Here is a 60,948-nt window from a genome sequence, read left to right as displayed (position 1 = left end):
AAATATTATTTCCAGTTTGTCATTCACCAAGCACTTTTATTTATCTATTTTTTCGATGAAGCAATTAGGGTTAAGTGACTTGCCCAGCATCACACAGCTTAGTAAGTGTCAAGTGTCTGAGGCCGGATTTGAACTCAGGTCCTCCTGACTCCAGGGCCAGTGCTCTATCCACTGCAGTGCCACCTAGCTGCCCCTCACCAAGCACTTTTTTTTTTTTTTTAAGGCAACGGGGGTTAAGTGACTTGCCCACGGTCACACAGCTAGTAAATGTCAAGTGTCTGAGGCCGGACTTGAACTCAGGTACTCCTGAGTCCAGGGCCGGTGCTTTAACCACTGCGCCATCTAGCTGCCCCTACCAAGCACTTTTTAAAGCACCTACTATGTGTCGGGTATGTACAAAGCATTAGGCAAAAAATGGTCTCTGCTTCCAAGGAACTGGTGACAAAAGGGGAGACAATATGCAGCCCATTACATACAAACATGGTTTATACAGGATAAATCAGAGATAATCTTAAAGGGAAGGCATTAACATTGAGTAAGATCAGGAAAGTCTTCTCATGTAGAAGTGAGATTTTAGCTGAGGATCCAAGAAAGCCAAGAGGCCAACATGAGGGAGGAGAGAATCCCCAGTCAGAGATGTCGTATTTTTGTTCAAGGAGGAGACAGGGGGCTGGCAAATCGCCAGGTCCTCGGAGGGGCGGGGGTGCGGGAGGTATAGGAAAACTGTAATGGTAGGAGAGACCAGGTTATGAAGGCCTTTGAGTACCGAACCAAGGATTTTGTGTTTGATCTCCGAAGCAACAGGAGCCACCGGAAATTTCTGAATAGGACAGTGACATGGTCAAACAGGCACTTTAGGAAGATCACGTGGACAGCAGAGTGAGTGGAATGGCGCATGAAGGGACACCAACAAGGACCAGGAAATAATCCAGTTGTGAGGTGATGAAGGTCTGTACCAGGGTGGGGGCAGTGTCAGAGGAGAGAAGAAGGAGGGGGTTGATAGGAGATGTTACTAGATAAGAGCGATCAGATAAGGCAACTTAATTGGATATAGGCAGGGGATGGCAATAAGAGAAAGTAAGGATTGGAGGATAACCCCTAGGTGTCAAACCTGGGTGACTGGGAGGATGGTGGTACTCTAGGCAGTAACAAGGAAGTTAGGAAGAGAGCACAGTTTTTTTGGAAAAATAATGAGTTCAGTTTGGGATATGTTGAACTGAAGAGGGTTAGGAGATATTCAGTATGAAGTGTCTAACTAGCTGTTGGAGATGCAAGACTGAAAACCAGGGGAGAGGTTAGGGCTGGGAAAAAAATCTGAGAATTGTCGAATCTATGGGAGCTCAGATGAGATCACCAAGTGAAACAGTATGAGAGGTTTGAGGAGAGATGAGAAAGTTGTGGTGTGAGGTAGAATGAGTCAGTTAAGGCGGTGTATAGAATTGCTTAGCTGCAGTGATAGCCCTGTTAAGGTTATGTAACATAAACTCCCATAATAAGGAAACTCCTTATTAAAAAGAGGTCAACACCTCTTTTGCAACTTGTAGTCTGACAGCAGCTAGGTGGTTCAGTGGATAGAGTGGAGTCAGGAAGACTCATCTTCCTGAGTTCAAATCTTTGTGACCTAGCTGTGTGACCCTGGGCAAGTCACTTCACCCTGTTTGCCTCAGTTTCCTCATCTGTCAAATGAACTGGAAAAGGAAATGGCAAAACCACTCCAGCATCTATGCCAAGAAAACCCCAAATGGGGGCAAGAAGTGGGACACAAATAAACAACAGTAATGACAACATGGGAACAATAATAATAGCACCTATAGCCCACTGTTGTTGTAAAGATAAAACGAAATGTTATTTCCAGCAGGAACTATAGCATTATATTTGTTTTGTTTTGTTTTTGTGGGGCAATGAGGGTTAAGTGACTTGCCCAGGGTCACACAGCTAGTAAGTGTCAAGTGTCTGAACTGGATTTGAACTCAGGTCCTCCTGAATCCAGGGCCGGTGCTTTATCCACTTTGCCACCTAGCTGCCCTCTGGAACTATAGCATCATAAAAGCACAAATTTAGAAGCAGAAGTCACTTCCAGCCATCAAGGGAGGCAGGACAGTGTAGTGGTTCGGGTGTAGGATCAAGAGGAGACTTGGGTTGGGATCCTGCCTCTGACTTCTAAAGGCTGCTTGATCTTGGGGAAGTCAAAGTGAACCTCTCCGGACCTCAGTTTGCTCATCTGCAAAATGGGGTGCTGAGAGGGTACTAGCTCTCCCTCACAGAGAGATACCACATGGAGAGGGCTGTGCAAACTTTGCGGGACTACCCACAGGCCATGTGCCACTTTTGTGGCCCCTAAGGAATCAGAAAAATACAATGCAAGAAGGCTGGATTTAAGCGCCTGGGTTCGAATGCACCGCCCAGCAGATTTCTCTCCCCATTCCTCCATTATGGTATCTCCCACTCTCTGAACCTCTCTGGCATCTTGGGTGATACCACGGGGAGAGATGGGGGAGAATCAGTTACCACCGGTTGGACTCGCCCTTGTCTGTTTTTTGTAAGGGCTTCTCTCAGTGGTGGAAGAAAAGGTGGGGCGGGTGTGAAGAGGGGAACGAAGCCGGATCCGTAGCACGTGGGGACCATGTCCATCACGCACTCCACCAGCCAATGGGGAGAGAAGCCCCTCCCCAGAACCAATCCCACCTGTCAATGCCGACGGATGCCCCCATTCCTTAAAGTAGCCAGTAGAAACCCACCCTTCTGCACGGCCTTGGCCAATGGGGGGTGGCGGGGGTGGGATGGCGGTAAAGGCTGGCTGACCAATGGGGCGGACTCTTCTGCCCCGCAACTCATCCCCACTACCATCATGGGGAAGGGTGGGAACAGGGAAGACTGGCCCCGCCCCCTGTTTACTGGCTGGAGTGAGGGGCCGTTAGGGAGGGGGAGGGTAGGAGGAGCATTAGGCCGGGCTTGGCTGGGGGGAGGGAGAGGCGATGCTAGAGAAGGGGGTGGGCCTTTGGGGGTGGGCCCTGACGTGAGAGAGGGAATGAGGCGGGACTTGTGCTATGGGGGAAAGGAAGGGCCGGGTTGAGTTATGGGGAGGGTGGAGGCAGGACTTGTTTTGGGCGGAAGGTGGAGGCGGGGCTTGTGGGGAAGGGGAGGCGGGGCTTATGGTTGAGGGAGGGAGTTGTTGGAGAGGGAGGTGGGACTTTGGGGGCAGGGTCTTGGTATGAGCACATACATGCTTATTGATTGGGGAGGGAAGGAAGCAGGGTTTGGGCGTGGGGGAGGGGGGGTTGGGGGCTTCTCCAACTGTCTGAGAGCCCCCTCAGAGCCTCCTCTCTCTGGGACCCAAAGACCAGTTGAGTGGAGGGATGGAGTCTTAGAAATCCGAGCCTTTAGAGTGACATCAGGGAGCCTGTTGGGGTGAGGGGAGATCTGATGATGGGTGGGTCCTGACATCGGGGAAGACACTAGGATACTGGGGGGAGGAGAGGGGATGCTTGGGTCCCCGTAGTGGGGGTTTCGAGGAGGAGCAGGGGTTGTGCCCTTCATTTCCCTGCTCTCTTGGTACCCACCAGAGTCCTGGGTCCCAGGGGCCAGGGAGTGACAAAGACAGGACAACCGCAGGGCCTAGGAAGGTCCAGATCACGCCATGGGTTGTCCAAGCTTCCCGTTGCTGCTCGGCCTCGTGGGAGCTTCGCTAGTCCGGACTGGTGTGTGTGTGTGTGTGTGTGTGCGTGCGCGCGTGTGTGTGTGAGGCGGGAGCCCGGGTCCCTTCGGGGAGGGTCCGCTGCTGACCACGCCCGCCCTCCTTCCCAGAGGACCATCCCGTAAACCCCATCTTCCCGCTGTTCCCGCCCATCACCTGTTACCACACCGAGATGCTGTACTTCGGACGGAAATTGAATTCAGAGCCCGAGCTTTGGAGCTCCAGCCTTCAGCACTCCAAGCGCTGTGAGAACTGGGAGGTGTGTCAGGAAACCCTGCTGATGCTCGAGACAGGTAAACTGAGGACAGCTGATCGAAGAAGGGGGTGCGGTGGGACAGTGACTGAGTCAGGCTGCTTTAGAGGATTCTCAAGGTCTTTGCATATTTATCTAGAAAATTAAGGGGAGTTATTAGAGGACTGCTAAAAGTCCTCCCAATGCTTACAGTCTATGATTCTATGATTCACTTGCTCTCCCTGGACCCCAGTCTTTTCTTTTCTTTTTTTTTTTTTTTTTAGTGAGGCAATTGGGGTTAAGTGACTTGCCCAGGGTCACACAGCTAGTAAGTGTTAAGTGTCTGAGGCCGGATTTGAACTCAGGTCCTCCTGACTCCAGGGCCGGTGCTCTATCCACTGCGCTACCTAGCTGCCCCAGACCCCAGTCTTTTTATCTGTGTGTCCCCCTCACCTGTGGGGCTCCCAGCAAAGCTCAAGGCACTCTGTGGGTCAGTATTCCCTAAAAAGTATAGGTCCATCACTTGCGTAAGCCCCCCAGAGGAGCCATTAGTTCAAAACCAAAGATTCAGTCTCGAATACCATAGAAAATACTGTGATAATTCAAGGCATCCTGAGGTACACATAGGATGCCTGCTCCCATAGGTTACCACACACTACAGAAGAAAAAAAAAGCCTAAATGGGGAAAAACAGGTATGGAGAATATGGGTGATGTGAGAACAGATCTATGGGGCACACAAGTGGCCAGCACATACACCTGGCCCAGGCCCCTAACATCCCTGGCCCTTTAAGTTTGCACCTTCTCCCGCGGCCCTGCCCTGCTCATCCCAGGGTCTCTGGTGCACCCGCCACTGTGGTCACTGAGCTGCTCTCTGCTGCCATCTACTGGGGACTCCTCCATCCTAATGGGTGCTGGTTAAAAAGCATCGTCCAGGCTGAGTTCTTTAAAGGCAGAGCTTGGGCTGTGACCCCCACCCCCACCTCCCCCAGCCAGGGAGGAAGCTAAAGCCAGCAGAATGCCTTCAGTCACGGGGTCTGCCGCTATCCAGAGCCGACTGAGAGTCCATCATCCCAGACAACTATCTGACTTTGGGAAAAGAAAATCCATTTAATTCCAGGATCATCCTTGGTCTGAGTCTTGTGTCCCCCAAACTATGTCAAGGACTCGGTCCAGAAAAGACCCCCAGGAGAAGTTTGAAGCTCTGGGATGAGATAGCCCAATCCTTTTTGGCACACCAAAAAACTGGGTAACCTTCAAAGCCAGGCTGAAGAGGGCGAGGGCATCGCCCTCCCTCCTGCTGGTCCGAATTCTTGCCTTTCTTATGGGTATCTGCCTGGCGTGTGCCCGCCTTCTTTCCAGTGCAAAAAGAGGGGTGTTTCTTTTTTTTTTTAGAATAGAATTTTATTTTCCAAAATATATGTAAAAACAAATTTTAACATCAATTTAAAAAAAAATTGTTCCAACTTCTCTTCCTCCTCTATTCCCACCCCCACCCACTAGAACTCAAGCATTTCAAAATAAATTATACATGAGTAGTCATGGAAAACATTCCCACATTAGCTAGGTTGTGAGAAAAAAAACAGTCAAAAAACTCCCAAAACATCAGACTGAGGAATTGTCAAAGAGAAAAAACATTTTTTTAAAAAATGTGTTTCCAGGGGCAGCTAGGTGGTGCAGCGGACAGAGCACTGGCCCTGGAACCAGGAGCACCCGAGCCCAAATCCGGCCCCACACACCCAACACCCACCAGCCACATGACCCCGGGCAAGCCACCCAACCCCAATTGCCTCACCAAAAAAGAAAAAGAAAAGAAAAGAAAAAAAATGTGTTTCCAACTATTTCAGATACTATCACTTCTTTCTCTGTAGATGGGTTGCCATTTTCATAGTCCTTCAGGGTTATATTGGACCATTGCCTTGCTGAAAATAACCACATGCTTCCCAGCAGATCATTTTACACTATTGCTGTTATTTTGTATACAGTGCATTTCACTCTGCTTCAGTTCATGTAGGTCTTTCCAGGTTTTTCTAATAGTATCCTGTTCATCATACCCTATATAATGTACCTTAAACTTGACAAAGAATTTTCTTCGTATTAGCCCAGCAAAGTCATCATAACTATTTCCCTCCATCCTATTCCCTTCCCATGATATTTACTCTATTTTCCATCTTCTTTTAAACTATTCCTCCTCAAAAGTATTTTACTTCTGACTGTCCCCTCCCCTAATCTGCACTCCCATTTTTTTCACCCTTCCTTCCTTATCCTCTTCCCCTCATACTTTCCTGTAAGGTTAAATAGATTACTCCTCCCAACTGGGTGTGAATGTTATTCCCTCCATGAGCCAACTCTGATGAGTTTAAGGTCTTTGAGCTAATTCTATGTTCCAAATTTTCTTCCTCCCTCTCTCCTCAACCCTCCCTATGAAATCAAGCAATTCAATATTTCACACTTGTGCCGTTATGCAGAACATTTTCACCTTCCTTGAAAGTATTTTGCTTTTTACTACTCTCTCCCAGAATCTGCCCTTCCCTCCTTCCCCTCTCCCCCCCCCTTATCTCCCTCCCCTCCCTCAGGGCAAAATATATTACTATACCCACTTGAGTATGTATGTTAGTCCTTCTTTGAGTCAATTCTGATGATATTAAGGTTCAATCACTCCCCAATTCCTTCCCCCTCTTCCCCTCCAAGAGGGGTGTTTCTATCGACGTGTAAAAAGGGGGCTGGGCTGTCACGAGGCAAGTGGAGGAGGGGGTTGTAGAGACTGAAGTCCGGAGCTGTTTATGCCGGCTCTTCACTGACCCCAGGCTTGGGCCCAGCACCCTCTTCCCCCAGTGTCCCAGCCCCTGATAACCTGATGCTCCTCTCCTAGGGCCCCATTCACTGATTGTGGGCAGTAAGGGCTGCACTCCAGCGGGAAACCGGATCTCCGGGGTCACTGAGCACTTGGGTCCACCAGGAATTATCATGACCTCCTATGTCCGCTTCTGCAACGTCAACTACTGCAACAACGCGAGCAGCACGGCCCCTGTGCTGAGGCCCAGGGCTCACAAAGGTAGCCTAGGCCTCCAGGGGCCCATTGTTTCTGCTTTTCAGACCCCCACCCTCTCACTGGCAGGATCTCCTAGCACTTCTGCCCCTTTGCCTAGAGTTCCTGACCTCCCGATAATTACTATGCCTCTGCCCCTAAAACCTGTGCTATCGACCATAGCTCCCTTGTATATCCTAAAAGTCTCCCTCATTCTCCCCATATGTCCCCATAGACCCTCCCTGTGGTATTTTCCAGGCTCTCAGTTACCTCATCTGTTGATCTCATAGACCGCCATAGACCACTGGCTTATCCCACTACATGGCTCCCTAGTTCCTTTATTTCCTATCCTGCCCCCATCTGTTCAGAGCCCACCCATCTAGTGTAAACAGTAGAGGGACCTCCGAGGTCATCTCACTCAACATCCTCATTTTAGGCTGTTGTCTTTACTTGTAGTTGAAAAACTTACTTTTGGGGCAGTTAGGTGGTGCATTGGATAGAGCACCGGCCCTGGATTCAGGAGGACCTGAGTTCAAATCCAGCCTCAGACACTTGACACTTTCTAGCTGTGTGACCCTGGGCAAGTCACTTAACCCTCATTGCCCCACAAAAAAATAATAAAATGAAAAACTTACTTTTATTACTGGGAAGCTCGATAGCTAGCCTGACTTCCTATACCTGTCTTAGCATGTATTGTCCAAAGACCAACCAGATGCTTCCATTTTATTGGGGATTGCTTTCTAGCTGATGGTAACCCTCTCATTGTATAGATGGGGGACTAAGACTCCAAGAGGGGACTTCCCCTAGGTCACAGACAAGTCAGGGGCAGAGCCAGGAGCCACCCCCAGTCCCCCTGAGTCTTTTTTTTTTTTTAATTTTTGGTGAGGCAATTGGGGTTAAGTGACTTGCCCAGGGTCACACAGCTAGTAAGTGTCAAGTGTCTGAGGCTGGATTTGAACTCAGGTCCTCCTGAATCCAGGGCCGGTGCTCTATCCACTGTGCCACCTAGCTGCCCCCCACCCCCCCCCCAGTCTTTTTTTTTTTTTTTAGTGAGGCAGTTGGGGTTAAGTGACTTGCCCAGGGTCACACAGCTAGTTAAGTATTAAGTGTCTGAGTTCGGATTTGAACTCAGGTACTCCTGACTCCAGGGCCAGTGCTCTATCCACTGCGCCATCTAGCTGCCCTCCCCCCTCAGTCTTAATTCAAGTGCCACCACACGGCATTGCCTCCCGGACCAGCATGTCTCCCAGACTCTGCTAAAGAGCCCTGGGCTTGGGGTTCAGATTCAGACCCTCACCCTAAATAGCCAAATACCTAGTTAGTCACCCTGTGTGATTCTGTGTTTTCCCAAAGAACTTTTCACTGGGTGGCCAACCTAATAGTGGTGAGGATCCTGGCATTCCTCAGCAAGGCTGGTTCTTGATGAACAGGCTCAGTTAGCTGGGTTTGTGTTCTAGGCCTCCCAGAAAGAGTAGAATCTGCCTTAGCAGATTCAAGGAGGCAGCAAGTACCAAGATGGCCCGTGGAATACACAAATGCCAAAAGGAGATGGGCAGGCCCATGGCCAGTACTTGGGATAATGGAAGGGCTGCCCCTGGGCTCTGCCCTTGCAATGCCGGAATGTTGGGGGCTCCCTGAGGGAGCTGAATGGTCAGAGTCCTTGGACAGAATGCCCGTATCCATGAGATGACAAGGCTGTGAGAATATTCGGGTACTGGAGTGAAAGATGGATTGGAGTGGGGAGACCATTGGTCGGGGGCTTCCTGGGACCCCAGGCTCCCTTTACCTTGGACATTCCTCCTTCAGTGCCCACCCCAGTGATGCCCATTCCCTTCCTCAGTCATTAGAGACTCAGACCACACCTTGCGCTGTCCGACCTGCTTGGCCTTGTACTCCTGCCCCACAAAGGTCCGCCTCCGTCGGTGCAGTGAGAAAGCCCTGAGATGTTACAATGGAACCATCCACATCAAGGGAGGTGAGCACCAGCCGGGTATCGTGGGGGTGGTCCTGAGTGTCAGAGGGAAGGAGGTAATTCAGAGTGTGCCCCGTTGGAGTGGAGCGCCCCCCCCAGGGCCTCTCCTAAAGCCGCATGGCTAGGAGTGCGTCCTGGGGGGAGGAACCCCAATGCTGCCTCCTACCATCTGCACAGCCTCTGGGGAGCTTCTCTGGGGCCTCCAAGAGCCTCGCTGGCCGGCTCTGCATTTTGTGGTCCTGAGAGGGAGGCTGGCAAAGCAGGCAGAGCGAGTGCTGGGCTCAGGACCTGCCTTAGGAGCCGTGGGATTCTGGGAAGGTTTCTGAGCTCAGGTTCATCAGCTGTCAAACCAGGGGTAAGAAGAGGGTGATTGTGAGCAGGAAATGGAAGCCACCCAGGGGAGATGCTGGGATCATAAGCAGGGTTCAAACGCAGGGCCTTGGAGCCCAGCCACCAGAGGCCTTCCAATGCGCTGCTACTGTTTAGAGATTTCTAGCCTGTCAGAGCTCAGAGGGACCCCAGAGGGACCTCAGGAGCCACCTGTCCCACCTTCCTCAGTTTACAAGGACAGAGATCGGGGAAGGATGATGTAGGCTCCTCAATCTGGGGCTGGAAAGGGCCCTGGGGGCTATCTAGTCATTTTACAGAGAAGGAAACTGAGGCCCTAAGAGGAGAAGCAGCTTGCTCAAGGCCAAACATTGGGTTTGTGGCAGGATTAGGGTGCTGAAAAGAGGCCTCCAAGCAAGGTCTCACGACTCTTGGCACTGTGCTGCTGCCCACCTGCTCTCTCTCTCTGGTCTTCCCCCTACCCCTCATAGAAGGCACCTCCTATGACCTGGGCTTGCTCGGCTGCTCCACTGTGCCCACCTGTGACCTGTTCCTTGGCATCGAGGCAATTGGCCCGTTCACCCTGAGCGAGAAGTGCTTGGACCACCATAACGTCTTGTGGCCAAGGAGCCAGGGGGCCCCTTGGCCCGCCTGGGTCTGGACCCTTGGGCTGGGACTGCTTCTCACTCTGTAGGCCGAGGCATCCTCAGAGCAGACACCACTTTGAGTCTCCCAGGAGGAGGGGCAGAGGGGAGCCCCCCGGGCCCAGAGGGGAGGACCTGAGATCCCAGGGGCAGGAGGTCTGCCCAGAGTCCCAGTAACCCCAGCACAGGGCTGCCTGCTGCACAGGTATTCAATAAAGATAGAAATGGATGATTCTGTTACTCTTGTCTGCTGCCTGCACTTATTGCTATGGTTAATCATGAATGATAATGATAACAACTCCCTTCTTCCTTGGGCTCTCCCTTCACCTAGGATCCCCCCATACACACACACACATACACACTGTTATTATTCATAAGGGGCCCAAGGTTGGCAGAGTCCTCTGTGCTTTCTGGCCCTCCACCCCTGGACTTGGGAGCTGGGAGACCCAGGTTCAAATCTGGGCTCTAGCTATTCCCTCTCTGGACCTCAGTTTCCATCTTATAAAGTGACAAAGATGGATCAGATGGGATCCGAAGCCCCACCTAGCTCCCGTTCTCCATGACTCTGAGTCTGCGTAGGTGGAGCTGCAGCGGTGCCCCCGGCTCTTCTCTGCTGACAGAGGAAGAAGTGGAGGCTCTGAGAAATGATGAGGAGACACTTTGGTAGGCACTGCAAGCTTCCAAAGTCTCTTTCTCACCTCCTATTAGCCAGAGAGGCACCAGAGGGGAAGAGGGGAAGAGATTTGCCTCTGGCCACACAGCAAGGCAGCGGAAGGCCAGCCCACTGTCCTTGGTGGCCACCCTTGGCTCTCAGTGGGCTTCCCACAGCCAAAACGTGCTTCTGGCATCCGCATCATTGAGCAGCTTTTCACAGTCCCTGCCTGCTAGCCTGGAGCCACTTGGTTAGCGCTCTCTGGTGATCCTAGTCAAATGCCAGGACACCTCTTTGGGGAAACTGGCACAAAAGGGTTGTATGCGAAAAAGAACCCCAGTCTGGGACTGGGGAGATGATTCATTTACCACCAGGCACAGTAGGGAGAAGGAAGGGAACTTATTCCAACAATTAGAGCTGCCTCTGATGAAAGTGACAAACGGACTACTTCTGGGAGGGTGGGGTGCCGGCTGATCTCCTGTGTGCCAGCCTTGGCACTCCTCATGGGAGGGCTGGACAGGATCATTGGTGGACATGGTAAGTGGATTGAGAGAACTCAATATCAATGTAAATATCAATAGACATTGATAGCCTCTGAGGGCCTGTGGTGACACCCACAAGATTCTCCTGGCAAATGATAACCCACCAGCCCTGGAGTATTAAGAGATGGAGGACTATCTCCTCAAATCGGCAGCTCAGCTGAACATACTTTTTGGAGATGAATGAAAGAGAGTCCTTTAAGAGTTGACATGGGCTCCAAGAATTTGTGGAGGACACGGTCAACTGCAAGAAGAGCTTGTATCATTGAAGTAGGAGGTCAGTGGGAATCTTTTAACTGCCACTACTGTGTGTGTGTGTGTGTGTGTGTGTGTGTGTGAGAGAGAGAGAGAGACAGACAGACAGACAGAGACAGAGAGACACAGAGACAGAGACCTGATTTCAAATCTAGACCCAGAAACTTACTGTGTGACCCTGGGAAAGTCATTTAATTTCTATCTGCCTCAATTTCTGCAATTGTTAAATAGGGATAATAATAGCACCTCCCTCCCAGGGCTGTTGTGAGGATGAAATGAGATATTTGTAAAATGGTAGCACAGTGCCTGGAACATAGGAAACTAGACTACATAAATATCAGCTCTTATGAGAGAGAGAGAGAGGGACAGGGGCAGAGGGTGCAGGGATGGAGACAAGGGGCTTGGTGGGGGGAGAGAGGAACTATTCCTTTTTGACAAGATGAATAATTTAACAAATGATAAAATTGAACAATGAGTCAAAGTGAACAATAACAACCTTAAGTTGTAAATGGATCGAAAGGAAACAAAGGTTCGCCAAACACAACCCAATCCCGTGTCGCCTACTGGAAAGACACCTAACGTGGTGATGAGGGAACATTCAAGATGAAAGGAGAGGTTAAAATGTACTACACTTCAACTGATTCTAGAAAATCTGGAATTGCAGGGATGAGAATGGCCAAAACTGGATTCCAATTTGAAAGCATTAAATGAGTCAAAGAGATAGCGCGCTTAAAGATACCACTGACAACTCAATCTTCTCCATATCACTTGTCCCCATAACTAACAGCATAAGGTTGAGTCGGGCTAGGAGACAGGATTCCACATTAATTTACAAGTGTTAGCCACGGTGGGAGGAGACATCAGCTTAGGTCCCCACCTGCCCTTTGGGTCATCCATTGACCTAGAAGTGTAGGGGTGGTCATGAGAAGAGGACAACATACATGACTGTTGACTGACAATCATTTCCTCCAAAGGTCTATCATCTAGGAGGTGTGGGATTGGAAAAGGAGGTGGGCAGGTCCCGTGGCACCACTTCAGTATTGGGGTATTGGTGTACAGGACACTTCAGTCCAAGGCCTGAGCCACAGTATCCAAGCTGAAATATGCTTAGAGGCCTGAACACATTAGAAAATTGCAGTTCTGAGGGAAGGAGGCTGGACCCTGGCTAGTGTCTGGCACAATCTTCCTCCAAACAGCCAGCTGGGAGCTGCCAGCCCTCACCACGCTGCTTCTGATGACCTGCCCCTTGCTCTGGAAGAGGGGAAGGTCTTGGGAAAAGGCCAGGGATGCAGGTGGAGAAGCTAAGCTTCTGTTACCATCTGGGACCTACAATGGAGAATTCTCAGGCCTCCTCTCCTCTCCGTCTCCCCTAGGTTAGAGCTGTCCAACAATGGCTGCCTCTATAAGTAGTGAGCTCCTTGTCACTGAAGGTATGGGAGGTAACATGGTACAGTGGAAACAGTACTGGCTTCAGTCCCCCTCTGATGCCTAACTTTCCGTGTGGTCTATTAAGTGACCCATCACTGGACCTCTGGGCTTGTTTCCTGGTCCGTAAAATGAGGGGGTTGGATTAGATGGTATCTGAATTCCCTTCCCGTCCTGGATCGGTGACCTTAGTGATGGCTGGACAACCGCTGCTCTGGGTGCTGGGGGTGGGTTCCTGTGCTGGGTAGAGTTTGGACTTCAGGCACTCCAGGGAACGGCTTTGCTTAGAGTTGTGAGGATTCTAAGTCTGGTCCTGAGACTCCCTCGGGCATGAACAGGGAGCCTGGGCAGGAGGCAGGAGCCGACTTTATTGGGCGCATTCGGCACAAGCCAGCTGTGGAAATTTATTTTGATTTGGGGACCCTACCTTTAGGCTGAGATTAGAAAGCCTTATGCCCTCAGGATCTCTCCCCCTCCTCCTCAGCTTCAGCTGAGCAAAAAAGCCCCGTGGGCTATACAAGACCCCAGGTCAGACAGCTGGGGAGAAAAAAAGCCCCCAGCTCCCTCCGACCTGAGTGGAGCTATCTGAAGGATCCCGGATGGCCTGTGCTGAGGCATGAGGCTCGAGAGCACCCCCCCCCCAGCTGGCAGATTAGCTTGGTCTGTGGGGGCGAAGGAAGCCCCGAGATTTGAGTGGAGAGAAGAAAAGGTATATATAGACCTGGGAGTGAGACAGGAGAAGGGAGACGGGCTAGAGGAGGACAAGAAGAGGTCAAGAGGCGGCTGAGGAGATGGCAAAGATTGGAGACTAGAGACGGGGCTATAAGGACGCAGGAGAAGACGGGAAGGACTAGGAGCAGGCAAAAGAGAGGCCGAAGGGCAAACTGACAGAGCAGACAGACAGAAGGTTACAGGCCTTAATACAAACCAGGGAAAGTGTAAGGTGCCCTGAGGCCAGAGGCGGCAAAGGCCCTTATTGTATTCAAGAAGTTCCAAGCACAGCAGGTGGGAAAGAGACCGCAGGAAAACAGTCAGGTTGTACATTTTATTTCCCTGTATTCTTAATTTTCAACAGTATCTCATAAATAAACTCTGCTTGGATTATTTGGTTAAGAGGCTTCTTAATCTTTAGATTCTCAATAGCGGAGCAGTGTGGTGGAACTTTATAAACGGCCCACATTAAATTAACAAAGTCAGATAGCCAGTCAGTCAAAAGTCCCCAGATTAGTCCTCTAGTCATCCATAGATCAGTCCTCCCCAAATTAGGCCCAGTCAATTCAAAAATATTTCACACAGCTCCATCACGGCCTCCCATCCCCTTCAGGCTACAGGATCAGCAGGGAGCCCAGGCCCAGAGCCCATACAGGGGCAGGGAGGATGCAGCTGCCACGGTCCATCCTAAAGTTGTCAAACAAGCTGCTCCTGTCACACAGCTCTCTCAGCTCCAGGGGCCCGATCGTGTGGGTCCTGTTCAGCAGTCGGCAGTTGATCTCACCCATGCAGCCCTCCACATCCACAGGGGTCCAGATGCCTCCTGGGGGTGGGAGGGAGAGAGGGTGCTTAGCGGGGGATGGCCGATCTCCAGGCAACCGTCAGTGGGGACTCTGATGTCCAGGGACTCAGCTTCCCCCAGATATCTTATCCTTCAACCCTTGGGAACCCTCCCCACCCCCATCCCTAGTCCCTCAGTGACCCAAGCAGCTGTCTTAGCCACCCCACTCCTGGCACCTCAGGTGTTTGTCTCTCAGCCCTCCAGACATCCCCACCCCTTCAGGATCCTGTCACCCCCTTCCCAGCTCAGCCAGGGGCCCGCGCAGCCCCAGCCCCAGGGACCCAGGCCTCTCTGCTCTCACCTCCCTTGATCATGATGGTCCCGCTATAACAGGAGAGGGTGTGCTTGGGGCAGTGCATGACAGGTGAGCCAGGGATGCAGGGCCCCAGAGAGATACAGGTAGGACACATGAGGCCCTCTTGGTGGGGGCTGACTAGAAGGGGAAGAGAAGGGCTGTCAGTGCCAACCCTGGACCCCAGTGTCTCTCACTGCCCTGTTCAAGGCTGGGCCCTCATCATGCCCACAAACAAAGCATTTTTCTTATCTGCATCTACTGTGGGGTGTAGTTGCAGAGCTGCAGATACGGTTCTAGAATCATTTCCATTGACCCAAAGCTGGAAATGCCCAGAAAACACAGAATGTCAGAGGCAGAAGGGCCCCAGTGCTTAGAATCCAGTGGAGGGGACAGTTTGGTGGCACAGTGCATAGAGTTCTGGGCCTGGAGTGAGGAAGAGCTGAGTTCAAATTTGGCCTCAGACACTTACTAGCTGTGTGGCCCTAGGCAAGTCATTTCACCTTGTTTGCCTGTTTCCCCATCTGTAGAATGAGCTGAAGAAGGAAATGGCAAACCCTCCTGTATCCATGCCAAGAAAACCCTACATGGGATGTCTGAAACAAGGTCGTCATAGGACTTTGAGCCCATCTAGTCTAACTTGCTCCATTTATAGAGGAAGAAACTGAGGCCCTAACGTTGGGGCCACCTGGAGGAGGTTTTAAAGAAATTCCAACTCTTTGGGCAGTTTGAGGGGATTCTGTGATCATGTCTGCCTCCAGGGGGTGAGAAAGGCTGGAGGCAGAGAGAGGCAGAAAAGGGGAGGCAGAAGGAGCATTCCTCAGTTATCCTCATATGTGTGATGGGTCTTTGGCTGATCACTTTCCTGGCCTTCCTTGGTGAGCCCCAGGGGCCTGGCTGGGGCTGGGCTGGTGGGGGGGGGCGGCGCCCAGAGGCTTTGCCTCCAAACACTAATCCCGAGCTCATGGGGCTGTTGTGAGAAGCTGGGGAGGTAGCACAGGGGTTTGGTAATTGTACAGGGCTGCATAGGCATATATTCTTCCTTCATCACAGAACAGGAGAATCAGGAGACGCCAGGCTGCAGTCACAGAAGCCAAAGGGATGTTAGGGGCCTCCTCTCTTCATTGCAGGCCCGTGCGAGGCACTAGAGAACACGGGACATCAGAGCTGGATGGGCCTGGCCCAACCTCCTCACTGGGGGTGCAGCCAAGGGAAGGCTCCTAAGAAGTAGGCCTGCTTAAAGTCAGCAGTGAGCACAATGTCATCTCACCTGGACCTCCTGAGAACTCTGGGACAAAAGGGCTGTGATTTCCCCACTCTACAGAGAAGCAAGCTGAGGTCCAGAGAGTGGAAGGACCAGTCAGAGGTCCTCCTCAGAGTCGGGCCCTCCCACTGCCCTCCCTCAAGGCCACGGAGAGAGGGGAAGATTCTCATTCTCACCTGCCCCTTTCGGGGGCTCTGTCAGCGGTCTTGGGTCTGTGTAATTGTTACAGAAATCAGTGGAGCAGAAGTGTGTGTACGAAGTGGCTGCCACACCCGGGGGCTGCGTGTACTTGACAACCGTGGGCTCCTGCACACTGTCACGGAAGCAGCCTTTGGTGGCTATGATAATCCCCTGCAGTTCTACAAAGACAAGGTTCCACAGAGAGGGACTTATGTTCCAGGCCTGCACTTGGTAAGGAGGAGCCCCAAGAGTTTGGGGACTCTGGGAACAGGGGCAGGGCAGGGTGGTGGTGGCTTCAAATCTTGCTCTGGCCTTAATGTATTCAGTGACGTGTCCCCTGGGCACCCTCCCTCCTCCTGGCCCCTGCTCTCCTTCATTCTAGGCTTCTTCCTCCCACAGGCCCCCCCTGGGGGAGGGGACAGATGTCTCAGCCCTCCAGGGCCTCCCCAGGGAGAGGAGCCCTCATCCCCCGGGCAACTTCCACTGGCCCAGGAAGCCTCCATGATGTGCCCATTCGGAGCCTCAGTGCGCTCACCACCGCCATCTCCAGGGCATTACTTCCTGGAGGCATCTGGGGCTCTGCTTCCAGTCTTCTCCAGCCCAGCCTGGCCAAGTCATTCATGCCAATGACAATCGAGCCCCAGGCTATTGGTTTCCTCTCCATCTCCTCAAACTGGAGCCACGCACAGGGCCAGCCCCAAGGCTGCAGAAGGCTCCAAGAGCTTCCTGTACTCGACCCTGTGATTTGGGGCAATTTACTAAACCTCTCTGGGCCTGTTTCCCTGACAGCTGAGAGAAGCAGTTGGTCTGGATCAGTGCTTCTTAAACTTTCCACTTGTGACCCCTTTTGGTCTAAAAAATGTTTACGAGACCCCACCTTTTACTGTGGCCAGATTGTTTGCGGCCCCCACCTTCGGTTATGTGACCTCACAGGGCCGAGACCCACGGTTAAAGACGCTTGGGTCAAGATCCGCTCCAGGTCTTCCAGTTCTAATCCATAATTGTACAATTTCTCCTGTCCTTTTACCTCTCTGAACCTCCCTCCTCTTACACTTGCTCTTCATCCTCCCTCTGTCTCTGGTTCCTTGATCCTTACTGTTCCTCTAATTCATTATCCCGAGAGAGGCCCTTGTGGGGCACAGTGGACAGAGCACCTGGTCTGGAGACAGGAAGACGAGTTCAAATCCTTCCTTGGACACTTACTCCGGGTGCCCGGGAGCAAGTCCCTTAACCTCTGTGTGCTGTGGTTTCCTTAGCTGTAAAAGGGGGTTAACAGCAGCAGCTCCCTGCCAGGGTTATCGAGAGGATCCAGTGAGATAGTTGTCAATTGCTCAGCCTATCGCAGACACTCGGTGAATGCTTGTTTTCTTCCTTCCTTCCTTGCTCACACGGCACCCTTTACTCTTGAGTTCTCTTGCCTACCTTCTCCTTCTGCTGATCCTCAGCCTTAAACTGTCTCACCGCCCGCCTTCTCTGCTCCTGCTCCCAACTGCAGAACAACAAAGCCTAGAGGAAGTCATCCCAGTATGTGGATGTGTGGCTACAACTGGGCCCTCACCACCGCAGGACATTCCTCTCTCTGGCTCATCGTCCCTGCCTGGCTTTATCGTGCTCCTCACAGTAGTCGATCCTTCCCCATACCCCTCCTTCAGCACAATCTTTTTCTCCATCCTCTTCCCCTTTGCTCCAGCCTCAGAGGTTAGGTAGCCTTTCTCCTTCTCAATGGGTACTCTTCTATTGGTCCTTTACAGCCTATCGCTCCCATCTCCTTCAGGACCTTGTTCTGTTCATCATTCCCTCTTTCATGTCTTCAATGTCTTATTCTCTCCTGGACTGTTCCCTGCTGCTTAAAACATCCCCAGGTTTCCTCTATCCTAAAACAAACTGAAAAACGCAAACAAAAAGCAAAATCAAAAAATTTACCATGACCCTGCCATCCCCTTAAGCTCTCTCTTTCCTTTCACGGGTAGCATCTTATAAAGAGTCCTCTATGGCAAATTAACACATTGTTGGTGGAGCTGTGAATTGATGTAACTATTCTGGAAATCAATTTGGAATTATGCTAAGAAGATGACTAACTGCCCAAATGTCTTACTGTTAGGAATATACCCTGAGGGGGAAAGGTCTCATATACACCAAACTATTTACAGATGCATATTTTGTGAAAACAAAGTTGATGTCACTCAACTGGGGACTGGCTGAATAAGCCATGGTATAGGAAAATGATGGAATATGAATTGCGGGCAGAGGCTGCTCCCTGGCAGAGTTGGGGATCACAGGTAAGAATCACCACCCAGACTATCAGGCTCAGGGGATGGGGCACTTAGGCTAGCTGACTCCCCTTTTTTAAAAAAATTCTTGAATATAAAGGATGACTTTCTAGGTGGAGGATGTGATATATTAGGAATGGAAGGTAATGTAAAAACAAGAGCTTTTTTTTTTTTTTTAAAGAAAGAGGATTCAGAACTGGATGCTTCTACCCCCATTCACTCATCAAGCCCCTGCTTAAGAACCTACCACTCAATTGAACTTCCTTCACAAGTCATCAAGGTCCTCTTAACGGCTAAACCAGATGGCCAGTATCCTCAGTTCACATCACTTTTTTTTTTTGTGGGGCAATGGGGGTTAAGTGACTTGCCCAGGGTCACACAACTAGCAAGTGTCAAGTGTCTGAGGCTGGATTTGAACTCAGGTCCTCCTGAATCCAGGGCTGGTGCTTTATCCACTGCGCCACCTAGCTGCTCCCACATCACTTTTTTTTTTTTTTTTTAGTGAGGCAATTGGGGTCAAGTGACTTGCCCAGGGTCACATAGCTAGTAAGTGTTAATTGTCTGAGGCCAGATTTGAACTCAGGTACTCCTGACTCCAGGGACGGTGCTCTATCCACTGTGCCACCTAGCTGCCCCCCACATCGCTTTTTTTTTTTTTTTAGTGAGGCATTTGGGGTTAAGTGACTTGCCCAGGGTCACACAGCTAGTAAGTGTTAAGTGTCTAAGGCCAGATTTGAACTCAGGTACTCCTGACTCCAGGGCTGGTGCTCTATCCACTGTGCCACCTAGCTGCCCCCCCACCATCACTTTTAATGCTCCCACACTCCCTGGTGGAGCCTCCCTTGGCTTCTGTGACACTGCCCTATTCTGGGCAGATATTTCTCCCACTCATTTTCCATTTTTTTTTTCTGAATCATCATCCATCTCCCCTTCTAAGGCTGTCTGAAGCCTCCTCCTTTTCTCACTCTTACCTGTTCCCACAGGTCCAAGCATAGATGATTCCCAAACCTACATGGATAGCTTTATCTCCCCTCCGCATCATTAACTGCCCTCTGGACACCTCTAGTGTCCATCCATCAGCACTTCAAATGTTTCAAAACAGGGTTCATCATTTCCTCTTTTATGTCTTCAATTTCTTGCTCTCATCGGACTTGTTCCCTGCTGCCTGAAACAGATCCAGGTCACCGCTATCCTTAAACAAAACAACCACCCAGAAAACCCTTTTGCTAGATCCTGCCATTTCTTCAAGCTATCATGTCATGCCTCTAATCCTGTTTCTATCCTTTCATTGATAAAATCCTAGAAAGATTTATGGAATGCTCATTAGTGCATTGTTGGTAGAGCTGTGAACTGACGCATCTATTCTGGAAAGCAACGTGGAATTAAATTAGAATTAAATGGGGCAAAGGGCCTGAGAACTGGCCCTTGCTTTCTTGCAACTCCCCGGTTTCTCATGAGTGCCACGACATGCTTCCAGGCCCCCAGCTTTATAGTGCTGGGACATCCCAGACACTTTCCCCTTTCTCAGCGCATAGTCAGTCATCGGTAAGTCTTGTCCCTTCTTCCTTCACCACATGTCTCCTATCTCGCTCTTTCTGCCCCCTCACATGGTGGCTCCTCTCATGGTTCAGTCCCTCATCACTGATCACCTAGATACTTGTAATCACTTCCCAACAGGCTCCCTTCCTCCAGCATCTCCAATCCAGCTTCCTTTATGCAGCTGCCAAAGCAATCAATCTTTGTAATACACACGCACACACACTATATATTTAGATATAATATATATGTGTGTGTATATATGTATATGTTATATATAATATATATTTATGTACTTTTTTGGTGGGGCAATGGGGGTTAAGTGACTTGCCCAGGGTCACACAGCTAGTAAGTGTCAAGTGCCTGAGGTTGAATTTGAACTCAGGTCCTCCTCAATCTAGGGCTGATGCTTTATCCACTATGCCACCTAGCTGCCCCTTCTCTACTAGTTTTTTGTTTGTTTGTTTGTTTGTTTTTGTGAGGCAATTGGGGTTAAGGGATTTGCCCAGGGTCACACAGCTAGTAAGCGTCAAGTGCCTGAGGCTAGATTTGAACTCAGGTCCTCCTGACTCCAGGGCTGGTGCTCTATCCTCTGAGCCATCTGGCTGTCCCCTACTAGTTTTTAAGATAAAATACTAATCCCTTTCCTCAGCCTGGCATCCAAGGCTCTCCACAATCTGGCTCCAATTTGCCTTTCCAGGCTTACTATGTATCCCTAATTCCTCACCCTCTCTCTGCTCCAGTCAAACTGGCTTGTTGTTGCTGCTCTCTAACGAGGCCTGAAGTTGACTTTTTGTACCCAAGTGCAAGACTTTCACATTGATCACTAAAGATTATCAGCTTCATCTTGATGTCCAAATGTCCCGATCCTCTTGCATATCAGTGTTAGCTCATTCCCCTTGGTTGAGGGTCACTGGTTAAAATGCCTGACAGCAGTCCATTTCCCTTTTCCCAGAATGCTCCTCTCAAAGCTCACTTCAGGCACTACCTCCTCCTGAAGCCTTTCTCAGTTCTCCTCTGCTCAGTGTTTTCCCCCTCATCACATTTTCTTAGAGCACATCTCTTGGATCACAACTTTGTCCACTAGTCTTCCTTTCTGGTGCTATGCGTTTCTGCAGAAGGGCCAGATCCCTTATAAAATGAAAGCTCTGTGAGGGCAGGCCCTGTTGCTTTTTTTGTATTTGTACCATGAGGGCCTAGCCCTGCTAGCAGCATAGGTTAGTAATGAAGGTCTGTTGGGTTTGAAATAGGAGCAATGGGGGAGTCCCAGGAAACAGATTTGAAATCAAATGTCATGACAATCAGAGCTGTCCCAAAGTGGGATGGGTGGCCTCCACAGGTCTGAGTTGTTTGTCCATTTCGGGAGTAAACCCAGGATGGTGGGGATGTTGCCTAATGTTCCGTCCAGTCCCAGGTGCTACTAGTTCTTTCAGTGCTGCATGTCAAAGCACTGGGGCCTTAGAACATGAAATGCCAGAACTGGGAGCAAATCTAGAATAGGGAATATCAGTGCTGGGGACAAATCTAGAACAGAGAGTATCTGAGCCTTAGAACAGGGAATGTCAGAGCTGGGAAGGCTCTTAGAACAGGGAATATCAGAGATGGGAAGGCCCTTAGAACAGGGAATGTAAGAGCTGGGAAGGCCCTTAGAATAGGGAATGTCAGAGGTGGGAGCAAATCTAGAACAGAGAGTATCTGAGCCTTAGAACAGGGAATGTCAGAGCTGGGAGCAAGTCTAGAACAGAGAGTATCTGAGCCTTAGAACAGGGAATATCAGAGCTGGGAACAAATCTAGAACAGAGAATATCAGAGCTAGGAGGGACCTTAGGACATAGAATGCCAGAACTGGGAGGGGCCTGAGAACAGAGAATATTTTTAGTCCCTCCCAGCTCTAAGGTTCTCTGATTTTAGGTAGGGTTAGAGGCCTTAAAGGAAGGCTGGAAGGGCAGTGATAGGCCAGACACAAACACCTCTTGTTTACCTGTCTCTAAGATGAGAATAGTGTCCTGACACAGGTCCTCTTCTTCACATTCTTCCTGTAGTAATTCTGTCCAGTTGGCCAAGAATTCCGTGGGGTTTTTCCCGGCTTTTATCAGTATGCCCCGGTTACAGACGAGGGCTCCTAGGGAGGAAGGGGCAGGGATGAGCTTCCAGTCCTCCCCTTGGGCACCGAGAGTCCACACGGGGCCTAGCCTGGGGGCTCAAGGTCCTTACACCCACCAGCCAAGGCAAGGGCAGCGACTAGGAAAAAGAGGAGCAGAGGAAGCCTTGCATGCCAGGGCCCCATGGTACTGGATTCCTGGGCCTGGAAGCAGGATATGGTAGCTGCCGCTCAGTCTGGTGATCCAACCAGTCAGGAGGGGTCAGGAAGGGAAGAGTGGGGATGCTGAGGGGGAGAAAAGGTGGCAAAGATGCTTATTGTTTGACATAGTGCCTGCCCAAGGACCCAGGCGTGCCCTCCCCCACAGAACCTTGGTGTCTCCTCCTCCCCCACAGGACCCAGACGTCCCCTCCCTGAACACAAGCCTTGGCTTCTCCTCCCCCCCCCCCGCCCCCGCCCCTGGTGTCCCCTCCCTCACCACAGGACCCAGGTGTCCCCTCCCCCCCAGGACCCAGGTGTCATCTCCCTCATCACAGGACCCAGGTGTCCCCTCCCTTACCACAAGAGCCAGGTATCCCCTCCCCCACAGGATCCAGGTGTCCCCTCCCCCCCAGGACCCAAGTGTCATCTCCCTCATCACAGGATCTGACCTCCCCTCTCCCCCAGGACTCAGGTGTCTCCCTACTCCCCCTCTCGGTCCACTCCCCCATTCCTAGGGGTCCCGGGGTCCTGCCATCCCTGCCTCAGGACTCCAGCCCCACTCCAGGGGGCGGAGTCTCCATTGGGCCCTCCTCTCCTCTGCCTCAAGACCCCCCACAGACTATTAGAGGAGCCGCACTAGGCCCCGCCCCCAACCGTCTGAAGCTCAGCCCCGTCTCCTCCTCTCTCCCCTTTCCCTCCAGATCCTGGATTTAGGTGGGGGGGGGGCGGGACCAGCCTCCTTCTGGTCTGAGAAGTTCGACGCCCCATTGGTGGCCTGGTGGCTCTTCTCTATTGGTCCAATATGGGGCCTCCAGAGAAGGGTTCGACTGCCTATTGCAAACGTGCTTTGAAATGGTTATCATCCCCTTTCCTGGTGGCTGGCTGGCTGCCTATTGCATGTGTTTCTATCCTTTCCTCCCCTTTCTCAAATGATTCAGGTGCTGCTGTTGTTGGCGGAGACCCAGGAGGCTGCAACAACTGTGTCTGTCCCTGCCCTGAGCCTTAGGCATTTTGTTTGTCTTTGAAGGTGCCGGCCTTCTAGCTCCTTCAGAGAAGGTCCTCAGTTCTAGGATTAGAGTCCCTCTTGCCTGCCCAAGATCAGCCACTTCAGGAAGACTCTTTCCTGTCACTTCTTCCTTCTTTGGTTCCTGGCCCCTAAGAATCCCTGCTCATGCCTCTGTCCCACAATCATCTGGTAACATGAAATGTTTCCCTACCCCCACATGTGGGCTGCAACAAACCCAAGTTTGGAAGCCCTTCTGAACTGCTTGGCATAAATAAATGCCTTTAGTCTGAGGAGAAACTATGTTGTTCTCTTAGTTCTTTCCCATACACCACACTTCCTCCTTTTGGGATGGTGAGGTGACTATCTGGTGGGAGGAAGTGAAGTTGATGGGTGAGGTCAGATCAGGGAAGGTCTTGATTATGGTAGGAGGATGCGGAAACCCTCTTGTGCATTAGGAAATGGAAAACTGACTGACACCCTGGGATTTCTAGTTCAGAGGGCCAACCATTTCCTCTTTCAGGTGTTTTTGTTTTTGTTTTTTAGTGAGGCAATTAGGGTTAAGGGACTTGCCCAGGGTCACACAGCTAGTAAGTGTCAAGTGTCTGAGGCCGGATTTGAACTCAGGTACTCCTGACTCCAAGGCCAGTGCTCTATCCACTGCGCCATCTAGCTGCCCCCTTCTTTCAGTTTTGAGAATGATTTTGGACTAATCTTTGAATAGTATGGCAAATTAGAGTCACACCTAGGAGTTCATAAATGGATGCATATGGTCTTCAAGATACAAGGCTGAGAAGAAGGAATGTGGCCTTCCAGCTAGAAAGAGAGCTTACCAGCCCTGCCCAGATGTGCAGGGGAAGATGCTTCTCCAGGCACTGGAGCAGAAGACTTGAAGTGAAGCTTACAGTTGTTCTCAAGCACTTATGGAATTTGGGGGGGGGGATCCCCCAACACTCTGCTCTTTCTCCAGTTTCTCCTCATTTGTTCCCTTTACCTAAATATTTCCCATATCCTAAATTTTGCCTCAAACAAAGAGGCCCTGAGTTAGTTAGAAATCAGCACAAATTTAAACTAAAGCAGAGACAAACCTTTCCCTGAGCCCTAGGAATTTTCCCAACTGGGGGTTCTGAGTTAGTGGGATTATGCAGGGTGGGTCAAAAGCCATGATATTTTAATGACTTCTTGTTTTTTCTTTATTTTTCGACATTTATTTATTTATTTATTTTTTTTTTTAGTGAGGCAATTGGGGTTAAGTGACTTGCCCAGGGTCACACAGCTAGTAAGTGTTAAGTGTCTGAGGCCGGATTTTAACTCAGGTACTCCTGACTCCAGGGCCGGTGCTCTATCCACTGCGCCGCCTAGCTGCCCCATTTTTCGACATTTATGAGATTTGATCTTTCACACATAATGTATATTCATTTCCTATGTATACTGTATGTGGTGCTATGGTATTGTTAAGTTAAAAACAAAAAATAAAGGCGTTATTAAATACTGAAATCCATTTGTGACTTTTGGCCCATCCTGCACTACTAATTTTCCGACTGACATGAACTTCTTTAAGTAGCAGAGCCCTCTCATGCACCTGAGGGTCATCACACTGACCCAGGATAAAAAGTAATTGTAACAGGGTGTAATTGATTGATTTTCCAGGGGAAAAAAGAGGAGTATTGAGGTTAGGGCTAGAGCAGAAAGAATCACATCCTAACCCACTCCTGGAGCCCTCCCTCTGGGAGGAGAGGCATGGCTTGGGAAGGATTCAATTTTTCCTTATTGAAAGGAGAAAGGAGGGAAAGGATTAAGTCCTGGAGGGCCAGCTGTACACCACACATCCTGCATGGGATTCTTTTTCCTTAAGAAGTCCTAGAAAACACTCTTCTTGAGGTCTAGGTTGTGAAAGGGTGTGTGTATGTGGGGGGGTGGAGAATAAGAGAATGAAAGTGGATCAGATGGGGGCAGCTAGGTGTCGCAATAGATAGCACCGGCCCTGGATTTAGGAGGGCCTGAGTTCAAATCCAACCTCAGACACTTGACACTTACTAGCTGTGTGACCCTGGGCAAGTTACTTAACCCCAATTGTCTCACAAAAAAAAAGAAAGTGGATCAGGTGCCAAACTGACAGTAGGTGCTGCTGGCATTGAGAATCAAGGACAGGGATAGGGCAGATCACTGAGAACACCACCCAGCAGGCTCCAAGGCAGAGGTCAGTGGTGAGAGGACACTTACAAGACCATCTTTGCTGGAAAGGCCTAAAACACTCCAGAACACAGCTGGAACCAGATTAAACTGCAACTTGGAGATATTTAGCAAAATCAATAAAAATACAACAAAGCATAAGTAACATTACATTTTAAAACTAAGTCAATATGCAGCCTGCAGAGATCCTTATGTACAGATCAGTGTTCCCATTTCTATTTGAGTTCACATCACTGCCTTAGAACAGGGAATGTCTGAGCTGGGAGGACCCTTAGAACAGGGGATGTCAGGGCTGCAACGACCCTTAGAACAGAGCTATCTAGAGAGTTTTAGTTATTTTTTTACACAGACAAAACCAACACAGCTAAAAGAGAAACAGGTAACTGGCAAAAATCTTTACAGGAATTTCTCTGATAAAGGTTTCATATCCAAAATATAAAAGGACCTGACTAAAATTTATAAGAATAAGAGCCGGGGCCACTGGGTGGCGCAGTGGATAGAGCACCAGCCCTGGATTCAGGAGTACCTGAGTTCAAATTCAACCTTAGACACTTAACACTTACTAGCTGTGTGACCCTGGGCAAATCACTTAACCCCAATTGCCTCACCAGAAAAAAAAAATTAAGAAAGAATAATAGCCATTCCTCAACTGATAAATGGTCACATAATAGGAACTAGCAGTTTTCAAAGGAAAAAAAAGCCACCTTTCAAAAAAAAATGAAAAAGTGCTCCAAATTCTAATTAAATGAAAATTAGAGCAGCGTAGAAGTTGTACTTCACACCCATCAGATGACAAAGAAGGGAAAGAAGAGCTGCTGGGAGGGTCTGTGAGAAAAGAGGAACACTAACACACTGTGAATTGGTCCCAGCTGTTCTGGAAAGTAACCTGGAACCAAGCCCCTGAAGCCACCAAACTGTGCTTACCTTTTGACGCAGCAACACACTAGGCTACCTGTATTTCACAGGGATCAAAGAGGGAAAAAACCCATGCATGTGTACAAAAATATTTATGCTTTTTTTTACTATAGTAAAGATCCAGAAACAAACATAGGCACTAGTCAACGGGGGAATAGTTAAGTAAATTGTGGTATACCAATGCCATGCAATATTCTTTTTTTTTTTTTTTCTGTGGGGCAATGAGGGTTAAGTGACTTGCCCAGGGTCACACAGCTAGTAAGTGTTAAGTGTCTGAAGCCAGATTTGAACTCAGGTACTCCTGAATCCAGGGCTGGTGCTTTAGCCACTGCACCACCTGGCTGCCCCTCCATGCAATATTCTTACACCCAGAATATACCAAAATGTATGATTTCACAGAAGCCTGGGAAGCCTTGTACGAATTGAGGCTGAGTGAAGTGAGCAGGACCAGAACAATTTATATAGTATCATTATAAAGAAAAACATGTTTTAAAAATGAGTTTTTATTTTAAACTGAACAACCAAAGAGAGTGGACCTTTGCACATACATAATCAAGGATGCTAGATGAAGCTGCACAACCCGAACTTCCTTTTAAGTCAATAATAAAATCAGATGCAAGGCCATCCATCTGAGCTTGTCTCTCATACGTCCTACACCCAGCTAGAAAGTAAAGAATGGGCCTGGGAATGGACCATATGTGTCATTCAATGACCAGCTTACCTAAATTGGAGAAGGCTTTCACCCAAGTTGGCCAAAGCGGGGGATGGATTTGTGACTATAGCAACTAAGTCATGTTTGTTAAGGCATGGAACAAGTTGTAGGGATTGTGGGATTTACAAGCTGAAAGTTCTCTAAGGAATGAGAGACTGAGGTTAGATACATGAGGCTACATTGATTAGAGAAGGCCTTGAAGGAGGATGTGCCACCACTCTCCATGTCAAGTGGAGAATTATTTGTTTATTAGGCACCTACTGTGTGCTCATTTCCGTGTTGAACTCTGGGGATACAAAGGAAAGTAGAAGATGGTCCTTGCTCTTGTGGGGCTCTTAAGTCTAGTGGAGGAGATGATGAGCAAACCACCATGTACAGATGAGCCATAGACAGAATACTCTAGAGATAACTCCAGAGAGGAAGCTCGAGCGTTGTGGGGGATTGGGAAGGGCTTATCTAGGATGGGATTTTAGATGGAGATGACAATGGCCGATGGAGATGTGAAGTGTCAGACATGCCTTGCTCCAGGAACCACAAGGCATCATTAGATTTCTGTGAATCTTTTGCTTTATGAGGTTCCCTAGCATCATTTTCTTTTTTTTCTTTTTTTGCGAGGCAATTGGGGTTAAGTGACTTGCCCAGGGTCACACAGCTAGTAAGTGTCAAATGTCTGAAGCCAGATTTGAACTCAGGTACTCCTGAATCCAGGGCCAGTGCTCTACCCACTGTGCGCATCATTTTCATAAACGAGACAAGCGAGGCCCCAGGAAGTGGTTTGCCTAAAGTTACACAGGGGCAGTTATAAGGTGCAATGGATAGAGCAACGGGTTTGAGTCGGGAACACCTGATTTGAGAATCAGGCCTCAGACATTGACTAGGTGTGTGACTGTGGGCCAGTCCCTTAAAACCCTGTTTGCTTCAGTTTCCCCATCTGTAAAATGAGCTGGAGAAGGAAATGAGCAACCTCTCTTTTGCCCCAAAAATCCCTCAAATGGGGTCATGGAGAGTTGGATGTGACTAGAACAGCTGAATAAAGGTTACATCCATGTTGGTGGAAGACACAAGCACACAGGGGATATTACCTAAGTCTCTTTGGAGCCCTGAAGCTTAGAAAACAGTAAAGCTGAAGCCTGAAAGGAAAGATCCCTGAGGCTAGAATCCCGCCTGCCTACTGGGTCTGGGGAAAGCAGGCCGGACTCCGAAGACCAGGAGCCCCTGAAGGAACACAGGGCCTCAGACGGCAGGACAGAGGTATAGCTTTATTGTCAAGACACGTTGATTCTTTCCGTCCTCCCCAAGCAGAGCCCCTTGGGACAGGGAGGTGTGCCTGGGGGGTAGAGGTAGCCTAGCAGAGCCATTGGGGAGGGAATCCGATCGGGATCCCCCATTAGATATGGGAGGGAAGGAGGCCGCACTTGTGCAGAAGGGCCTCAAGGACCAGGATGGGGGACAGAAGACCGGGCGTTCAGAGACAAGGGTCGGGGGGGGCTCAGAGCATCCCCCACAGGGCCAGCAGGGGGCCCAGTCTCCCCTTCCAGGCCGCTCTGGGGTCTGGCACACCGTCCCTCACAGTCCAGCGGCCGGACAGGTCCTGCGCGTCGCTCTTGTCACAAGTCTCCCTCATGGCGATGGGCCCAGGCGTCCAGAAGCCGTCCAGCAGGCTGCAGTCGGCCCAGGACCCGCAGCCCCACACGGCCAGGGGCAGGGAGGAGTTGCCTGCAAGAGAGGGAGAGTGGGACGGGGCCCCGGACAGCCCGGCCGGAGCCCGAGCCCGCCCGCCGCCGGCCTCACCGGTCAGGAGCTCGAGGACGCCCCGGTAGCAGCGGGTCTCCTCGGGGCAGGGGGTGAGGGGCGGGTCTTCAGGACAGGATCCCACGGCGGCGCAGGCCGGACACCGGAGGTCCCCGGGCGCCAAGGCGCTGCGGTTGAGTCTTCTGGGGTTATCTGGGGAGATGGGGCCGGCTCAGGAAGTCGGAAGGGGGCCCCCCAGGGCAGCCAGAGGAGCCCCTAGAGGAAGCCCCCGCCCCTTAGAGGCTGCGGGAGGGCCCCGGTTCCCATCCTGCCTCCGCGGCCACCCCTGTAAAGGAGGGCTCATGCCGCCCCGCCCCCAGACCTGCTCCTCCGGGGGCGCCCCCCCCCCCGGGGTTACCCGCCACGTTCCAGAGGGAGGCCGCGCTCTGGTCATCGTTGCACAGATCCTCGGAGCACATGTGGTTGTAGAGGGCGATGCTCACTTCGGGGGGCTGCCGGTACCAGGACATCCCCGAGGTCTGCAGGCCCGGCAGGGTGCAGCCCTTGCTGCGGAACGCTGTGACCACGGGGCCTGGGGGAGGGGAGGGCGCGAGGATGAGGGGGTCTGGGGAGGGGGCCTGGGGGAGGGGAGGGCGCGAGGATGAGGGGGGCGCTGGGGAGGGGGTCTGGGGGAGGGCGCGAGGATGAGGGGGCGCTGGGGAGGGGGTCTGGGGGAGGGCGCGAGGATGAGGGGGCGCTGGGGAGGGGGTCTGGGGGAGGGCGCGAGGATGAGGGGGCGCTGGGGAGGGGGTCTGGGCGTGGGCATGCGGGGGTGATGGGCAGTGGCGGGGGGGGGAGGGGTTTGCGGCATCATCCCTGCTTTGGGCAGGGCCCGCGGTGGGGGGTGGGCAGGGGCGGCCCCACCCGTGCGCACGCGCAGCAGCGTGTGGTAGCACACTTCCAGCTCCTCGCACTTCAGCACGTCCGAGGCCGGGCCGGGGCTGGGGCTGGGGCTGGGGCCGGGGCCCAGCTGGGTAAGCGGCATCAGGTGGCAGCGCAGCTCGGCCGTGCCTGCGGGGACGATGCCCGGTCAGCGCGGTCCCGCTCCAGCCCCCACGGCCTCCCCCACCCCCTGCACCCCGGCCCGGCGGGGGCTCACGCACGGCTGAGGCAGAGCCACAAGTGGCAGAGCACGGCCTGCAGACACAGCCTCCCCGCCATGGCCTTCGCCTCCGCAGCCCAAAGCACGCAGCCGGAGGGGGCGGGACCCTTCGCGGCGGCAGCATCGAGGGCGACGTCCTATTGGACGCCTCTGAAAAGCGGGAAGGAGTGACCTCACCTACTGGCAGAACAACCGGTCGCTAAGTGATCTCGAAGCGTCATTGGACGAAGGGGAAGAGGGCGGGACCTCTGGGGTCGAAGCACTGGCTCTCCCTTCAACCCATTGGCTCAGTTCTCTGTCCTTCACCCTATTCGCTAAGGCCTCTGCGTTAGGCAGATGCTGGGACTGCCACGGAAAGGGAAGGGGTGAGGGTGGGGGTAGGGGCTGCCCCGCAAGATGGAACCATTGATCAGGATCACGCGGTAGGGCATGTTTGAGGCCCCGAACATGAGCATCGGAGGTCAGACTGGAAGCACGAGGACATCTTAGGGTCCAGAATAGTAATAGAAGCCGGCAGTTGTAGAGTGCTTAAAGGATCGGGAAGCGCTTTACCATCCCATTTTATCCTCACAACAACCCTGGGAGGCTCTAAAGTTGTCCCATTTTACAGGTGAGGTAACTAAGAGACTTGCCCAGTCACCGACTAGCACGTGGTATTAGCCTCCTTGCCTTCAGTCCCATACTCTATACATGGCGCCACCTAGGGGTTCTGTTGAGGCATAGAAGGTACCACTGCAAGGCTGGGGGCGGGGCGGGGATTCTGGAACCGTAGGATATGAACCTGGGCTTTAGGGTTAGCACTTTCTTCTCCGAGTTGTGAGGATCAAATGAAATAATATTTGCAAAGTGCCTGGCACACAGTAGGTGCTAGATAAGTGCTTATTCCTTTCTTTTTCCCTGGTGTGGAACGAGAAAGCGCCGTCATTGGCACGTGTAGGGGGCAAGTAGAATGCAGGATGAAACCATTGATCAAGGCCACGGTGTGGGGGCGAGGTAGGGGGTCCAGTGTGTAATTGAAGGCACCACTGAAGGAGGGGGTGTGGGAGCAGAGAGCTCGGGGCAGAACCATTGGACAGGACCATGGGGGAGGGTCTGGTGCACATGGTTAGGAAGGGAAGGTACCACTGGTAACCACTTGCAGGGGAAGGAGGGTATTGGCTTTGGAAGGAAGGGTGTTTTCCAAAATCATACTGTCCAGCTGGGCATTGGGGGCCTCCCGAAGCCAGGGGAACAGGATGGGAAACCTGGTTTAGGAGACGGAGGCCGGGAGGAGAGGGGTAAACAAAGACATGGGCAGGAAAGAGACACCGAGAAAGGGAAAGAGACGGAGACTGAGGGACAAAAGAGCCAGAGAAATACACCAAAAGAGGGAGACAGACAGACTGACAGACTGACAGAGATGGAAGGAGACAGAAAACACCATGTACTCAGGGCCCCAGCCCTCCCTTCCCACAGAGACGTGACCTTGACCTTCACTGGACAGGAGTTGGGAGGCTCCACTGTCAGCAATGAGCAATGAGGGATGCTGTCTGGGTAGACAAAGGCAGGGTAGTTGTCTGAGCAGGCTCCCCCCAGACATGCCCACTGGAAAGATTAGGGTCCCCCCCATCTTCCCCTCTCCCTTTCCTTTCCTTGTCTTCCTGATATCCGGAGGTTCAAATGTACAGGTGCTACCTAAACCACCTGACAACAAGCTGTAAGGAAGTTCCCAAATGCCCTGACACGTAGGGATAATTTCCAGAGGATGAGCTCAGCCCCTGGGGCACAATGTTGTGTAATTTTCCTTGACTCTTGGAGAGTGTGGCAAGTATTGGGAGGGTTTTTTCCCCCCTCCCTGTGTCCCACCTCCCATCTGCAGCAAATAGGCCATACCGTAAGTGAGGTCCAGGCAAATTTCCCTGGGACCCTATACTAAAGAATACCTGAACTTCCCCCATCAGGTCCCAGCCTCAGCAAGGGAATTCCAAGGGGAGGTCTTAATTTGTTCAAACAATAGGACAACTGGCTCCATTCCAATGGAGAGAATACAGTGTCAGGAATGGCAAAGAGGATCTGAACACGTGTGGCCTTCTGTTAGGGATTAAGCTCTTGGGTCTGATTCTCCCTGGGGTTTCTAGGCCAGCAGACGAGCCACATTCTATGGACATTCAGGCGGTAAGGATCTCTGGCAAGCTGTCTGGACTCATATCACAAGGAAGGCACAGCCTCTAGGACTGTCTAAAAGGAGCAAGAGAAATAATGAACTGTTATGAACTGGCATGCTGCAGAGGTAGTGCCAGGCACAAGTATGTCACGGATGCTTCGAGCCTCATGACTCAACTAGAAACAGTAATACAACAGCTATCAGTACATAAGCATTCAAAGAAGGAAAAGTTATCACAAAGAAACTGCTCTGACTTGTAAGGAAAACACACAGCAAAACAGACTGCTCCATTATGGTTTTCACAAAAGAGAAAAATGCTGTTTTTTTCTAGTATATTTCCAAAACTTAGGCATCCGCTAAAGAGAATCCCAGGTAGAGAATGTCTCTAGAGGGCTCTCACCAATGCAAAGTGTCCAATATTTATCCCAGAGGGGGCTCCTGTCATGTCATGCAGGAGATAATTGTAATACAGATGGACTAGAACTGAACTGAACATTGATGGGGGCTCTTGAGGTATGATTTTAAGAATGCAAACCCACAGAGAACCCTGAATCTGGGTTAATCCTCTCCCAGGGAATCCAATATGTGAGTTGTAAGGAGGGATAGCCCTTCCCTTTTCCCTTAGACCTCAGAGCCTGCCCTATGTCCCAGCTTCTTAGCCCTGGACTGAGGAATTGGGAATCTTGGGTCCTATTTCTGTGTCCTTCCATTAACATGCTGTGTGACCATTTAAGTCACTTGCTACCTTTGGTGTCAATTTTCTTATACCAGCTCTTTTTTTTTGTTTGTTGGTTGGCTGGGCAATGTGGGTTAAGTGACTTGCCCAAGGTCACACAGCTAGTAAGTGTCAAGTGTCTGAGGTCACATTTGAACTCAGGTCCTCCTGACTCCAGGGCTGGTGCTCTATCTACTGCACCACCTAGCTGCCCCCTGGTGTCAATTTTCTTATCCATGAAATGTGGATAATTCAGTGACAGCAAAAGATCATCTAATACTTTCTGTGGAAAGATAAAGAAACACACTTGTAAGAAACTGGGAAGTCATGAGACCCATTGCAGGTGTTTTAAGTATAAGGATTTCAAAAATTCTTTTGTCCTTGGGAGAGATCTCCTTTGTGTCACACAAACCTCAGGGAGCAGAAAACAGTTGTGGCTAAACTAAGGCTTCTTACCTGCCATTTGAGTAAGTGGTATTTGATTCTGGCAGCTGGACTCCTCGGTGCCGTGTGAGACAGACTCTGGGATGGGAAACCACTGGGCAGAGTTGCCTTGGCTGAAGTGTCTACTTTGGTGACCAGGACCAGAGGAAGGAGAGCTGAGATCAAGGCCAAGACCAGTGTTGTGGAGATGACCCAAATGGGTCACCAGAAGTGAGAATCAGAGTGAGAAGAGATCCTGAGTGTAGAGACAGCTAGCTATTGTCAATAGGCAGGAATGGAGAGAATGATCAAGTCTTGCCATGTCTTTCCTCTTTTATATTTCAACGTCTACCTTGTTGGAGGAGGCATCGAACTCATACCCCTTTCTTCTTATTTCCTCTTTATAATCTGTGAATGTGAAAATCCACCAACAGCACCAAAGAATGGGGAGGATCACTGGGAAGTGCTATGAAAAAGTCCTGGGCAGTCAGCTCCATGTATATATGAGCACTTACTGCTTTTCTTTTCATTTTTACCATGGCCACTCTACATGGAATGCCTGAACTAAGGTTGCTCATTGGAATGATTTGAATAAGGCTTACCTGGATGAATCCTAGAAAATCCTAGTTTTAAAATGAAGAGACTGGAGCAGTTTCCTGCCTGTTTCCATTCCTCTATCTTGTAGCAAGGGCTTCTCCATGATAGTCATTATGGAGCAAACCAGCATCCTCTCCAGGGAGAGCAAAAGGCAAAAAGATCAAACTCAACACATAATGTCCAAGTCCTTGACCTCAAGGAACTTCCATTTTAATAGGGGAAGCCAACACAGAAGAAGGTTGGAAAGAGAGGGGTAAGGGAGAAGGCAGGGGGCACTGTTGTAGAGAAAGTCCAGGAAGAGAGTTAGGGGTGCAGCCTAGAGAGGAATGAAAGGCCTGAACATCCTTAAATCAGAGGTTCTGGGAGAAACCAGCCAATCAGAGGAAGGAACAGAAGCCACCTTTTCAGCTCTGTGTTTCCTTCCCTGTGCAGGTAATTAAACACTTGCTTTGAAGGGAAAATGTTTAAGGTTGGAGATTACTTTTTGAGTTTGAGAAGTCTAGAGGTCCTAGGTTCTGTGAATGGAACCGGCTCCCAAAGAAGAAGATCTCTGAATCAGAAAGGATAGCTACCAACAAGAGATTGGCCAGGCCTGGCCCTTGTACCGACAGAGGAGTACTGGAATATTAGGATGGTGCAGATTCAAGGAGAAATGTAAAATGATCTAATCAGTACTCCCACAGATTACTTTATATTCTCGTTTGATTTCTCAGCCTCCTTACTGATTGTAACTGTAATTATAAGTTAAATTTCTGAATCTCGTTTTAAGTTTGTTTTTATCAGATGTTGGCTTGTGAGTGTTCTGTATTTAGCATTCCTTTTCCATGTAGGAAATAAATAGCTGTCCCATATCTGATTCATATTACACACTGAGTACCACTTTAACTGCCCCCACCCCTTTTTTTAAGGAAAATCCAGATGTGAGCCTACACTTAAGTTTTAAATAATTTTTCTCTGTGACTCTTGAGTGGGCATTAAGTCAATGGAAACATGTGAGAAAATGTAAGCTTTCCCAGGATTATTTCTAGTAAGGACAACCCATCTGAGTTGAGGGCTGATAGGTCCCTTGTGTATAAGGGAGTGGCCATGGGGCTCCAGCCCTGTGGTCTTGGGTGAATTTTTTCCCTATTGTTAGTATAACCAGGGATTCAAGCCCATTTACATGACACTCTCCTCATTGGTGGAGATCGTTTATGCTCTGTGCTTTTATGAGGGACAGAGTTGGAAGAGGAGAGATCCTAGATTTTCTGCCTCCCAGCTTTGAGACAGAAGACATGAGTTCCAGTCAGAACAGAAGTTCCAGATTTTCTTCAGGTTGGAAGTCCCCAAAGGGAAAGACTCTAGAAAGAAGCTGATATATTGAGAAGCCAACACCTCAGTCATATCCTTATCCCCATCATGCCACTGTAGACATTTCAGGGTGAGATCAAGAATTCTCTCTTTTGGTTGACCTAAGATATCCCAATTTCAGTGGGAAAGCACATTCACTCCTTGTAGTATCTGATATACTCTCTTGGCTTTTTTTTTGGGGGGGGGCCAGGGCAATGGGGGTTAAGTGACTTGCCCAGGGTCACACAGCTAGTAAGTGTCAAGTGTCTGAGGCCAGATTTGAACTCAGGTCCTCCTGAATCCAGGGCCGGTGCTTTATCTACTGTGCCACCTAGCTGCCCCAATCTGATATACTCTCTATAACTTCTCTGATTAATGTTTGCTGTTGGTTGGGATAAATGGGCTTATTTGCTATTTGCTATAGTTGAATCCATGCTCTGCCAAGAAACAGAAGCAGGAAGCACAATTACTTCACTTACCTCTTCCCAGGGGAGCCTACAGATACTGGAGAGTTGAAGCTGTCTCTCTAACAAAACAAAACAAACAAAAATCATCAGCTCCTTTGGCTCAGCATCTAATGAAGGGAGAAACAGATAAGAAACTCATCATCTAACAAATACTGAGTTTACCAAGTTCCTGGACTGCCTAGAATTTTCCTGGATCAATGACCCTTATAGACCTACTCAGCCCCAGTAACACTGGAATGGGTGCTGAGCCATTTAAATAGACCTATGAACTATTTTGTAATAATCAGTATTTATTTTAAATCCCACCCTAACTGGGGTGAGATAGGACCTGGGCCAAGAATGGGAGCCTGGGGGTGCAGTATGTTATGGCAAACACAGGCAGGTAGTTTCCATAAATAAAAGGAGTCAGGAGTTGGGGCAGCTTCAGTGCAGAATGCCACCCGGTGGCTTGTGCAGAGATTGCACCCTGAGTAGTTGTAAACTACTGTGCCCTAAGTTAAAGCAGGTCCTTTGATATAGAGATGGTACCAATACCCTAAAGCATTTATTTTAAAATCTATCAGGTTAAATAATAATATGTTCATAGAGTATTAACATGAGAAGAATGAGAAACAATAGTAATAACAATGATGATACTTCTACATCAAGTGAACCTTTACCTAGAATTAAGTATAGGGATAGAAAAATTGATTGAATAGACCAATCAATTCATCCCACTCCTCCCCACTTAAAGGAAGTGATAAGACTCCCCTACTACCTCAGGACCAGGTATGTCGCATTTTCCTCTCTCCCAGGGTTCTCTGGTGATAAAGGGTTTGGGGGAATCTAGGCTCTCTGCAAATGGATTCAGACCTTACTAATGATGTTCACTCAAAGGTAGCGGGGGATCACTCGTACCCCAATTCCATTTAACCACTAACATTTGGATTAACTTTTTTTTTTTTGGGCAGGGCAATGGGGGTTAAGTGACTTGCCCATGGTCACACAGCTAGTGTCAAGTGTCTGAGGCTGGATTTGAACTCAGGTACTCCTGAATCCAGGGTCAGTGCTTTATCCACTGCTCCACCTAGCTGCCCCTAAAACCTAGAATTTATTTTTTATTTATGGGGCAATGAGGGTTAAGTGACTTGCCCAGGGTCACACAGCTAGTAAGTGTCTGAGCCTGGATTTGAACTCAGGTCCTCCTGCATCCAGGGCCAGTGCTCAATCTACTGCAGCACCTAGCTGCCCCTGGATTAACTTTTACAAAAGAATATTTACTTCAAAAAGCATAATGACAAATATATAAACAACATAGCTTATTTCCTATAGCACTCATTCCTAGTTCCAAGTCTAGAATCCCCCTCAGGCCTAAATTCCAGGTTTCTCCAGGCTTCCCTGCTCGGCCTATTGTCTGTGTTGCAAAAATTTCTAAGTTGCAGGGTTGGATGAAGAAACACCAAAGTCTCCAAGCTGAAGAGAATAGGTTTGTTGAGAGAGGGATCCTGTCTCACAATAAAGCCAGTCTCAGGTCTAGGTCGCAAAGACCCCAAACTTCAGGATCCATGGATATTTATACACAATAAGCTCCTTCCACAATATTAACACAATCCAAGTGGTACATGTACAATAAGTATGAAGTAGACCATTAGCCTGTGATTTTTCCTCCGTAAACAATGATGACATGATGGCTTTCCACCAAGTTGATTGTTGTTGTCTTTCCATCTGGCTGACCCACCATACTGATGTTCCAACCTTTCTCTAACTCTGATTGGTCCCTTTCAACTCAGAAGTTACTATTTTTGGTATTTGACCTTTAAGCTGATTGGTGAATGCCTAACCAGAATTGGAATTGAGTTGGTGGATATCAGTTATGTGGTTTCTAGGCCAGTTTACAATCTAGCATTTATATGAGCTCCTCTAATATCTGTCTGTCTTACTCCATTATTGTTTGCTTAAGCTACTAAGGAATGTTTGTAGTCTATAAACTGATGATTACCCTAGTTTAATCACATATATAAGGTGTGGGGAGAATCTCACTCACAGCTGTAATATCCCATCTGCAGTCCTGGCTCCAAAGCCACCATGGCTCCAACTCCTTCTCTGTGATAATTATCCCAGACAGCTCAAACGAAACAAAGATCCCCAGGTCCATTTCTCAGAGCAGGGGTAAAAGGTAGGAGGCAGTCCCAGTCTGGTCAGTTTTAAAGATTCAGCCTGTTCTGGCTATGCAGCTAACCTGAGCAAGGTACTACCACCTACATGGTAGGAAAATACATTAGGCAGGGTGCTTCCATGTTAGGTGATCTAGGCATACTCGGGCAAGCCCCTTTATAGATAAAACCGGTAGAATCTCTGATAAAGGTCTTATACCCAAGAGATGAACACAAGGAAATTAGCACAAATATATAAAAGTATTTTAAAGTATATATATATATATGCATAAACACATACACATATATATACATGTATGTATATATGTGTGTGTACATATATATGTGTATGTATATATCTGTGTGTACATATATATACATGTGTATGTATATATCTCTGTGTACATATATGTGTGTATGCATACATCTGTGTGTACATATACATACGTGTATGTATATATCTGTGTGTACATATACATACGTGTATGCATACATCTGTGTGTACATATACATACGTGTATGCATATATCTGTGTGTACATATACATACGTGTATGTATATATCTGTGTGTACATATACATACGTGTATGTATATATCTGTGTGTACATATACATACGTGTATGTATATATCTGTGTGTACATATACATACGTGTATGTATATATCTGTGTACATATATATGTGTATGTATATATATCTGTGTGTACATATATACGTGTATATATATCTGTGTGTACATATATATGTGTATGTATATATATATCTGTGTGTACATATACATACATGTATGTATATATATATCTGTGTGTACATATATACGTGTATGTACTTATATGTGTGTGTACATATATATATATAGTGAGAAAATAATGGGTTTTGGAATGCCCAAAGGCCCCAGCTTGAGGGGATTGATTGGATTGACTGAGACTGACTGACTTGCTGATGAACTCACTTAAAGTTAATCCAATTAAAACCACACCTGCTGGACTCTCAAGAGGGTGTGTTCTCAGAGGCTGTGGACTCTGACCTCAATCCGGGACCACCCTCAAGTCCAGTGAACCAATGGATTTGGGTGATGCTAGCCAATTAGCTTGAAGTAGTGTGTATGGACCACCTCTCCTCAGGACTCAGAGGAAGCTGCGACTGGCAGTTCATCTTTCAAAAAGGCTGGTGGAGGAGGACTTGAGGAAGAACCAAGATAGGCTGGAACTCTAGGCTAGATAGGCCTTTTCTTAACTTTCTTAGCCAAGTGTTCTCTTTTTACTAATACTTGGTATGCTTTAATAAATGCTTAATGCCCAAAACTGGTGTTAAACCTTCTAATTTATAAGTAACCCTAGCTAATTTTCCCTATACTTGGGACAGGAATAAGGTGACCACATTAAATCTTAAATGTATGTGTATATACATATATATATATATGTAATTCCCCAGGTGGTCAGAAGATGTGAATAATTGTTCCTAAAAATAATCAAAACTATTGACAACCACAAGAAAGACTACTCCAAAATCATTAATAATTAGAAGAATGTAAATGAAAACAACAGAGATTTCATCTTATACTTATAAAACTGACAAAGGTGGCAAAAAGATAGAAATAGTGGATATTAGAGGGGCTGTGAGAAGACAGAGAAAAATTAATGTACTATTGATTGAACTGTGAATTTATCCAAACATCTTGGAAAGCAATCGAGAATTATAGAAAGTGACTGAAATGTCCAAACCCCCCCTTTTTTTAAAATTAATTTATTTATTTTTGCAGGGCAATGGGGGTTAAGTGACTTGCCCAGGGTCACACAGCTAGTAAGTGTCAAGTGTCCGAGGCCGGATTTGAACTCAGGTACTCCTGAATCCAGGGCCGGTGCTAACCCTTTTGCCCAGAGATGCCATAGCTGGTCAAAGACTTTAAACAAGACAGAGAGAAAGAACCCATATATACCAAAATGTTCATAGCAGCATTTTTTGTAGTAGTAAAGAAGTAGAAGCAAGGTGTATGTCTTTTAACTGGGTAATGGCTCCATGCATTATGTTATAGAGATATAATTCTCTGCAGTTAAAGAATCCTAGAATCCTAGAATTTGAGAGTTGGAAGGGACTTTGGTGGCCAGCTAGTTCAACCCCTTAATGAAAAGTATCCTCTCATATGATAACATTATTTACACGTGGTCATCCAGTGTCTTCCTGAAGACCTCCAAGAAGAGGGAACACAGGACCTCCTGAAGGAGCCACCTTTGGACAGTTCTCATTGTTTAAAAGTTATTTTTGACATCAACCTTACATTTTCTTCTTTGTGATTTCTTCCCACTTACTGTGCTGTAAGAGATGAGAAATGTGAAGCATTCATAGACATATGGGAAGTCATAGGAACCGGTATAAATCAAAATAATCAAAACCAGGAAATTAGTCTAAACAATGACCACAACAAAGTAAATAGGAGAAGATGAAACTAAACATTTTGCAATTACAATGACCAGAGATGAGAAAACACATTTTCCTTCTTTTGTTGAAGAGATGAAGAACTATGGGCATAGAATTCTGTATGTGCTGTCAGTCATGTTTGATATGGTAACTGCCTTTGTTTGATTTTTAAATCATTTTTAAAAATCAAGATAAAGATCGCTGAGCTGTCAGGAAGAAGGGTTATGCATATTCAGGAATGACTATGATGGAAAAGCAAAATACTTCAAAGAAACTTTTAAAAAAAGAAACTGAAAGTGTTACTTCATAGATCAACAAAAAAATAAAATTCATCCAGAGGAGGAATAGATCAAGATTATCAAGGGAAATAATGAAAAAAAGAGGGAAGAAAGAGGGCGTAGCAGGATCAGATCTCATTATACTACATAAGAAGGCCTACTCATCAAACTTATTTTACATTGGTTAACAAAAATAGACAGAATGATGAGGGGAACAAATTATATAAAAATGAACATAGTAACATGGTAATTGATGAATATAAGGAGCCTATTGGTTAAAGACTATTTGACAAAAACTCCTAGAAAAACTGGAAAATACTTTGGCAGAAATTAGGTTTATCAAGGGTCCTTAACTTCTTGGTCCAACCATTTTGGCAAAGCCTGTAGACCCCTTCTCAGATTCTGGTTTTTGTTTTTGTTTGTTTGTTTTTTCTGGGCAATGAGGGTTAAGTGACTTACCCAAGGTCTCAGATTCTTGTTTTTAAACGATTAAACTAAAATACATGTAAAGGAAAGGCAACCAATTAAATTGAAATATAGTCTGTAGACTGTGACTCAGATCATAAGCTGCTTCTTTTTTTTTTTGGAGAGATCATGAGCATCTTATTGTAAAATTCAGACTTATATTGAAGAAAGTAGGAGAAGGCATCAGATCATATAGGTATCACCTAAGTCATATTCCTTATGAATATGAAGGAAAGGTGATGAATAGATTTAAGGGATTAGATCTGGGAGGTAGAGTGCCTAAAGAACAAGGGACAGAGGTTCTCAATTGTACAGGAAGGAGCAACAAAAAAATTCCAAAGAAAAAGAAAAAAAAATGGCTATCTGATGAGGCTTTACAAATAGCCGAGGAAAGAAGGAAAGGGAAAGGAGAAAGAGAAAGATATACCTAACTGAATGCAGAATTCCAGAGAACAGCAAGGAGAGATAAGAAGGTGTTCTTAAATGTGCTATGCAAAGAAATAAAAGAAGAAAATAGAATGGGAAAGACAAGAGATCTTTTCAAGAAAATTAGAGATATCAAGGGAATGTTTCATACAAAATAGTCATGATAGGGGGCAGCTAGGTGGCACAGTAGATAAAGCACTGGCCCTGGATTCAGAAGGACCTGAGTTCAAATCTGGACTCAGACACTTGACACTTAACTAACTGTGTGACCCTGGGAAAGTCACAACCCTCATTGACATGCCAAAAAAAAAATAGTCATGATAAAAGACAAAGATAGTAGGGATTTAACAGAAATGGAAAAGATTAAGAAAAGATGGCAAGAATACACAAAAGAACTGCACGAGAAAGATCTTAACATCACTGATAACTTCTATAATGTGGTTAATCATCTAGAGCCAGACATTGTTTAAGGGCTAAAATTCTAGCTAAACTGTCTAAAATATTTAATGAGTGGTCGCCAATAAATTATAAGCTTTAGCAAGAGTCAGACTTTTAAGCATTTATTAAGGAGAATAAGAATTTGGTAAAGAGAGAGAGAAAGGTCTAGATTCCTATCTATTAAAGGGAGAGCGCATTTCTAGCTCCCTTCTCCACCAGAGTCCAGAGGAAAGAGAGCCCGAGACTCAGCGCCAGTCTCTTCCTTCCTCCTCCCACTAGCCCGCGTCAGGAAGTGACGCCAAAGAAAAGACTCCTGGTCTTGCCCTCAAAGACCTTCGCTTCATGGGTGAAACTCTTCTACAGTAAGTCTCCAGCAGGTGGCGTCATTCCAATCGTTACAACATCCTAGAGAATGAAGTCAGATGGGTCTTAGGATGCATTGCTAACAATAAGGCTAGTGGAGGTAGTGGAATTCCAGCTGAGTTATTAAAAATCTTAAAAGATGATGCTGTTAAGGTGATACACTCAATATGCCAGCAAATTTAGAAAACACAATAGTGACCATTGGATTGGAAAAGATCAATTTACATTCCAGTCTTTAAGAAGGGCAATGCCAAGGAATGTTCAAATTATTGAACAGTTGTGCTCATTTCATATGCTAGCAAGGTTATGCTTAAGATTCTGCGAGCCAGGTTTCAGCAATATGTGAAATGAGAATTGCCAGAAGAGCAGGCTGGTTTTCGAAGACTCAAAGGAATTAAAGACCAAATTGCCAATATTTGCTGGATTATGGAGAAAGCAAAGGAGTTCTAGAAAAAAACATCTACTTCTGCTTCGTGGGAAAGTCTTTGACTGTGTGGATCACAACAAAATGTGGCAAGTACTTAAAGAGATGTAGGCTTCCACCAGTCGCGGACAAGTACCAGATCATCTTACTTATCTCCTGAAGAACCTTTATGTGGTTCAAGAAGCAACACTTAGAACCAAACATGGAACAACTGATTAGTTTAAGACTGGATAAGGAGTATGACAAGCCTGTATATTGTCACCTTATTTAACTTATATGCAGAGTACTTCATGTGAAATACCAGGCTGGATGAATCAAAAGCTGGAATTAAGGTTGCTGGGAGAAATATCAACAACCTCAGATGTACAGATGATACTACTCTAATGGCAGAAGGTGAAAAGAAATTAGAAGCCTTTTGGTGAGGGTGAATAGGAGAGTGTAAAAGCTGGCTTGAAATTTAACATTAAAAAAACTAAGATCTTGGCAACTTGTCCCATTAATTCCTGTCAAATGGAGAAGAAATGGAAACTGTCAATATTTATATTCTTGGGCTCAAAGTTTGCTGTAGATGGTAACTGCAACCATGAAATTAAAAGATGCTTCCTCCTTAGAAGAAAAGCCATGGCAAGTCTGGACAGCTTACTAAAAAGCAAAGACATCACCTTGACAACAAAGGTCCATATGGTCAAAGTTATGGTTTTTCCAATGGCAATGTATGGCTGCTTGAGTTGGACTATAAGGAAAGCTGAGCCCCGCAGAATCGACGCTTTCAAATTGTGGAACAGGAGAGGGCTTTTGACAGTCCCTTGGACAGCAAGGAGATCAAATTAGGCAAAACTTAAAGAAATTAATTCAAGTTATTCATTGGAAGGTCAAATACTGAAGCTGAAGCTTAAATACTTTGGCCATATAATGAGAAGATAGGACTCACTGGGAAAGACCCTGATGTTGGGAAAGATTGAAGGCAAAAGGAAAAGGGGACAGCAGAGGATGAGATGGCTAGATAGTATCATGGAAACAATGAACATGGACTTGGACAATCTTTGAGAGACAGTGGAGGATAGTAGTGCCTGGTGTGCTATGGTCCATGAGATCATAAAGAATCAGATAGAACTGAATGACTTAGCAAGATAGTCTGTAAACAGAAAGACTGTGATCACTTGCCAGCTAGTGGCAAATCTAATAATTACAGTACTTTTTGAAGTAATGATCAATATAAAGGACATTTCAAAATATCCACAACAAATGTAATGTGATTTGAAAATACCCGTGCTTTCTTTTGGTGACAAAGTCACAGGCACTGCAATACTATTGTGATATACTATCTATGTTCATTATGAAAGGAAATGCTAAATTTCATATAGAAGCTAGAGAAAAAAATATGTAAAAACTTCCCTTTCAAGTTCATGAACCTCCTGAAACCTAACCTAAACCCTTGGGGTGGTGGTGGTCTGTGAACCCCAGGTTTAGACCAACATCTTATACTATATACTCCAATAACTTCCAAATAGATATATGACTTAGATGTAAAAGGTCATATCATAGAGGAGCAAGGAAAGAGATATCTTTCACAACTATGGATGGAGGAAGAATTGATGAAATCAGGGAGAGGGACAATCACAGGAGATAAAATACACAATTTTGACTACATAAAACTGAAAATTTTTACATAAACAAAGTCAAATAGTTAAAATGAGAAGACAAACGATTAACTGGGGAAAAATCTTTGTTGCAAAGTTCACTGATAAGGATCTGATATTCTATAAATAAGAAATTGTTTAAAATAAATATGAGCAAGATCCATTCTCCAGAAGATAAATGGTCAAAGCCACCAGTTCTCAAAAGAAGAAATGCACACTATCAACAATGTTAGAGAAAATGTTTCCAATAACAATGAGAGAAAAGACAATTAAAGCAACTCTGAGATCCTACCTCATACTCATTATAAAAGGGATCCAAAAAAGGAAAATAATAATTGTTGGAGGGAAAATGAGAAGATAGGCACACTAATGAACTGTTGGTGGAGCAGAGTACCGGTCTGGTCATTCTAGAAAGCAATTTGGAACAATATTCAAAGAATCACTAAACTATGTATACCCTTTGACCCAGCAATATCACTTTTAGATATATTGTCTGGAGAGACAAAAAAAAAACAGGAAAAGGATCCACGTGTATAAAAATATTTATAGTAGCACTTTTTAGTGGTACAAAACTGGAAGCTAAGGAAAAGTACCCATAAATTGGGGCTGAGCATGGCATATGAATGTACTGGAATATTATTTTGCTACAAGAAATGAGAGATATTCAAGGATGTGCTGGAGCCAACTTGTACAGGTTCACAAGAACCAATTGTTAAGTTTTCATTGTGAGCATTTACATCTTGAAAACCAGAAAAATTTTCAAATCAGGACTGGATTTGTTATTTTTTTGATTGCCTAGAGTTAAGGAAGTGATGAAGAAAATGGTAATAATGCAGGTTAAACCTAAAAATATGTCGTGTATTTTAGAAGAGCTGGTTGTTAAACATTTACCACACATTTCTGACAATATGATAGATTGAGCGAAACCTTGGAAGGTTTTTATGAACAGATACAGAGTGATGTGAGCAGAACCTAGAGAAGAGGCCATACAGACTGTAACAAAAACACTGTAAAAGAAAAACAAATTTGTACAAATTCAAAACACTGATCAGTGCAGTGAACAGTCATGATTCCAGAAGACTAGTGGTGAATCATATATCCCAACTCTTGATAGAAGAACAATGAACTAGTATTTCAGAATTTGTGGATTTGTTTTTCTTCACTATACTTATTTGTTAAAAGGGAGGATTTAATTTTTTTTTGCAGGGTGGGGACAAGGGGACAATAGTGATATTAATGCAAAGTAAAAATAAAATAAAATAGCCTCACAAAACATTTAAAAATAAACAAGAGAGTGGAAGGAAATTGAGAAAGAGATAAAAACGAGTAGGACAGTTTTGGAACTACAGTGGTAAATGTATTATATACTTTAAAAACTAAGTTATATATAATAGAGGCTCTCAGTTTCATACTCACTTCTTTTCTGTTCTTTTTCTGGATATGGGAATGATCATGTTTGTGGACATTTGCCAATTTCACAATAATAGGAAAGAAAATTTGAAAAAAAGGACCTGAAAGGACAGCACATAGGCAAAACATTAAATCAATCTGCCAGCATTCTCTTAGTAATCTGTGCTCATTGTCCATGACTATGGAACTGCCATATATACACTCAGGTTGGTAAAAAAGCAGAAATGGCACATAAGAATATAAAATCAGAGACAGCAACTGAACTACTCACCCAGAAATCTGCACTGGAGAGGATTTAGTTTTGAAAGCATGGATAGATTGTTTTTTAAGATGTCAAAAAAGGGAAGCTTCCAAATCAGAAAAAACCCCCCAGCTTACCCCAAACTATGAATAGAATCATTATGCTAAAAGGGGAAATAAGAGGACATTAGCATCTGATGATTCATATACCAATTTAAAACTTAGATGAGAATCATCTACCCATGTTTCAAGGGAAATTGTGTGTGTGTGTGTGTGTTGTGTATCTATACTTCTGAATGCATTAAAGACTGATAACCTATCAGTGAATGATTCCTTAAGGCAAACAGAAGACATTGGAGGGGTTTTCACTGAATTACAAGATGCTCAGAATCAGCCTCATTATCAAAAGTTATTAAGTGTCCACGTGCCATAGTGTTCTGCTGGGTGCTATTCAAAATTCATCATTGCTAATCTTGTTACATTCTCTTCCAGTGCATTACAAATCTGAACAAAGATTTTCCATGCCACAGTCAAATGAAGGGGGAAAATTGTGAGTCTATTCTCATTACTTCGACCGCAAGCCCAAGGTCTTATAAATATTCCTTGAAAAATGATACACAGGGTGGGGGGAGGGGGGCAGCTAGATGGCACAGTGGATAGAGCACCGGCCCTGGATTCAGGAGGACCTGAGTTCAAATTTGGCTTCAGACACTTGACACTTACTAACAGTGTGACCCTGGACAAGTCACTTAACCTTCATTGCCCCACAAAAAAAAGAAAAAAAAGAAAAATGATACATGTATGAGGCATATGTAGTGTTGGGAGAGGTAGTAGAGTATAGCTTATCCACCTCCTTCATCCTATGGCAGAGAATGGGTCAGGGCTCAGGCTCAGGGCCCTCTCAGGTCACAATGTATAATTCAGAAGGTTTGGTGTTTCCTATAAGTGTTGAGATCATTCTTGATGAAACTATATGAATGGAGCAGATAAGTTTTTTCAGCCAATTTTCTACAGTCATCCACTGTATACAGTGGTCCATTATAGTCATATAAATGACAGAGAAGGACAGAGAATTTGCCATCCCAGAAGGCAGAACAGGGACTACATTACTGGCGACACAAAAAAGCATCTTACTCAGTGGTTTTCTTCCATCCAAGATGATGCCCATGGCCTCTGGGAGACCAGAAGAACTGCAGGAATACAAATGAAGGGTTGTACCTAGCACCACCTGGTGGGAGCTCTCCAGAACTGTAGGGAGTGATGTCCTTTAGTTGGGAAAATCTCAGACATTCTATACTGAATAAGCTTTCAAGAAGAAATTCTTAAATAATGATCCATTAGCATCATTGCAGCCTCTCTGAAAAGCAACGGTACTTTGCAGGACTACTGAACACGTAGTGATCTTTCACCTCTGAAATGCTTGGTCTACACAATTCACAAGTCCAGCTCTTCTAGCCACTCATGTCATTGCTCAAGCTTTCTTAGTCATCTAAGTGGTTTTGTCCTCCTCTGCCTGGGAGTTTCTCTGGCAATGGGGCAACTTCTCTGAGAAGTGATGTAGTTAACTGCAGAAAACACTTCTCCTTGGTAGCTGGCCTCAGCCCAAGAGCACAGAAACCTGTGAACTCACAGGGGAGCTGTGAAGGCTGGAAAAAGTGTACCCCTCAGGATCACTGAGTGTTCAACCCATGCTTAAAGAAAGAAAAACAAGGCAGGAAAGATAGCCAAGAACTTGAGGTCCACTTTTGGGCCGCTTTATGTAAGTACATGCTCTCACTGTCCTGTGTTTGCAATCCCTAAAGGGGAGAGGGAGGGGAAAGAAATCTGTCTTCTCATTCAATCAATCAATGTGTCAACAAATTTTCTGGAAATCCAAGTGTTTCAAACCAGACAGAACCCAAAAGAGTTAAGAAGCCATTTCTCCTCAATCCTTTTAGCCTAAAGTGAATGGCCCTTTCTTGCCAATTCTTGTTTATATGGTCCCCAGTAGGGGATCTGGCCCTGGAGTCATGAGGATCTGAGTTAAAATCTCACCTCAGACACTTACTAGCTGTGTGACTCTGGGCAAGTCACTTAACTCCAAATTGTCATACATCTGGGACTATCTCCAATGGTTCTGATATATACACATGCATATACACACACATATATACATACACACACATAAATATATACATACATATACATACACATACACACAAACACATTTGCCATGGGACACAGATGACTCTGGATGTGAGAGTGAGGTTGGTGACATTGCACAGCCCTCTGTCACTTAAATCCAATTCAGTGCAAGTCATGACATCACCTCCCCATGTCTTGGTCCTCTTCTAGAATGGAGGACAAACAACAACAACAAGAAGTTTGGGGACCCAGTCCCAGAAAGACATTGTTCCATCATCTGAAAGTACAAGGGCTCTAACCTCATCAAGAGGTCAGTGGGTATGCCCAGTTCCATCCTCCCAGTTATAATCAAGCCCAGAGTTCTGGTAACAAAGAGAGGATAGTCCTACTCTCCTCCCTGCTGGCAAGACCTATCTGGAGTAATGTGTTCAGTTTGGGGGCTTGAATTTTAGGAAGGATATTGAGGAACAGAGGAGAAAAAGGGGAGGGATATGTCATGGTGGAATAAAGAAACCAAGTTTTTACATCCAGACAAAATTTTATTTAGAGATGCATGTAGTTGCTGAAATAAACCAGGACCAAGGCTCTTAGTAACCAAGGACATTGACCATTGGTTTCTACAGAGTTAATATATACAGTTTGGAGAGAGGGAAAAACAGGATTATAGGGATTGAGACATCTGGTTTCTTATTAGTGGAGAGGATTGGGAGATACTGAGGTGAGAGGGAAAGGGTTAGTTCTGTGACATTCTCTAAGTCAGGGAACCTTTGGGAGGGGGGAGAATTTTGTGACTTCTCCAAAACCAGGTGACTTACAAGAAGCTGAAACTTTGCTTAACAAAATGGCGTTTAAAGTCAAAATGGAGCCACCAGTGCTCTTTTTGTCCATGTAAAAGATAGGATGATGGGAGGAGCAGGGCTAGAGAACATGCCACTTGAGAATGACTGGAAGAAAATGGGCATCTTTAGCCTGGAGAGGAGAAAACTCGGGGAAGTGGGGGAGACATGAGGGTTTTCTCCAAGTGTTTTGCAGGGTGATCATGTGAATGAGACTTGTTCTGATTGGCCCCAGAGACTAGAACCAGAAGAAGCAGGGGGGAAGGTAGAGGTGTAAGCCACATGATAGTTTAGGAAGCTGTCCTAAGGTAGAATGAGCTGCTTCAGGAGGTCCAGCCCACCCTGTCACTTGAGTGATGACCACCTTTCAGGGAAATTGTCCAGTGGATTCCTCATCAGGGAGGCCTTGGGCTAGGTCACCTTCCAAGTTTCTAGGGATTAGATGGGGAAAGCAGGAGGCTATGGTCTCAAGATTAAGAGGAAGGTCAGGAGGATGACTCACCCTTCAGAGACTAGAGGGCAAAAGGAGAAAGGGGAGCTTGTTCAGGTGTGATGTGGAGATAAGGGCGAGTAGGCCTTCTCAGGGAAGTAGGAGACAAGGGCATCTTCTGCGAGCCTGATGACAAGGTGTTGTCAGGGGCTTGAGAACAGAGGAACAAGTTTGGAACTGTGCCTTTGGGGAGTCAAAGGATTTCTGCACTCATGTGGTCCCAGGTGAGGTAAGAGAGCACTGAGGTAAAACCTATGAGATGCTAGTTATGGTGATTTTATCGAGCAGTTCTGTGCCTTTGACATATCTAGGGTCCCACATGGCTGAGGGGCTGAGTAAATGTCCATCAGCTTCCTCTTAGCCACAGTGTCCTGGGGCTAGTTGACTTGACTGTGGAGAAAAGACAAAGCCCTGTCAGAGGCTAAGCTCAGGTGGGCTCCTGACACCCTTCCTGTCCTGGCCAGGGGAAGCTACAAGATCCCTGAGGCCTGTCAAGGAAGGGGCAGACTCCAACTTACCAAGTATAATGGAGCCAGGTGAGGCCATAGGTGAGAAGGAAACTGGCCGCCATGACAGCTCCTCGAAGCAGGGTGAAGATCAGAGGCCAAGAACCGTCATCCTCAGAGATAGGGCAACAAGAGCAGGCTGAGAGAGACAGAGATTGGGGGCTAGAAGGGGCATGCTCCCCAGGCCTCAGATGTCAGGCCAGAGTCTCCAAGGGCCACTGCTGCAAAAACCAGCTGGAGATGGGCCTACTGGGGGCTTACTCAGCCATACCTCCCAGTTCCCTCTCACTCACTTTGCACACAGAGGCTCATGGAGTGCTGTTGATGTCCCAGTGGGTGCTGAGCCTGGCAGGTGTATTTGCCTCTGTCCTTGGGTCTCAGTTTGGACAGCGCCAGGTGCAGGACGCCAGAGTCTGAGGCCTCTGAGGACCGCAGGACTTGGTTCTTGTAGGACCAGATAAGGGTGGCTGGGGGGTTGCTTTTTGTGGCACAGACCAGAGTCAGGGACTCACCCTCCAGCATCTGCAAGGTTGAGGTGTTTCCCAGTAATTCTGGACCTGGAGAGAAAAAGGAGGGCCAGGGGTGGGGAGGAAGGCTCTAACTCTTATTCTAGCTGGTCTCCAGACTGACCTGAGAGATCAAAGGAGGTTCTGAGCCTTCTCCCCGTCCCCCATGCCACACCCCATGGCTTCCTAAAAACCTACCTGTTCTGTTTGCCCAGGAAACACTGATGGTCACGTTCTGAGGAGGGTCTGAAATGGAACAATTGTGCCTGGGCTGGGACCCCAGATTACTCCTTCAGCCTCAGAAATGAGGGCCCCCCACTCCCAAGTCCATCCCCTCCACTGGGCCCCACATCTTCCTGCCTTCTCAGGTACCTCTCCAGGCACCTGATGTCTTAGGTCCTGGACCCTCCCCTCCAGCTCTCCTTTCCCTGGATGGACCAAGGCATCCTGCTTCCCCCTTCCCATTACTTACAGGTAACCGTAAGCTGGACAGTTCTCTCTGTGCTCACTCTAGCCTTTGGGAATGTCACCTGGCAGGTAATATTGGTGCCATGATCCTGGGGCTGAGGGGTGAAGAGGAGTTTGGAGGTATTCAGCAGGGCAGAGCCCTTAGGGGAAAGGGCAGCGCCACTCCAGAGGTAGGTAAAGTGTTTCCCCTCTCTGCAGGTCCCAGGGACCAAACAGGTCAAGGTGACCTGGTGTCCAGACTCTAGGATCTCTGGAATGTGAACTTCTGGCTTCTGTGTTAGAGCTGGGAGAGGAGAGAGACAGTGAGCCAGGAGGCAGCTGGTGTATGCAGGTGACAGCCCTGGCATTTTCCCTCCAGTGACTCCAGGAGGTTATTTCCCAGGATGCCTACTCTAGCCCCCTGGCTCTGGACCTCCTTATCCATCTCTCCCCTTCCTCAGAGCCTGAGCCTATCACCCCAGTCTCAGCTTCTGTGTGCTCTCTCAGAGGTCCCCACCAGGTGTCCATTCAGCTGATGGCTTCAAGAGCATTTCCCCCAACTCCCTTGCCAGTCTGTCTTCCTGATGCCTCCACCAAGAGCCCCAGCTCTGTCCCTCTGTTCCCAGCATGCCCAGCCTTCCCCAGGTCCTGAGGTGCTCACTCCTGCCTGGGGTCATGTTTCTTCTCAGAAGGACCTGGGGCAAGGATCCTGGGGCATGTGTAGAATATTCATTAGCACCTCCAATCCAGCCTGCTTGTGTGGGGTTGGGGATTCTGGGGCTACACAGCTGCACCTCCCAGTTCCCTCTGACTCACTCTGGACACAGAGTCTCACTGTGTAGTGCTGATTCCCCAGTGAGTTCCTGGCTTGGCAGGTGTATTCTCCGCTGTTGTGGCTCCTCAGTTTGGACAGCTCCAGGTGCAGGACTCCAGGATCCGAGGCCTGGGTAGAATTCAGGATTTGGTTTCCATGGGCCCAGCTCAGTGCAGCAGGGGGCTTGCTTTGTGTGTAGCAGATGAGAGTCAGGGATTCACCCTCTAGGACCACCAAAGATGATGTATTTGCTGGGAATACTGGGTCTTGAGAGAGAAAGGGGAGAGAGTCCTGAGCCTTTCTCCTTCTGGGGCACAGATGAACTAAGCATTTCTCCTTCCCAACTTGCCCCTCTCCCCAACAAACTCCAACTGTCTTGTGCAAACATACCTATTCCATTTGCCCAGGAAATGCTGATCTTCATATTCCAAGGAGGGTCTGCAATGGAGGGATGAATGTGGGCTGGGGTACCAGGACCCATCTTCAGGGATGGGCTGAGATGAGTACCTTCCCCAAGTATTCCTCCTCCCCATGTCCATATTGGATACCACCTATCCTCGTCCTCTCAGGATCCAGGCACGCAGTGTCCACTACCCTGGCCAATCCTCTTCTACCCTTCTCCTCTAGGGGACTCTCAAGCATCCTTCTCCTCCCCTCTCCCGGAACTCACAGAAAACCCTGAGCTGGACTGTGGTCCTCGTGCTCACACTGGGCTCTTTGAATTTCACCTGACAGGTGAGGCTGGTGTCATGGTCCTGGGGCTGGGGGGTAAAGAGGAGTTGAGAGGAGTGGAGATCTTGGGAGGCAAGTCTAGAAGGTGAGAGGGCAGTCCCAGTCCAGAGGAAAGTGATGGATGTCCCTTCTCGGCAGGCCCCAGGAACTGTGCAGGTCAAGTTCACCTGGTGCCCAGACTCCAGGATCTCTGGAATGTGGACCTCTGGCTTCTGTGTTAGATCTGGGGGAGGGGAGAGAAAGTGAGCCAGGTGTTGGGGGAAGGATCCACATGGTGTCTCCAGTAGGTCTCCCCATTGTGACCCTTCCTATGTCCTGTCCCTCATGTCTCCATCCCCAACCATTCCTCACCTTGCCCTGGAATTGAGCCTCTCTTCCCAAGCAGAGGACTCTGCAGTGTCTCCATCCTTCTGGCAGCCTCAGGATCACTCCCCTCCCCTCATTAGTGTGTCTGTCCTCTTGATGGTCCCAATGAAGACCTCATTTACCTCCAGCTCTGACCCTTAGTACCCAGACCCTGAGGTGCTCACCCTTGACTGGGGTTGTGTTCTTCAAAGAAGGGAGTATAGTGTGTCCTTCTAGCCAAGAGTCTAAAGACTTTTCCATCAGCATGTCCTTCCTTGAATCCTACATTGGTCCTCACCCTAGAGTACCCATTACCACCCAAAGACTTCCCAGGAATAGAATCCTCACCGTGTACCTGGATAGATACCATCTTCTTTGTGTAACCATAATCCAAATTCTTCTTCTTCATCCAAAAACCGTAACTCCCCTGATCATTTTTCTGGGCCCTAGTAAGACGTAGGGAGCAATTGCCCATCTGGGGATCTCCAATGAGGTGGAAACGGCCTTGGGCCCAGGAGTGAACACTTGCTTGGGGATCATTGGTGGCCACAAGATGATACTTGAAAGAGCCACTATAGTACCAGTATCCATGAACTATCTCATAATTTGTATTATGTTGGGGGTAGTAGAAGGAGCAGGGGATGGAGACACACAGCCCCTCCTGCACGGTCACTGTCTGCTGGACATGAATCGCATAGTCTGTATTTTGAGAAATGGTTCCTGTGGGGGGAGAGAGAGAGAATGAGGGGGAGGGAGGGGGGAGGGAGGGAGATAGAGACAGAGGGAGAACTCAAACTGGGATTTCTCCTGTTCCCCCAGCATGCTCCTCAGCCTTTCCAGGGCCAGTTTTCCCCCAACATCTTCCTTCTCCCTCCAAACACCTTCAACACTGGCTCTGTCCCTCTTACCTCTCCAGAGCAGAGGCAGCAGCAGCAGCAGCAACAAGAGGTCCATGATGAGATCTTGGGCTCGGGATAGGCCAGAGCTGAGTCCTGGGGCATAAACAGACCTAATTTTATAGTCTTCAAGGAGGAAGGAACAGGGAGCTAGGGCAAAGAGGAAGAAAGGAACAGGAACAGGATGGGTGGGGAGCAATGGAAATAGGAGTTCTTAGATCATTGAGTCTGGTCTCAGGGACCTCCAGTGTCATGGGAGGGAAGACAGATTGGAGGAGGAGGGGAGCTGAGGGGAAGCCACCAGCATGGAGGTGGCCAACATGCCCTCCTCTTCTTGGCTCCTTGTGGCCAGTGGCCTGCTGACTCACAGTCTGAAAGGAGTCCTTCCCCAGGGAAGAGGGAGTGTAAGGAACCAGACATGGAAAGGAGACCCTTTCCTACCCTTTCCCTGTCCCTCCATGAGATCACCATTGTGCCTTTCTCCATGTCATAGCTGTTCCTTCACTGTCTCCCTCCCTCCTCAGGGTGTCTGCTATCATCCCTCCCTGTCTCCATAAGATTTTCCTGACAATTTTTCTGGATCCTGAGAAGGCCCCTAAGGTACCATCCCTCTGCTTTGTAACAATGTAACATTAATTGCAACAAGAACTCACATTTGTATAGTGATAAAAAGGAAAAAAATGCTATCCCTGGAAACAGATAGTGAGGGCCAGTAGAAGCAAGTTACATGTTCTTTTCCTTCTATAATATTTTTTAAAAATTGACAACTTTTGGTTTTTACATTAATTATATTTGTCACTATATCCTCCCCCTCTCCCACTTCCAGGGAGCTATCCTTTATGATGTATAGAATATATAAGGTTATATATTTATATGTTATATATAAGGTTACCTACCTATAATCCCCTACTTCTCCAAATAAAGGGTTGGGGATTAGAGAGGAAGGGAGAAGCTTGGTCTTTATAAATGTTCAGCATTTGCTGTTATTGTTCTTTTGATGTTTTTGTTCTTTAAAAGAGAGATTTTTGGGGGCAGCTAAGTGGCTCAGTGGATAGAGCGCCGGCCCTGGATTCAGGAGCACTTGAGTTCAAATCCGGATTCAGACATTTAACAATTAGTAGCTGTGTGACCCTGGGCAAGTCACTTAACTCCAATTGCCTCACCCCTCCCCCCAAAATATATATATACAAAAGAGAGATTTTTGTTGCTATATCTTTTCATATAACTTAGATCTCTTGCATCACCTTCCCGTTCTCAGACAATAATTTCTTATTAAAAAAAAGGAAAATGGGCAAAAGTAAAAAAAAGTCAGCAAAACAATTAACAGGAAAAAATTTGACATTATGTGCAATTTTCCACACCTGTGCAAAAAACCAAGGGAAGGTATCTTGTGATTCTTTTTTTTATAAGAATTCAGTAATTTCATAACTTTTTTTTTTTGTGAGGCAATTGGGGTTAAGTGACTTGCCCAGGGTCACACAACTAGTAAGTGTGTGTTAAGTGTCTGAGGCTGGATTTGAACTCAGGTACTCCTGACTCTAGGGCCGGTTCTCTATCCACTGCGCCACCTAGCTGCCCTAAGAATTCCTTTTAAAGAAAAAGAAAGAGGAAGAAGAGGAACTGCCCGTCTCAGCTCCCCACTACCCCCACACTTCGCCAAATCAAAACTGAAGAATACATTGAAAAAAATCTGATAATATATCCAATATTTCACCCCTGTGGACCTTGACCTCTGCATAGGAGAAGGGATGGGGAGGGTACATCTTCTTATATCTCTTCTTTGGGGCCATTATTGGTCTTTCTAACTTTACAGTATTTCACCGTGATTATTTTGTTTGTTGTTCTTTCTATTTACATTGTTTCCATCTTGTGTATATTGTTTTTCCAGCCCCTGTTAACTTCACTTTGTATCAGCTCATTTAAGTCTTTACATGCTTCTCTGTTTTCATCATCTTGGATGTTCCTTATTGCATAGTAATATTCCATTACATTCATGGACCACTTTCTGTTTAGCCTTTCTCCAATTGATAGGCATCTTTCCTGTTTCCAGTGAGATTTGTTGAAGCCTATGAGTGATTGCAGAGATGAATTCTATTTGTCAAGGTCTCTGATAGATAGGAAGGGCTGCCATATGCATGCTCCCTACAACCTTTTTGTCTCCCCCAATGCTTCCAGAAGAAGGGCATATTGGTCCTGAAGCAACACACTTCACATTGACAGAATGCCAGAAATCCATGTGAGGGTTGTAGGATGTCTTTGGTAGCAATGCAGTTTGAGTCTGTAATTGCTCCAGCTTATAGAATTAAAAACCTCAACTTCTGACATTGTTCCTTTTAAAAGACTAATATGTTTTGGGGATAACCTAGAAGCCTTCCCAGTAAGATGTCTGTGAAAGAAGGATGCCTCCTTTCTCCTATATTATTTTGTATTATATTGGAAACCTTAGGAATGGCAATAAAAGAAGAAAAGAAATAGAAGGGATCAAAACAGGGAATGAAATAATAAAGTTGTTTTTTTGTTTTTTTGCAGATGATCTGATGATATACTTGGAAAATCTGAAAGACTCAAACAACAAGTTAATTGAAATAATAATTTCAGCAAAATAGCAGGATATAAAGTAAATCCACATAAATCATCAGCTTTCCTATATATCACCAACAGGATCCCACAGGAAGAGATAGCTAGGTATACCCTATTTAAAATATCTCTGGGGGGCAGCTAGGTGGCACAGTGGATAAAGCGACGGCCCTGGATTCAGGAGGACCTGTGTTCAAATCTGGTCTCAGATGCTTGACACTTATTAGCTATGTGACCTTGGACTAGTCACTTAACCCTCAAGCAAACAAACAAACAAATAAAAGAAAGTAACTCTGGACAGTAAAAAATACCTGTGAATACACCTACCAATACAAATCCAGGATTTATATGAACAAAAACATAAAAAATCTTGAACACAAATAAAATCAGATTTAAATAAATGGAGAAATAGTAATTGTTCATGGGTAGGCAGGGACAATATAATAAAATGTCAAAGTTAATCTATATATCCAATGCCATCCCAATTAAATAGCCAAAAAATAATTTTACTGAGCTAGAAAAAATAACAAAATTTATTTGTAAGAACAAAAGGTCAAGAATATCAAAGGAATTAATGAAAAAATGTAAAGGAAGGAGGTTTAGACGTACCACATCAAACTATATTATAAGGTAGTAATTATCAAAACTATCTAGTCCAAGATGAAGCCCATGGCTCCTGGGAGATCAGAACTTCAGGAATACAAAGGAAAGGTCGTGCTTAGCACCACCTGGTGGTAGTTCTTCAGAACTGTAGGGAGTGATATTTAGTTGGGAGAATTTCAGATATTCTATACTGAATAAGCTTTCAAGAAGAAATTCTTAAATAATGATCCATTAGCATCATTGCAGCCTCTCTGAAAAGCAACGGTACTTTGCAGGACTACTGAACACGTAGTGATCTTTCACCTCTGAAATGCTTGGTCTACACAATTCACAAGTCCAGCTCTCCTAGTCACGCATGGCATTGCTCAAGCTTTCTTAGTCATCTAAGTGGTTTTGTCCTCATCTTCCTCCTTCTCCTCTGCCTGGGAGTTTCTCTGGCAATGGGGCAACTTCTCTGAGAAGTGATGTAGTTAACTGCAGAAAACATTTCTCCTTGGTAGCTGGCCTCAGCCCAAGAGCACAGAAACCTGTGAACTCACAGGGGAGCTGTGAAGGCTGGAAAAAGTGTACCCCTCAGGATCATTGAGTGTTCAACCCATGCTTAAAGAAAGAAAAACAAGGCAGAAAAGATAGCCAATAACTTGAGGTTCACTTTTGGGCTGCTCTACGTAAGTACATATTCTCACTGTCATGTGTTTGCAATCCCTAAAGGGGTGAGGGAGGGGAAAGAAATCTGTCACTTCAGTCAATCAATGTATCAATAAATTTTCTGGAAATCCAAGTAATGCAAATCCTGGTGTTTCAAACCAGGCAGAACTTGTTGTGGTTAAAATAATTACTATAGACACAAGTTTGGGGTAAGCTTATTTTCAATTTATCAATTTCTATCAGTGAGGGATAGACCAAGCATCTCCTTAGCTTATTGTGGTCCCAAGAGAGTGCATGGCTACCTATCTAGGATTTTTATCTCTTTTTGATAAGAAGCAAGTCATTATACATAAGTCAAATCTTTTTTTCTGTCATGTAAAACTTTTTGTTAAACAATCTGCATTTATTTCATATATCATATATTTTAAAGTTATGACTTTTTTGTTTTTGTTTTTTTGTTTTGGAGGGGCAATGAGGGTTAAGTGACTTGCCCAAAGTCACACAGCTAGTGTTAAGTGTCTGAGGCCGGATTTGAACTCAGGTACTCCTGAATCCAAGGCCAGTGCTTTATCCACTGCGCCACCTAGCTGCCCCGTTTTTGTTTTTGTTTTTTAATTAATTAATTAATTAATTTATTTTAGTAAGGCAATTGGGGTTAAGTGACTTGCCCAGGGTCACACAGCTAGTAAGTGTTAAGTTTCTGACTCCAGGGCCGGTGCTCTATCCACTGCGCCACCTAGCTGCCCCAAGTTATGACTTTTCTAATAAAATTGCCTTCAGTTTCTTTTCTTTTTTTCACTGAGGTAAACTTTGTGTTTTAAAATTTTTTCTGAAATCTTGTGACTCATTTATTTATTTTATGATAATAAACATTTTTATTTAAAGTTTTGAGTTCCAAATTCAATCCTTTCTTCCTTCTCTCCCCTCCCCACTCCCGCAGGAGGTAAGCAAACAGATATAGGTTATACATGTGCAATTATAGAAAACATTTCTGTTTTAGTCATTTTGTATAAGAAAACTTGAATAAAAGAAAAAAATGAAAGAAAGTTCAAAATAGCATGCATCAGTGTATGTTCAATCAATATCAGTTCTTTGGTGGTGGCTAGTATGCTTCATCATTAGTCCTTTGGGATTGTCTTGGATCATTGTATTGCTGAGAATAGGTAAGTCATTCACAGTTCTTCATTAAACAATATTGCTGTCTTTGAGCACAATGTTCTCTTGGTTCTGCTTACTTCACTATACTCCATTTCATACATGTTTTTCCAGGCCTTTCTGAAGTCATCCTGCTTGTCATTTCTTATAGCACAATAATATTCTATCACAATCATATAACACAGCTTGTTTAGCTATTCCCTAATTGATGGGCATTCCTTTGATTTCTAATTCCTAGACATCAGAAAAAGAGCTGCTATAAAATATTTTTGTAAAAATAGGTCTTTTTTTCCTCCTTTGGGATGTTTTTGAAATCTAAACCTAACATTGGCATTTCTGGATCAAAGGCTATGCAGTTTTATAGCCCTTTGGGCATAGTTCCAAATTACTTTCCAGAATGGTTGATTAGTTCACAACTCCACCAACAGTGGATTAGCATTCCAGTTTTCCCATATCCCCTCCAACACCCAATATTTTCTTTTTTGTTATATTTGCCACTCTAATAGGGGTGAGGTGATACCTCAGAGCTGTTTTAATTTGCATTTCTCTGATCAATAGTGATTTAGAGTATTTTTATATGGCTATACATAACTTTGATTTCTTTGTCTGAAAACTGCCTGTTCATATTTTTTGACCATTTGTCAATTGGGGAATGACTTGTATTTTTATAAATTTGACTCAGTTCTCTACATATTTGAGAAATGAGACCTTTATCAGAGATACTAGTTTCAAAAATTCTTTCCTCATTTTCTGCTTTCTTTATAATTTTGGTTGCAGTGGTTTTGCAACCAAAAAGCAAATTAAAAAAAATATGTAATCAAAATTATCTATTTTACATGTTGTATTACTCTTTATGTCTTCTTTGGTCCTAAATTCTTCCCCTGTCCATAAATCTGACAGATAAATTATTTCATGCTCTCTTAATTTGCTTATGGTATCACCCTTTAAGTGTAAATCATGTACCCATTTTGACCTTATTTTAGTATACGGTGTGAGATGTTGGTCCATACCTAGGTTCTGCCATACTGTTTTCCAGTTTTCCCAGCAGTTTGTGTCAAATAATGAGTTTTTGTTCCAAAAGCTTGAGTCTTTGGGTTTATCATATAGTAGTTTACTGTAGTCATTTACTTTAGTGCGATTTTTACCTATTCTATTCCACTGATCCACCTCTCTTTTTCTTAGCCAGTACTAGATTGTTTTGATAATTACTGCTTTATAGAACAGTTTGAGATCTGGTACTGCTAGACCACCTTCTTTTCCATTTTTTCATTGATTCCCTTGATATTCTTGAGCTTTTGTTCTTCCAGATGAATTTTGTTATTATTTTTCTAGATCTATAAAATATTTTTTGATAGTTTGATTGGTATGGCACTGAATGAATAGATTATTTTAGGCAGGATTGTAATTTTTATTAAATTGGCTTGACCTACCTGTCAGCAATTAATCTTTTTCCAATTGTTTGGATCTGATTTTATTTTTGTGAAAAGTGTTTAATATTTCTCTTTATATAGTTCCTGGGTTTGTCTTGGCAGGTAGTATTTTGCATTGTCTAATTATTTTAAGTGGGATTGCTCTATCTGGAGCTGCTGGACTTTGTGGGTAATATATAGAAATGCTGATAATTTATGTGGGCTTTTTTTGTATCCTGCAACTTTTCTAAAGTTGTTAATAATTTCAAGTAGTTTTTTATAGTTGATTCTCTAGGATTTTCTAAGTATAGCATCATATCATCTGCAAAGAGTGAGTTTTGTTTCCTCTAGTTTTGTTGCCTATTCTAAATCCTTTAATTTCTTGTCTTCCTTTATTGCCATAGCTAACATTTCTAGTACAATATTAAACAATAGAGGTGATAATGGACATCCTTGTTTTACCTCTGGTCTTACTGGGAAGGCTTCTTTCTTATCTTCATTACAGATAATGCTTGTGATAGTTTTAGATAAATTGTACATTTATTTAGATAAATATTACATTCATTCCTATGCTCTCTAGTGTTTTTTGAAAAATAGGAATGGGTGCTGTATTTTGTCTAAGGTGTTTTCTGCCTATATTGAGATAACCATATGATTTCTGTTGGTTTTGTTAACTATGCTGATAATTTTCCCAATATTGAATTGCATTCCTGGTATAAATCCCACCTGGTCATAGTTGGTGCATGATCCTTGTGACATATTGCTGTAATCTCTTTGCTAATTTTTTATTTAGAATTTTTGATTCAATATTCATTAGGGAAATTGGTATACAATTTTCTTTCTCTGTTTTGACTCTTTCTGGTTTGGGTATTAGCACTGTATTTGTTTCATCTACTTCCACAAATAATTTATAAAGTATTGGGATTAATTTTTTTTAAATGTTTGCTAGAATTTTCTTGTGAATCCATCTGGTCCTGGAGTTTTTTTCTTGGGAAGTTCATTGTAAATAAATCAAATCTAACCAGGTCATTATACATCAATCTAATCTAATTTGGTTCATGTAATTAAAGGTGG

General features: G+C 46.4%; 3 protein-coding genes across 6 annotated transcripts in view; 1 reads left to right on the top strand and 2 right to left on the bottom strand.

Moving 5' to 3' along the window:
* Positions 1-3,283: 3,283 nt before the first annotated feature.
* On the top strand, positions 3,284-10,116 carry LOC122749619 (CD177 antigen-like). 4 transcript variants are annotated; one of them, XM_043996065.1, is made up of 6 exons: positions 3,284-3,408; positions 3,564-3,698; positions 3,805-3,987; positions 6,797-6,979; positions 8,793-8,927; positions 9,743-10,116. In XM_043996065.1, the coding sequence occupies exons 2-6, from the start codon at positions 3,638-3,640 to the stop codon at positions 9,943-9,945; spliced, it is 765 nt and encodes a 254-aa protein (XP_043852000.1). In that variant the 5' UTR covers positions 3,284-3,408; positions 3,564-3,637; the 3' UTR covers positions 9,946-10,116. The 4 variants fall into 4 exon arrangements, with proteins under 4 accessions (XP_043852000.1, XP_043852002.1, XP_043852001.1 ...); XM_043996067.1 differs by lacking the exon at positions 3,564-3,698 and having other exon boundaries at positions 3,286-3,408; XM_043996066.1 differs by lacking the exon at positions 3,564-3,698 and having other exon boundaries at positions 3,289-3,430.
* A 3,975-nt stretch (positions 10,117-14,091) lies between these two features.
* Positions 14,092-29,939, bottom strand: LOC122748255 (CD177 antigen-like). The gene is made up of 11 exons (XM_043993922.1): positions 29,880-29,939; positions 29,641-29,787; positions 29,135-29,308; positions 28,777-28,929; positions 28,546-28,701; positions 26,283-26,310; positions 17,477-17,543; positions 16,565-16,727; positions 16,051-16,233; positions 14,620-14,751; positions 14,092-14,300 (listed from the first exon to the last, which is right to left on the bottom strand). The coding sequence occupies exons 1-11, from the start codon at positions 29,935-29,937 to the stop codon at positions 14,092-14,094; spliced, it is 1,470 nt and encodes a 489-aa protein (XP_043849857.1). The 5' UTR covers positions 29,938-29,939.
* A 19,572-nt stretch (positions 29,940-49,511) lies between these two features.
* Positions 49,512-60,948, bottom strand: part of LOC122750766 (sialic acid-binding Ig-like lectin 14) — a 12,089-nt gene continuing 652 nt past the window's right edge. The window contains exons 2-11 of the mRNA XM_043997583.1: positions 53,495-53,578; positions 52,935-53,306; positions 52,180-52,464; positions 51,900-51,971; positions 51,512-51,775; positions 50,721-50,999; positions 50,447-50,494; positions 50,036-50,299; positions 49,755-49,881; positions 49,512-49,626 (exon numbers count right to left, since the gene is read on the bottom strand). Coding sequence (XP_043853518.1) covers positions 49,614-49,626; positions 49,755-49,881; positions 50,036-50,299; positions 50,447-50,494; positions 50,721-50,999; positions 51,512-51,775; positions 51,900-51,971; positions 52,180-52,464; positions 52,935-53,306; positions 53,495-53,578 — 1,808 coding nt within the window. The 3' untranslated portion in view covers positions 49,512-49,613. The remainder of the gene's footprint in view (positions 49,627-49,754; positions 49,882-50,035; positions 50,300-50,446; positions 50,495-50,720; positions 51,000-51,511; positions 51,776-51,899; positions 51,972-52,179; positions 52,465-52,934; positions 53,307-53,494; positions 53,579-60,948) is intronic.

This window comes from Dromiciops gliroides, chromosome 3 (assembly GCF_019393635.1).
Source record: "Dromiciops gliroides isolate mDroGli1 chromosome 3, mDroGli1.pri, whole genome shotgun sequence".
NCBI classification, from domain to species: Eukaryota; Metazoa; Chordata; class Mammalia; order Microbiotheria; family Microbiotheriidae; genus Dromiciops; species Dromiciops gliroides.
This window is presented reverse-complemented; position numbering and strand designations above follow the sequence as displayed.

Bases quoted from the DNA above. Each gene is read 5' to 3' on its own strand.
- LOC122749619 (XM_043996065.1), top strand. From the start codon at position 3,638: ATGGGTTGTCCAAGCTTCCCGTTGCTGCTCGGCCTCGTGGGAGCTTCG. The intron at 3,699-3,804 runs GTGTGTGTGTGT...CCTCCTTCCCAG, and splicing joins AGCTTCGCTAGTCCGGACTG to AGGACCATCCCGTAAACCCC. The intron at 6,980-8,792 runs GTAGCCTAGGCC...TCCCTTCCTCAG, and splicing joins GAGGCCCAGGGCTCACAAAG to TCATTAGAGACTCAGACCAC.
- LOC122748255 (XM_043993922.1), bottom strand. From the start codon at position 29,937: ATGGCGGGGAGGCTGTGTCTGCAGGCCGTGCTCTGCCACTTGTGGCTC. The intron at 29,788-29,879 runs GTGCGTGAGCCC...TCGTCCCCGCAG, and splicing joins CTTGTGGCTCTGCCTCAGCC to GCACGGCCGAGCTGCGCTGC. The intron at 16,728-17,476 runs GTAGGCAAGAGA...GCGTGGCTCCAG, and splicing joins AGGATCAGCAGAAGGAGAAG to TTTGAGGAGATGGAGAGGAA.